The 72,089-nt window shown below is 40.5% G+C and overlaps 1 long non-coding RNA gene across 1 annotated transcript; it reads left to right on the forward strand.

Moving 5' to 3' along the window:
- The first annotated feature begins 27,715 nt into the window (after positions 1-27,715).
- Positions 27,716-35,322, forward strand: LOC112448562 (uncharacterized). Its single transcript, XR_009496220.1, has 4 exons — positions 27,716-28,179; positions 28,976-29,175; positions 29,804-29,901; positions 34,983-35,322. It is a non-coding gene; the product is annotated as an uncharacterized lncRNA (long non-coding RNA).
- The last annotated feature ends 36,767 nt before the right edge of the window (positions 35,323-72,089 follow it).

Consider the following 72,089-nt stretch of genomic DNA (forward strand, 5'->3'; position numbering starts at 1 on the left):
TCTCATTTAGTTCCTGTTTCTCACAAATCACTATCCTTCTCTGCCTGATTCCCAATGTTTTGAAACATATTTTTTCACGTACTGCGTCCAGCTTTTTGTTTTCGCAGGAGGGTATAGTTGATCCCTGTTATTACATCATGGCTACAAATGAATCTTCAACTCCATATTTCTAAATTAAAGCCTTTTGCTAATATTTCTTGAGTGTATGTGTGTGTATATATATATACACACACACACACATATATATATATTCTTGACTTGTATTATTAGTCAAGAAGCAACAGTTAGAACCCTGTATGGAACAACTGATTGGTTCAAGATTGAGAAAGGAGTATGACAGGGCTGACTGCTGTCACCTTGTTTATTTAATCTCTATGCTGTGCACATCATGAGAAATGCCAGGCTGGATGAGTTACAAGCTGGAATCAAGATAGGCAGGAGAAACGTCAACAACCTCAGATATGCAGATAACACTGGAGATCCAACCAGTCCATTCTAAAGGAGATCAGTCCTGGGTGTTCTTTGGAAGGAATGATGCTAAAACTGAAACTCCAGTATTTTGGCCACCTCATGCAAAGAGTTGACTCATTGGAAAAGACTCTGATGCTGGGAGAGATTGGGGGCAGAAGGAGAAGGGGATGACAGAGGATGAGACGGCTGGATGGCATCACCGACTCGATGGACGTGAGTTTGGGTGAACTCCAGGAGTTGGTGATGGACAGGGAGGCCTGGCGTGCTGCAATTCATGGGGTTGCAAAGAGTCGGACACGACTGAGCTACTGAAATGAACTGGACTGAACTGAATGGCAGAAAGTGAAGAAGAACTAAAGAGCCGCTTGAGTAGGGTGAAGGAGGAGAGTAAAAGAGCTGGCTTAAAACTAAGTATTAAAAAAACTAAGACCATGGCATCCAGCCCCATTACCTCATGGCAAATAGAAGGGGAAAGGTGGAAGTAGTGACAGATGGGCTCTTCTTGAGCTCGAAAATCACTGCAGATGGTGACTGAAGCCCTGAAATCAGAAGGTGATTGCTTCTTGGCAGGAAAAGCCATGACAAACCTAGACAGTATGTTGAAAAGCGGAGATGTTACTCTGCTGACAAAGGTCCATATAGTCAAGGTTATGGTCTTCCCAGTAGTCACGTATGGTTGTGAGAGCTGGACCATAAAGATGGCAGAGCACCAAAGAATTGATGCCTTCAAACTGTGATGCTAGAGAAGAATCCTGAGTCCCATGGACAGCACGGAGATCAAACCAGTCAATCTTAAGGGAGATCAACCCTGAATACTTGTTGGAAGGACTGCTGCTGAAGCTGAAGCTCCAGTATTTTGGTCATCTGATATGAACAGCCAACTCAATGGAAAACACCCAGATGCTGGGAAAGATTGAGGGCAGAAGGAGAGGAGGGCATCAGAGGATGAGATGGATGGATGGCATCGCCGATGCAATGGACATGAACTTGGGCAAACTTCAGGAGATGGTGAGGGACAGGAAGGCCTGGCATGCTACCGTCCATGGGGTCACAAAGAGTTGGACATGCCTGGGTGACTGAACAACAATATTTCTTGATTTATATATTTTAGGCATTACTGACTATTGTCTTAATTGATCATAAAGATCTTCCCTCCCAAGCCCAGACCTGACCTCATAGTCTTTCTTAAACAGCACTTTCCGACAGACAGTCCTGACCAACAGATTGGAGTTAACAAGTTGAAATGTTTGACATCCTAGGACTAGACGTTAGAGTGCCTTTCAATTCTAAAATTTTATTTGATTCTGGTTAGGTATTAGAAGATGAAGTGAAAACTTAGATCAGTTATTATAGCTAATTGGAAACAATTATAATAAAAGTTTGCTAAGTGTCAAAGTTATAAAGCTTTAGAAAAAAATCTGTTAACTCATTAACTTTTTTCAACTACTATTAAGAGAGTAAGAGTTGCACGAGGAGTTGAGAAGAGTTAGAGAGACATGTAGAAGGACATGTAGTTTACGGAGTTTCTCGCTTTCCACTCAACAATAGCACACAGGAAGAATTAAAAATGAGGACTCACTAGGGATTTTACTTCATCTACAGAAAATACACAGATCTTTCACCTGAGGGAGTGCCTGGGTTAGGGATTGACAGAACCCATAATAAAACCTACGGTGATTTCAAATCTAAGAGATTAAAAATGATTATATCCCTGGTTTTGCAAATTGTGTAAATGTTAAGATTCAATGTTCATTTAATTCTCTGGAAGAAAGCAAAATATCAACTATAACTGCTTAGAGCCAAGTGTCACTTTTCTAAAAGTTTTCATTCTATTTATAATAATAAAATACTTTGCCTAAATATGAAGAGAAAAACCCCAGAGAATGTAAATTTGATAGAAATTTTCTGCTTGGATAAAATTAGAAAAACTGAGTCTAACAAAAACAACAAGCACAATGGATCATATAGTAAATAAGAAAAGGACAGCTCTGGCACTATTTACTGAGAGAAGAATGCTGGATCCACACACTCCATTCTTCTCTGGCCCAGCCTCCTCAAGGAAGGATCTGTTAGCCTCATGGGTACTATGGCATCTCAGTCTGAGGGCAGACAAGGTAACAGATAATCACTCTCCCCACTAATTGCTCCCTCCACAGATGGGTCTGACACAACTGGAAGGTGCTGGTGGTGCTGGAAGGGAAGAACTCTGGAGAAGAGACTCCTGAACACCCTTGTTATTCTCGCTCCCTTTGGAAGAAAGAGGTTAAAGTGTCTTCTACTTGTAGCTGTTTTTTGGGTTTTTTTGGTAGGGAGTTTCTTTGGTTTGGAGGGTTTTGGGTTTTTTCTGTCTTTGTAAAACCAAATGGGATCAGGAATCTAGTAGTCACTTCTTTGATGCTGCTGCTGCTGCTAAGTCGATTCATTCATGTCCGAATCTGTGCGACCTCATAGATGGTAGCCCACCGGGCTCCCCCGTCCCTGGGATTCTCCAGGCAAGAACACTGGAGTGGGTTGCCATTTCCTTCTCCAATGCATTAAAGTGAAAAGTGAAAGTGAAATCGATCAGTCATGTCCGACTCTTAGTGACCCCATCGACTACAGCCCACCAGGTTCCTCCATCATGGGATTTTCCAGGCAAGAGTACTGGAGTGGGGTGCCATTGCCTTTTCCATCTTTAAGGCTAACTCACATCAAAGATTTTAAAAGAAAGAGCTGCAAGACTCTGAGCTATGTTTCCCAGCTAAGATCTCAGGGGATTCACATGTGCCAGGAGTTGGGACAGAAGCCCTCTCCTGGAAAAGGAGTGTACGTTTGGCCAGAATATCCCTAAAGCTGAACCCTCACCTCTGCAGCAGGTAGCTCTATCAAAAGAAAACTGCCCCTCTGCCAACACCCTACAGCTAAAACTGAGGAGGAGAAAGGAGAAAGAAAAACTCCTTGTATGCTTTTCATGAGTTCTCAATTCATTTGTATGCCTTGTTAAGGATTAAGATGATTGCTGCTCATGCTTGCTGACGTACATCCAAGATTATCCTACTAAATCTCCAGAAACGCCAACTGGGAAATAAATAACGATTGTTCTCTTAAAAGATCTTTGTTTGCCTGTGGGACTATAATGGCCTGTAGGGCTCCTTCATGTGCCAGCCTGAAGACAATCATACAAACAGGAAGAAAGCAAATCTTTGTAAAGCAGTAGACCAGGGCCACTGCAAATCCAGCTCCACATATCTGGTGGCTAGCCTTTTAGCTAAGTGCTGAAGCAGAATGCCAGAACCAAAGGCAGGATAGATAGGCACCCGAAGGCAGAGCCAGAATAGCATGCAGCCTCAGCACACAACCAGTTGTGCCTAGAGCTGGATTTGGGGCTGCTGAGGAAATCAGAATTCTTGGCAGGCACCAGAGGCCTGGAGGCAGCACTGCCAGGTCTTAAAGAAGACCTGTAGTGTGTGTGCACACAGCCAGCACAGCATAAGGCCAAGGTCTGGCTGTCTAGCAACAACTGGCCATCTAAGCTCCCTCTTACATCCGTTCATCCTTTCTCTTTCAAGGCTATCCTCAGAGTTTACTTCATCCTATTTCCCCTGAGTAAAATTTCTTAAGACTTCCTGGAGAGATGAGAAGAAGGATAAAAGAAGATTGACCACAACTTCCCCACTGTCCAGCACCTCACCCCTACTTGGCTCCCACCCTAGGCATGGTCCCTCCTCAGCTCTGGAGGGGTGCCTGGACTCCCCTTCTGAGCAGCCACGTGAGATCCAATCTTCCCTCCCAGCAACGTCCACCATTTATAAGCAGACATACCATATGAGGGAAGCTTAGAGATTCACCCTTGCTTTTTTCCCATCTCTCATTGCCTTCATCAATGCAGGAGGCACTAGTCTCATGGCCAGCACTCTCCCAGGAACCAGGAAGAGCATCTTCAATTTGAAGAAACTCTTACAAGCCTATCCATTTGCCTTTCTAATGTAAAGGCTCAGCCATTAAAGAACAAAGTAAAGCATGTATTCAAAGAAATGCTGTATTTTCAGACATTTAGGCTCTCAACTTTTGTTCTATCTTCTTTTTTAACCTTCTGATTTTATAATGGCATAGCTAAGATCACAAGGCAAGAGGAAAATATACTCTTTAACTACTGTATTTTGACTAATCTTTATCTTAACTACCATTAAATCTGCTAAAAAGCATTTGTTTTCATTATTGTGCAAAGCTGATTGACAGGAATGTGAAGTTGGGAGCAAGAGCCAAAAGAAGCTTAAGGATTTATTTTAAACATATAGCCTTTCTCTCACACCAGGCCCAAAGATCTGGAGAGGGACAATTGCGACAGGTCCATGCAGTCCTAGGGTGGCATAGAGAAAAGGCCTTGAGATAGCAATCCTGCTGCTGCTGCTAAGTCACTTCAGTCCTGTCTGATTCTGTGCGACCCCATAGATGGCAGCCCACCAGGCTCCTGTGTCCCTGGGATTCTCCAGGCAAGAATACTGGAGTGCGTTGCCATTTCCTTCTCCAATGCATGCATGTATGCTAAGTTGCTTCAGTCGTGTCCGACTCTGTGTGATCCCATGGACAGCAGCCCACAAAGGCTCCTCTGTCCATTGGATTCTTTTAGGCAAGAATACTAGAGTGGGTTGCCATTTCCTTCTCCCCTGAGATAGCAACAGAGTCGGAGAAAGTATTTTTAATTCATCTTCCTAGAGAACCAGGATTTAAAGGAACTTCTTTTCTGAAGGCCCTCAAGGATCCAGCTAGCATTAACTTAACAAAGTTCAGCAACAAGGACCAGTATTGCTGATGAAGGCCAGAAGAGGAATACGGAGGGTCAGCCTCCAGAGTCAGGCTGCTGACTTCAACTCCCTTCAGCTATAGACTTCAGGGAAGTTACTTAATCCCTCTAAGCTTCCATTTCCCTGTGCATAACTGGAGATAACAACTTACCATTTACTGAGCATATACTACAAGCCAGTCTCTGTTCTAACACTACCCAAATTATAACCCATTAATCTTTGTTAACAACTCTAAGGCTGTCACCCACATTAACCCATTTGATCCTTACAACAAACACAGGAAGCAGGTTCTGTGGTTATCCCCACTTTACAGATGGAGAAACTGAGACACAAAGAGGTTAAGAACCTCATTATAAAACTGCCTGGAATGTAGTTGGTACTCAATAAACATTAGCTATTGTTACCAGCATTAAGAAATTCCTAAAACCTTAAGCAGGCCCGGAGATGCTGAGTGGATAAAGCAAGATCATATGCTATTTTTTTTCCTTTGTTAGCTTAATTCCTTAGTTCCCAGTTCTCACATAAATTTGCTGTAAACCAGTCACCATCTTTATTCTCTCTCTTATTGTCAGGAACACACAAGCACATAAGACACACACAGTTTCTCACTCACATGCCCTTGAGGGCCTTCAGAAAACAAGTTCCTTCAAAACCTGGTCCTCTAACACCACATACCCCCAATATCCTGCTAAGCCACAAGAGACATCCTGGCAACTCTGATGTAGCTTGAGATTTAGGGATGCTTCAATTCACCAAAAACTTTAGGTGGTCAGTTTAGCTTGATTCTTTTGTGGTCCAGTTGGCCTCAATGAACAAATTCAACAACTACTTTGACTCTAGAGGTCCTAGAAATACTTTCTGGGATTTTTCTTAACTAGCTGATCTGCAGCAACATTAAGACTTACAACTACAAGAATCACCCAAGTGTTAGCACTCTGTTGCAGCAAATGGTAGTATTTCAGCCCCATGTGTAGCCCTGCCCATGATGCTCTTCATGGGACACTGAGAGGGTAGGCACTTGGGAAGACCACAGTGTTTTCAGACAAGGTAACTGAGACTGGTTCACAGCAGAACAGCACACACAGATGTGTTTTAATGAGAGCAGCAGGAGACCTTAGCAGATATCTGGCTAAGACACTTTTATAATCATAAAAGTGACACCTTTAGGCTCAGAGAGCTTGAAGGGACTTCCCAGAGGTGACGCAACCAAAAAGGGACTTAGAGCTGAGGTCTCCTTATCCACAGTTTGGCTTCCTTTTCACTATACCTCACACTGGCCTAACCTACATCATCTAGAAAACAAAAAATGTACCCTTCTCCCTTTGCCTACTTAGCATTTTCCCACATGGAACAGAGAAAACTGAGGATGTGAGGGGAAGGAAGAGGGATAGAAAACAGGCCTTGAGTACTGCTGAAAAATGCCTGACCATGGATCATAAGGAAAAGGCATTCTGATTTCCAAACTAAAAAGAAAAATGTCAAATCCCTGAAACCCTGTCAGACTCCCACAACTATCTTTAATGACAAAGTATAGAAATCACTCAGGTAGTGAATGAAATTTTTCCAGAACTTTCTTCATGAGCAAGCACAAAACTTCAATCTTTAAAAATTAGATCTCTATTCTGTGCCTGTGGCTCCTTTAACTGAACTCTTCACAGATGGACTGCAGAGCCATACATGCGTCTGTATCTTCAGGGATGGGGAGCAATGCTCTGCTTCCTGCACCATCTGGTTCACTGTTCCCAGCCCCAGCCTACACTCCCACTACAGCCAAGTAATCAGAAGAAATCAGAAGAACACCTCAGGGAAAAGAATCTAGGGCTCAGACTTAACTTCCTCTAAGGGGGATCAAAAACTGAAGACTGTTCCTTTTCAAGTTTTATTAATCCTGGTTCATAATTTCCACCACATCATTAGTCATTTCCTATTTCTGAAGGGCTGGCAGCACTCACCAAGGCATCAGGGAATAATGGCCAGATAACCATGCCACCTGTGTGCCGTATTGATAGTTACCCACAACCGCATCTGGGTGAGAGGCTAATGTGCTTTTTCTAAAAGGGAAGCCATTTAGAAGTGCAGCCCAGTTTTTGATCTCTTGCTAAATACTTTTATCCACATCATCTCCCCATCTGGGCCTGGAAGTCATCATGTGACCTGCGGTGCTTTGAAAAGAAAGCAGCAACGGCAACAACAGCAAATCTGCCTTAACCCTGGAGTTGGGTGAGCTCTTGAACCCCTCCCAAGAAAGGGAGGGAGTCCCTGTCTCTAGCTGGGAAAACTCTAGGAGCTGAAGTTTAAAGACAGAATGGAAAGTGACAAGAATGATGTCCAGCAAGAGCCCATTTTAAAAACAGACAGATGAAATACAACTTACAGAGAACCTGAGAACTGACTAGTAAGACTAACTCCATGGAGGTTATACCCAGTTCATAGCAGCATGTAAGTAGCCACACAGCCAAGGGTCTTCTCAAATTCCTAATTCCCTATAATCACAGGGTCTCCCCAGTACAAAAACTCTCAATAAACTTGGCATGAGACAAGAAGCTAGGGTTCTGGGGGAGCCCTAACTCCAACACAAACCTAGGAATACAGACGTCAGTTCTGGACACCACAGAGAGAGCTAACAATGAAAAAAGGTATATAGTGGCTTTTTTGGTCAACCCCTTGGCTGGAAGCTCTGCTACCCAACTGTCCAAGAAGCTATGGGGCATACCTAGAAACCTCTGGCCTATATTTTCATGACTAGCAATTCCTATATGAAAGACTGTAAGAGGAACACAACTAAAGCTCATTTGCAGATATTTTCCTTTTTAAAAGGCTAACTCCCCTGGGCTTCCCAGGTGGCTCAGTGGTAGAGAAAGTGCCTGTCAATCCAGGAGACACAGGAGACATGGGTTCAATCCCTGGGTCAAGAAGATCCCCTGGAAGAGGAAATGACAACTCACTCCAGTATTCTTGCCTGGGAAATCCCATGGACAGAAGAGCCTGGCGGGCAGCAGTCCATGGGGTTGCAAAGAATCGGACATGACTGAGCATACACACAATGCCCTGGTATAAATTGCATCAATAGTTGAAAAAAAAAAAAAGTGCCATCTCATTAAAAAAAAAAAAAAAAAAAAAAGCTAACCCCTCTAAAACCTGGCCCTTAAATAGCATTTCCATCTGGATAATCCTCAAGCACTTTGCCAAAAGTGAGATAATCACAAATCACATCCCTACTTATCGAAGACAGAAGTTCCCAAACTTAATTGCATCTCTCAAAAAGGACAGAAAACTGAAGATACCAAGTTAAGGGGGATGCACAGCTTTTCCCCACTACCATTCAAAACACAGTTTTCTCCTCTTGGAAAACTAACATCTTGAGTGTCATCCTGAGTAGTAAGGCTGAGCCAGAAAAAGTGTTCATATAGTCAAAATCCCCCTACTTTTCCACCTTGTCTACCAAGGATAGTACCAGGAGATCATAAAAATAGTTCCACAGGGTATAGTATCAGCAACCACAGGAATAGAAGTGGATTTGCTGGAGAAATTAAATGCCTTGTTCTTTTTTCTTAGACTGTACAAATATACTCTGTAAATATATGTGCTTCTACTTAAACTTTTTTCTTATACAAAATGAATCAAAATACCCATTCCATTCCATTTGAGGAGCCTGTTCTATACATCTGGATGCTTCTTGGAAATTACTAAATATTCAAACTGGAGTTTTTCTTCTTGACTGCACACACACATATATACATGCTTACATGTGTACATACAAACATTATCCCAGCCTTCGGACTTAATTTAAATCTTCAGATTTTACTCTGATTTTCCCCCTCTGAATTGTAGTCAACAATCCATCCATTAGCTACTTGCCAAAGCAGAAAGGAGTAACTACCATTTCTTACTTTTTGATTTTTACAATGTCCCTCAGCTTAAAAGTTTTATCTTCTAGTCTAGTCTTCCCACCAAAGGCTAATGAAAGATGAAAACAATACTTGTGATTACATAGCACCCCATGTGTCAGGAGTGTACCCTTGCTGCAACTTAATTTATTAAAATCTCATCAGTCATATAACTTCCATGTTAATAACCCATCCACCACATCAGGTATTGAGAGCTAACACTTCTGCTTGACTATTTAAAAGTAAATCTGCCTCATTAATACACCTTTCTGAGAAGTTTGGCATTTCAGCTCACTCGATGAATTTAATCTGAATCATGTTATTAATAGTACAATGAAAGGAACCATCTAACAGATCCTGATCTGCACAATGTTTGCTCCCGAGGCCTCTAAGTCACTCTTCCAGAATCACTAAGGCCTTCCTGCTCCCATTTCCAAACCTCCTAAGCTCCCCCAACCCTGTGGTAGCTGAAACCAGTGTTGATTTTTATCTGCATGGCAACCTCACGCTTCCACAGCTTCCAAACTGATCAAGTGGCCTTCAAAAATGCCTCCACTTTTTAAAAAGGCTGAGCCAAGCTCTGTACGATCGAGACAGAAAACAATCCCTTATCATGTCGGAAGTAATACTTGTGGTTATCTAAAGCAACGGTAATCATATCATACACTTTATCTGTGAGTGGCTTTTTCCTTCCAGGGGTAGGAATAGAAACTTCTTCTCCTTCATAATGAGCACTATTGAAACTCCAGCAGGCAGACTCTACTTTTGGCAACATGCCATTCCCTAACATAAGCATGTAATCATCTCAAAAAATGCAGCATGGCAGAGAACAGGTACAAGTATTTTCTGAAAATATGTTTGTAAAGGGACGTCTTTATAACAGGGATTGTTTGTGTTAGGGTATGTATGGTGAAAAAGAACTTGCAGTTCTGGTGCCAGGCTACTTAATCCCATAGGACCTTGTGCAGGGATTCAGGGGATAGGGCCCAGGAAACAATACAAGCTTTTTTTTGTATGTGCTGCTACGTCAACAGAGAAAAGCATTCTGCTATTTAGTCCATCAAAGTTCCTTCTGATAGATATGGTGGCTGTCAGCACACCACATCAAAACATATGCTCTATCAGGGTCTCAGCACTAGAGAAGCCTCTAAAATAAAATTATCAAATGGCATCATTTATGGTTGATGACAATCTAACCACAGTCACTTTGTGACTCATCACACACACAAACATCACAGTACTAGGTGTACACGTCAGCCATGGGCCCTGCAGGTTAAGCTCTCTGATGTCTATAAGACACATCTTCAGGAGAGAAGTACAATGAAGTTTCTTTTTGCAACAGAGAGGAACTTCCATCTTTGCTTGTCAGACTGGAAACCTGGAGCATACTGCCAGGTGCCCTGTGAGTTCAGAAATACTGACCCAGAACAATCAAGCACTATGGAGTCTGGTTCTCCTCCTTCTTGTTCTCTGGGAACGGTCCCACTGTCCCTTGCCCAGTCCCGCAGACTTGCCTCTCACTGCAATTTGTGTCCCTGATCCCAAACTGACTATGCAATACTTATACAGGCTCCAAGAGATAAAATGAGCCTTCTCTCATGTTACCTCTTGGAGTTAGATGAAGGTTCCATCTAACCTTCCAATGTATTTAAAAAATTTTGACAATCAGCCATTGTCAACCTCTTGTCAATAAATAAGAAGCAAAAAATTTAAAATACATTGGAAGGTTAGATGAAAGGAAGCATTCCTATCAATGCAGAATGGTAAATACTAAACTCTACAACAAATGTAAATATCTATTCCCAGGAAGTTCTAAGTTTGAGCTGTCTTGGATGGTTTAAAACTTCTGTCAGGGTCATAAGGAATGATTTTAGATGGCTTATTGCAGTCCCATCCAACAATACGGGTCTTCAATCAACACATACACCTGCAGATGGCTGGCTGTTAAGGAGTTCACAGTCAGAAGCTAACCCTGGATAATGGGCCTGATAGCTTCATTTCACATTCATAAACAAAACATGTGTACTTTTCTCTAAATGACAAGATGGCTTCAATAATCACTCTAAAAAGTGGTATAACAGATGGTTAGAAAAAAATTAATACTAATAATATTTATGATCTATAGAGGAAAAAGGCAAAAGGGCTCCTGAAAATAAAAGCTATTTATTCCTAAACCCTGTTTCTTTGCTTGGAGTTATTTCTTAAGAAAGAAGCTGCTTCCTTCCCTAACCATATAAAACGATCCCTGAAGTTATTTATAGTGTTCATGGCCCGGAGGCATCACTCGGTTCCCCCACCACAAGCCCAACCATGTGTTACTATATTAAAAAATGTGAAAAAGTAATTATGGGGTATGGGAGCCAGTGTCTGCAGACACAACCTGCCAAAGAGGAAGTGACAGGAAACTTATGCTCCTCATTGCCGCTCAAGCACTGCCCAGGCTCCAGGCTCAGAAGAGAGCAATCTGTTCCAAGAAATAAGAAAGAAGCTTGCCCTGGTGAATCAGAAATACCCCTGTTTCTGAATATACAGTAAACCGGTTTCCAGTCCCAGGTCCCCTCAATGGGTCAGACTTTCCAGTCACGTGGAAAGACCACTCACGACACCCTCCCTCAGCAACCAAGCCAGCTGCCTGCCTCAGCTCCTGCTGAACTGGGGAACCTGGGGAGACGGAAGATCCTGGACCTCTACAAGAGTTCAGAACCACCGAAACTGGCCCCTAAGAGCTGATCCTACCACTCTTGGATACTGATCTCTGCCACCCTGTCCTAAACCCAGCTTCACTGTTCCTCTTGCCACCTCCACCCCTGGTTCCTCGTCTTCACATAGGATGTGATGATCCACCCAACAGGGATTTCTGGACCAGCATCCACATATTCACAACCCCCTCCGTTTTCCCCTTAGCAGATGGGCTCTACCACCATTGGGATATCCATGCTTTCTGGCCCTGGGGTCAGAGAGAAAGAGTATTTCAAATATCTGTCCCAGAGAGCAGAAACTTATCAGGAGCGAAGTATACATTTCTGATAAAAAGGCTAGAGTTCCCAAGAGGCTTCAGCTTAGCAAATATTCATTGAGAGAAATTCCATTTCCTCCCAGGCCCTCCATTTGTCCCTGGTCTAAGCTACAAAAGGAGTTCCCTTTTGATTCAGGAAAAAAGAGACCAAGCACCTACCCTCACAAGAGAGCCCCAGAAGTACGGAGAATCCCTGCTATCTCAGGAAGGATTTATTTGGAAGTAAAGAATTGTTGCTATTTCTTTATTCAACTTCATCACCTAAACACAGCACTACATAAGCTTCTAAAGAAGCAAAAATTAACCCACATACAACAAAGTATCCTCTAAAAACTGATTTACAGAAGTCTTTTCCAAATTATCTTTTAAAGAAAAGTGAGTTACAGACAACTGAGAATACAGAGGTTGATGAAGGTCAGGAAAATGCCCTCCTCAGTCTCTTTAATATAACTAAATAAATCAAATTAACCTGTTTCCCTAGTGAATAATATTCTATGAACATGAAATATAGTTCTATATTATAAGCACACTAGGTTTGAGTTCCATTTTACACTCTGCAATCCTAGGATACGAGTAAATGCTGATTTCTAAAATTTCTGAAAAGTTTTCAGATTTGTTTTTGTTTTTCCAACTCTGGGCAATAACATATATGTGTGTATATATGTGTGCTGTGCTGTACTTAGTTGCTTCAATCATGTCCAACTCTTTGCAACGCTATGGACTGTAGCCCACCAGGCTCCTTTGTCCATGGGATTCTCCAGGCAAGAATTCTGGAGTGGGTTGCCATTTCCTCCTCCAGGGGATCTTCCCGACCCAGGGATCAAACCCACACCTCCTGCGTCTCCTGCATTGGCAGACAGATTCTTTACCACTGAGCCATCTGGGAATATTTCATGTACACAAACATATATGCTTGTATTTCATGTATACAAACACATATATTTCATGTATACAAACATATATGTAACTTAAACAGGTATCAATTGATAAAGTTGGAAAGAAGACTTCCAAAATGAGAGAAAATAATCTTATAAGGCTGATCCATGGCAACCTTCTTACATTTAGAAACCGGTTTGTAGCTTTCTGAGATGCCCTGTTAACCTCCCAAAGATCTGCAGACAAGCTTAAGTTATCTCATTATCCCAGTTTTCCCCCTTTCATCTTTGCCTCCTAAATCCTTTCTTGGCTACTGTAGTATCCACAGTGCCACCTGCTGGTTATGGAAGTATCTCCATGACTCCCAGCTCTTCTTTCTGGATTTACTTAATTAAAGTCGATCAAAGACTGCTAGAAAAGTCATAGGAACATACACTTAAGTAATAATAAAAGAATCAATGAGATGAGCAAGATACCTATTAATGGAGGGTTAATATGACCCAATACATTTGCCTGAGACAAAAGTATGGCTATTTAAAAGACAATTATTTTTAAAAGTTAAATGGAATATTTGCAATTTGCTTCATGCAGGCAAGGAAAGAGGGCTCTACGTGAGAATATGTTTTTAAAAAGGAAATAAGGAAGGGAGGAAGGAGAATGGAATGGAAAGTGAAAGGAAGAAAGAAAGAAGAAAAAATGATTAACAAGGCTAAATGATTAAACCTTTCCCCAAATTCTTTATTTTCTTTTACCCACCAATCCAGGATTTCTATTTTTTCCCTTCCTTAAACAAGTACCTTCTACTTTTAAAAGATATGAAATTTGCAATCGTAACTGGTTAAACAAGAATAAAACTTTAACTCAATCCCTTGACTTTGATTCCTAGCAGTTCCTTCTCCACCAGAGTTACAGCCCCGCCCACCTTAACCTGGAATCTGGGAGCCAGTACACAAATGACAGTCCCTAAAGCATCTACAGGCCTGTGTGAATGCAAGGCCCCTCCTCCCATACTCAGCCTTTCAGATGGTTCAACTATTTTCCACCTATCAACAAGATGCCATCTGCATCTCAGGCCTCAACCAGGCAAAAGATAAGAGAGGATAACCTTTACAACCCACAACTAATGAATATGAATGAAGTCATTCTTGCAAATTTTATTGTAGGACAAAGTAGCACACAGGAAAACATTTTTGCTTCAAGGCTCCTGACAAGCATTAGCTAATGAAGCTTCCTAACAAGCCCCTTGGAGTCTAGACTAGCAAAAGGTCACTATCCCTCTAGCTGGTAGGCAAACTAAGACACCTAGGTTACCACTTCAACATCAGTTCATGTGATTGATATTCTGAAGTGACACTGAATAAAAGATGCTTGCAAGAAGTTTCTCACTGACTATAAGTGCAAAACAGAAAATACACCAAAGTCAGGAGGCACTTGGACAAGTACTGAACCAACCATTATTTGACAATGATTTTTATCAGAGCATATCATTTTAGAAACACAGATTCTCTACTTAAATAAAAAAAAAAAAAACACTTGTAAGATTTAGATTGCAACTGAGCAATAATTTAAAAAAAAAGAAATATCTGCATTTATCAGTTTAGGACTTATTTGGGGAGTTGGTTAGGTTTCTTTCTTTTCCCCCACTCCTTCCCAATTAAAAGGCTACACATGGAAATTACAGAAAGGGTAACGATCACAATGTGATCTTCAGCCTTGAGCTCTAACTGGCATATCCTCCCATTTTAATTTTGTTTGTATTTGCTTTCCTCTTTCTAAAAGTATAAACTGATCCCTGAGATAGACAGATAGGTAGATATAGCCTTCTACCAAATTCAGGAACTGTCACATTTTATTTTTTCTCTTTTTAAGTCTATAAACTTCAAAATACTTACTGTTAAGTTGGCAAAGCTCCAATCAGCCCTTCACCACTGCAATTACAGTGATTTTTCCATCTGAATATAACTGACATGGAGAGGAATTACAAAAACTCTATATAAAGCTATTTTGATAGATTGGTTACTTCATTGAGAATATTTTTTAACTCATCACAAACATTTATACATCTTCATAATATTCAGATTACGCTAGGAATTGTGAGTCAAAATAAGAGTGGCTGTCACTATCTGAAGGGAAAGTGAACTTAAGATGTCCCTTTAAAATCAAGCAATAACCTAGAAAGCACAAAAGGAGGAACACCAGCAGGAGCAGCCGCTGCCACCATTTATTTCTCTTAATGTTGATACAACACAAAACAAGTTAAATCCACAGTAGAGCTAGACAAAGTCAAACAATATCTTCAACTTCGAGGAGATGCAACAGGGAATGCTGTGTTACAAAGCGTTATTCGTATGTCATCACTATTTCCAGAAAATGCTCAAAGCTCCAACATTTGTTCACTTAATACAGGATTCACTTCTCAGCCGAGGAGGACCTTGGGAACAGCACACTCAGCGCTCAGCAGTTATTTGACCTATTTTACTAATGTGTTTGGGAAGGAGGTTAATTAACAGTGGATGGCTATATCCTTAAGCTTAATTTTTCCAACAGCCCCGCTCATAAAAGGAAAAATTGAGTATGTATTGAAGGAAGCAAGCAATTAAGTTGCACAAATAGTGAGCTCATTGAACTGCAGCTGACTTCTATCATGTCAAAGAACAACTAAACACAGAAGCAATAAAAAGATTGCTGCCACGACCACCACTGAGAACCGACTGGCAATAAAGATGAATAACTTCCTACTTGAAGATTACTTGATTAAAGCTCTTTAGAAACCAAATGTTACACATAGGCATAAATGGAGCAAAATATTTTAATGTGTGTTTGGCAGGTTCAGAAACATTTTATAGTCGATTTTAAATGAAGGTTTATACAACAACAGTAAACTCCACTTAAAACAGCCTTTCCAATTGCTGTTCTTGCAAGCAAGCTGCAGTGTTCCTGGGGAAGGCTTGAATCATACTGAGGGATAAAAAGTCCCATGCCTAATAGAGTAAGGGGAGGGCCAACCAGGAGCAAAATTCCACAGGACCCGGTCCTCTGAAACCAAACCCAAGAGCAGAGCCCACTCAAATGGCTGTGACCCTTGAAGGCAAGTAAACAGACTCCCTGTAGCAATAACCGGGAAATCGCTCTTCCCTCAGCAACCCTCTGCTCCCCTGCCCACCTTCCAAAGCTACGAAAGGTCAAGTTTTAGCCCAAACTGCCCTTTAAGAAAGTTTGTTCACATCCAGGGGTTCAATACAGGCTAGCATCACAACTGGCTCCCAGGACTATCAGTATCAGTTAGGTGCGACAGGCATGATTTGACCAGGAAAATGTGTCTGACAGAGGATTCGGCTCTCAGCTTACTAGTGTCTATGGAAATGTCTGGAGAATATCAGCCTCTTAGAAAGCTGGACCCCAGCACTTACCTGCTCCCTGTAGAGGGGATACCATGGAGAGTTAAAAAGAAAAGAGGAGGGTTTTACTGTTAAAGTTGCTTATAAGCTAACATCAAAAAATAAAAAATAACATGCCACCCTTTGCATTGCTGCCCTCAAACTCACTACTGTAGAGAATCAAAGCCAGGCTACTGCAAATAAAACAGTCTGCCACCCCATTTCTATCCCTTCCCATCCCTGCTATCTCCATCTCTAAAATGGGAGGGTGGTTGACAATGTTCTTTTCTTCTGAGCTTTTCCCTTCTGCTTGGGCTTCAGGGGATTAAAGCCCAGCAAAGAGATTACGGTGAGTGGTTCTCGCTCTTCCAACTCCAGCCCTCTCCTCCCTCATTCAGAAATGGTTGCAGTAATCTCCTATAGGCCCTGTTTCTTCGTTTTGTCCCACAGAGCATCCATCAATGTACAAGGTGTACAGTAGTGTTAGTCACTCAGTCGTGTCGGACTCTTTGTGACCCCATGGATTGTACCCCACCAGACTCCTCTGTCTGTGGGATTCTCCAGACAAGAATACTGGAGTGGGTTGCCATTTCCTTCTCCAGGGGCTCTTCCTGACCCAGGGATTGAACCCAGGTCTCCCACATTGCAGGCACTGCAGGCAGAAGCCTTTTCAGCTACAATCACAGGAACAGATCATATTTATGTCCTTTTTGAAGAGTTATTTTATCTTATCCATTCTTTATGAAATAATCAAAGGGATCAAAACCTGGAGAAGCAATTTTGTGCCACAACTTGGGTGGGGGGGCGAAAATGGGACCCAAAATGCCCTGAGTAAATTGTTAATGCTTATATAAAGCACATGGTGCTTTAAGTTCACAATCTAGTTAGATCCACCCATTTTATACTGTCTTCCAGAGAATCAGAGCTGAATTTGCTGTCTGAGATTTTTAAATATTTGATTTGGGGGATTCCTCCTGCAAAACCTGTATGCAGGTCAAGAAGCAACAGTTAGAACAGGACATGGTACAACAGACTGGTTCAAAATTGGGAATGGGGTACGTCAAGGCTGTATATTGTCACCCTGCTTATTTAATTTATATGCAAAGTACATCATGCAAAATGCCAAGCTGGATGAAGCACAAGCTGGAATCAATATTGCCAGTAGAAATTATCAATAACCTCAGATATGCAGATGGCAGAAAGCACAGAAGAACTAAAGAGCCTCTTGATGAAGCTAAAAGAGGAGAGTGAAAAAACTGGCTTAAAACTTAACATTCAAAAAATGAAGATCATGGCATCGTGGCATCTATTCATGGCAAATAGGGAAACAGTGGAAACAGTGACAGGATTTACTTTCTTAGGCTCTAAAATCACCACGGATGGTGACTGAAGCCATGAAATTAAAAGATGCTTGCTCCTTGGAAGAACAGCTACGATAAACTTATAAAGTGCATTAAAAAGCAGAGATATTGCTTTGCCAATAAAGGTCCTTATAGTCAAAGCTATGGTTTTTCCAGTAGTCATGTACAGATGTGAGAGCTGGACAACAAAAAAGGCTTGAGTGTTGAAGAATTGATCCTTTTGAACTGCGGTGCTGGACAAGACTCTTGAGAGTCCCTCGAACAGCAAGGAGATCAAACCAGTCAATCATAAAGAAAATCAACCCTGAGTATTCATTGGAAGGACTGAGGCTGAAGCTCCAATACTTTGGCCACCTGATGGGAAGAACTGAGTCACTGGAAAAAGACCTTGATGCTGGGAAAGATTGAAGGCAGTAGGAGAAGGGGACAACAGAGGATGAGATGGTTGGAAGGTACCACCAACCCAATGAACAGGAGTTTGAGCAAACTCTGGGAAACAGTGAAGGACAGGGAAGCCTTGTGTGCTGCAGATCGGACAGGACTAAGGGACCAAACAACAACAAACTGCAAGCCACACTGAGAACTGCAGAACAGCTTTATCAGATGAAACATAAATATTTGGAATTTTGGTAACTCTTTTCACTACCTTTAAAGAGGACCAGTCATCACTGGGTATGTGGTATGAAAATATAATAAAGAAAAAAAATCAGGCAAGAGTTTGAGTATTTATATAAGTTACATTTCATTTGCAGGAAGAAAGCACAATGGTATAGTCTTTTCTTCCATTTCGATGTCTCTACCTTGTAGCCTTGCATTGTCTTTAAACTCCAGGCTCTCTGCTAAGACTTTCTAACACTGTGCACTAGAGTTCTGGAGATGGAATGCATTGTACAGCACAGGAAAGGGGGTGTAGAAAGAAAGTAACGACAGTTTGAAGATGGGAACCATCTGCTCTCTGGAAATCCCTTCAGCCTTAGGTTCTCTCTCCAACCTCTGAAGGCCAAGACTCCTCAGTTCCCCCATGTTAAAAGAACAATAAAAATGCCTAGAAAAGCCCACGGTTTCCTTCCTCCTTGAGGAGAGAAAACAGGAGAGGTGGTAGATGCCCATGTGTGGCCATCACTTCCTCGGTGGCTAGTGTCCATTTCCACCCACTGGATTGGAATCTGGCAGCTTCGTAACTAGCAGGAGATATGTGATCCAAGCATCCATTTTGGTTCCAATTTTAGCCTAATAAAGGTCAGTTCTGTCTAAACTGAGAATCCTGTAAGTATTAGTAAGGATTTCATATTGCCTCATCCTTAAGAGTATGGCCTGAAGAAAGGGATTTTAGGTCAAAGGGTTTATCTTGAGGAAGTCTCAAGATACTCTTCAGAAATACCTTGAGATTACAGTAAAACAGAAATGTGTTCAGAAGTGATAAAAAGAAAATATAGCTTTTCTTTCTCCTCCTCCTCTGAGGAGTTAGGAAGTGTCAAGATCCTAAATAAAAAGCAAAATAGGGTATAATTCTAATAACGGCATCTAGAACAAATAGCTGTTACAAACTTGTCTTCAAAAGAAGAAATGGTGTATATAATCAAAGTTCATTAAAAATGTCAATTGAAGCATTCATTGTTTTCTCCTTCAAACCTTCTCCTAAATTTCCTTATCTCAGCTCATGATTTCTCCATTGACCAATCATCTGAAGTAGAAACTTCAGTTATTTGTGTCTCCTACCACATGCAATCCTAGATTTAGAATGGCTCGACTACACTTTCAATTCTACTGCCACTGCCTAAGTCACGTCATCTACACTTGGCTTGTTATAATAGCCCCCAGTGAGTCTGCTGTCACCACTCGCTTTCTCTCTGCCTCAAGTCAGCTTTCACATCCTAACAGTTACCTTTCTGCAGTGTAGTTATAATCATGGCATATCCTGTCAGTCCAAAAGCTTTTACTAGCTTTCTGGGGTATTTCTGAAACAAAGGTCAAATTTCTTAGCATAGTATTCAAGGCCACTAATAAACTGAAACTGTCCCATACTTCAAAACTTATCTGCCATTTTCTATTCACACACAGCTAATGCTCTACCCAAAACAGACTCATCTCCTTTCCTGGATCATGTCATGGACTTTCACACTTCTAGAACTTTGCATTTTTCTTCTAGCTTCATCTATTCAAATCTGGCTTCTCTTCTAAAGACTAATTCAAATGTCCTATCTCTAGAAGGCCTCATCTGATTACAAGGAAAAATAAACTGCTTCCTCCTCAGAGCACATATAACACTGTATTTTTACCCTTTTGTTACAACTCAACTCTTTCTGAGATGAATCACATTAAGAAGTCTGACTTGCATTCACTAATTTTCCATCTCTTCCTAAAAGAGACAGTAGTTAATCCCTCTGAAGGTGGTCCTGAACGCCTAGCATGTTGCGTTAAATAAGACAAGCATTTTATAAGTGGCTCTTATACTAGAATTGACCAGTACAGAAATTATCAATTTTCACTAAAAGCTAAACCATGAATAAAAGACTAAGTTGAGAATCACAACCAATAAGGCTTAGCGGGAAGGAACCTCAGTCAACGTCACCCAAACTCAGGCCCACAAATACATCTTTCATAAAAGAAGAGAAATGACCTAATCCATTCTTCTCAACATTTCTATATTCACACATACTCGAGAAGGGTTTGACACTGATTGAGAACTCCCACCCTAACCAAATGGAGAGACCACCTCTTTTTCAACAGTACAGACTTAAGTGCTACATTTAAAAGGGTTCAATCAAGGCTCAGGGCTTCCCTCATAGCTCAGTTGGTAAAGAATCTGCCTGCAATGCAGAGACCCTGATTCTATTCCTGGGTCAGGAAGATCTGCTGGAGAAGGGATAGGCTACCCACTCCAGTATTCTTGGACTTCTGTTGTGGCTCAGCTGGTGAAGAATTCACCTGCAATGTAGGAGACGTGGGTTCGATCCCTGGGTTGGGAAGATCCCCTGGAGAAGGGAAAGGCTACTCACTCCAGTATTCTGGCCAGGAGAATTCCACAGACTGTATAGTCCATGGGGTCACAGAGTCAGAAACGACTGAGCAACTTTCACTTCACAATCAAGGTTCAACAGATAACCATCACAATAAAAAATGATCTATATATACATAATACAAATATAATAAATATACAAGTATAATATATGTTACATATATACACACACATCTGAGATAAGTTTCATTTAAACATCTCTACATAGAGATCTAACAATGTCTTAATAAAACAAATATTTAGTTCCCATTTTTGCCTTCATTCCAAAAAGGGAAAAAAGCCAAGAACTGAAACCATCTCCTTAGCCTTACTGGCATTAAGTAATCAAATTCCCTGCTACTAAGAAACCTGAGACAGACTAATTGCAGTTCTTAGTCTCACCTGGAATGAAAAAACAAACTAAAACTTCCAAAAGAAAATCATAATTTTCTAACATCTTTCTGCCTCTACTCTAAAACTTTTGAGTCAACTCTTCCTGAGATGAATCACGTTAAGAAATGAATCTCTTAATTGCACCATATAAGCTAAACAGTAAGCCATGACCTCATCACCCTGGATGTAATAAAAGGGCAGAGACACTCAGGCATTTCAACAACATCTTAATTCATGCACTGTTCTGGTTTATTATAAAGCAGGCCCGTATGCAGGAAGACATTTTTTTTAAATGCTTTTATCTTTGTTTTGCATGTTAGCAGATCTCAAGTTCTCATACCTCTGCAGATAGAGGCCTGGACAGTGATAAAGCTAAGCAGGCAGGCTGATAAATTTACCTGAGAAAGAAACTCTGTCTTGAAAATGACACAGGGACTCAAGATGAGACAGAAGTTGAAGGACCTCAAGCTACATAATTACTCCCCAAGCTCAAGCTAAAAGCATACAAACAAACAAAACCTGGGTCTGAACAAATACCTGAAAGCCACAGCCAGACCAGAGAAGAAGCAAAAGGAAGCTGGAATAGTTGAGCTTGAGAAAAGTGAAAGTCAAAGTCGCTCAGTCGTGTCCAACTCTTTGCAACCCTATGGACTGTATAATCCATGGAATTCTCTAGGCCAGAATACTAGAGTGGGTAGCCTTTCCCTTCTCCAGGGGATCTTCCCAACCCAGGGATTGAACCCAGGTCTCCTGCATTGTAAGTGGACTCTTTACCAGCTGAGCCACAAGGGAAGCCCTGAACTTGAGAAGATAGGCTAAAAATGCAATACTACATCCCTTAGGTGGCATATCAATTTTTGAGCCTTGATTTACCATGAGGTCTTCTGAGGATTATTAGTAGCTTTATTATTTTGCTAGAAGTAGCACTGGTATCCCATCTACACATGGAAACCTCTGCAGAGTGCATCCTATGTAAGCACAAATCTCTATCTACTCTGTACCTATGGCTCACAGGGTAAAGCATCTGCCTGCAATGTGGGAGACCTGGGTTCAATCCCCGGATTGGGAAGATGCCCTGGAGAAGGAAATGGCAACCCACTCCTGTATTCTTGCCCAGAAAATTCCACAGACAGAGGAGCCTGGTAGGCTACAGTCCATGGGATCGCAAAGAGTCACACACAACTGAGCAACTTCACTTCACTCTACCTCAGATCAGATTAGATCAGATCAGTCGCTCAGTCGTGTCCGACTCTTTGCGACGCCATGAATCACAGCATGCCAGGCCTCCCTGTCCATCACCAACTCCTGGAGGTACCAAGGAAAAAGTATTTCTAAAATGATGGTCTGATGAGACAATAAATTATTTGGATAACTTTTTAAGAAAGTTAAGCTTAGTGTATGGAAAAGACAGTATTTGTACAATTCCAAATACAGATATTTCAGTAACAGTTAACACTTTAGCCCGTGAAATCACAAAAATGCACTTGTTTAGGATGGAAATCACCCCAGCATATCAAGGTGGTACAGAAAGGTACAGCCACCATCAGAATCAATAGTATTCAATAATTCTATAGGCTCAAACACTGAGCTGGAGTGAACAGTCTTCTTTTGTATCATTTCCTAGCCACATTGCTCTACTGTTCCCGGCATTTTCAGATGGTGCTATTGATGGCAAATAGCCCTAAGCTTGCAGTTTTGCATTCCACTGCTTATCACTGTCAGAGCCTCTACCAATGGGCCTACTGTTCTGAGTGTCCCAGTTAGAACTGTGCCTCCATTTTCAAACTGGGCTCACAGGAGAAAAAAGCACAGCTGAAACATGTGAAAGCACATAACCCTGGGTTCCTGTCACTCACACTGTATCCCATAGAACAAGATGGTTCCAAGAACTGTAATTTCACCATTTGTTTAAAAAAAAAAAAAGTTAAAAAAGTGAAAGTGTTAGTCGCTCAGTCATGTCTAACTCATTGTGACCCCCATGGACTATAGCCCACCAGGCTCCTATGTCCATGGGATTATCCAGGCAAGAATACTGGAGTGGATAGCCTTTCTCTTCTCCAGGGGATCTTCCCTACCCAGGGATCAAACCCAGGTCTCCTGCATTGCAGGAAGATTCTTTACCATCTGAACCACCAGGGAAGCCCCATCTATAAAAAGGAAATAGCCATTTTCACTCGCATCCTGAGACTCAATAGCTATGAAGCAGTGATTTATAAGCAGTGATGCTTTGGTTAAAAAAAAAAAATTAGGCAATCATCTTATGAGAACTGTTAAGAAATAACCGAGCAGATTGTTAGCCACGACCAGGAAGATTCTGCCTCATAATCAAGACTAAATCCCTTTCTGTGACAACACTAAGTTACAACGTGTGTGATTGATGTGGCTTTTAAACTACTAAAATTAAGAAAGGTGCTTTGCTCTATTGGCTGTGGCATACATTATTTTCAACAATGGCATTTCTGTAACAAAGAAGAAACAAAGGGGTGGGAGTACAATTTGTAAAAATCTTTTGTCCAAGCACCTTGGAAGAGATCACTTCTGGCAACAGTCCAACACCTTTAGAAGATAACAGCGTTGTCCCAGTCAGTTACAAAGAAGTTAAGGAAAACAAAGTCCTAAATCCCATGGAGTTGGTGGAATTAGGATATATACCACTTAACAAAAGCATTGACGCAAGGGCAACATAAGCATATGAAACTTTCCTTTCCTCCTCCATTTGTTCAATGCTGAATGGCAGCAAAAGGAAAGGAAGGAGTTTCAACTTCCTGGGGTCATCCCCCTCCTGATAAGAAAGTCCTTCACAAAGTAGGAATGAAGAAAAGTACATGCATTTGTACAATTTCTAACATATTTCAGGATTCCCTACATAGAAGAGTATGTTCCGAATACTTAAAAACAAAACAGTGAGAAATAAAAGTTGAACTTAATTTAACTATGACATTGTCTGGTATTTCTAGAGGGACGGAGGGATGCTGAAATGAGAAAAAGAGATTAAATATTCAAGACCATGATAATAATCCATGAACTTACTTTACTGCTATTTCAGGACTTTTTCACCAAACTTTAAGTACATAAGAAAACTGTATGCATGAAGAAATCAGGGACTGAGATTTTCTTATTTCTCTTTCTGTTTACACTGTTTTACAAAGCAACCTTGAGCAGCCCTAGTTTATCTTTGCCACTGTGTCTGCTGCCTTGTCAGTGTTTAGATCAAGTTTTGAAACTTGTATCTTTAGCTGGCCATGAAAAGGCAGCTGGCCCAGAGAGGCCAGAATCAGGGAGAGAGAAGTTGCAAGGCTTATCAAGTTATCCGAGAGGCCCTGTTGTGCTCATCCTTTGTAAACAGTAAGACATGTCATGTCCCTGGTTGCTGTCATTGCTGACAGTTCTCTAAAGACCAGTAAGTGTTGAATTCTTTAAAGCTGGATTGCGCCCAGTGAGAGAAATGATAGTGCGAGATGAGGGGGCCTTCATGGATATCTGAGTACCATGGGAAAAGACAGGAATTAAGGCTTTTCACTCAGCAACCTCATGAAAACTAGACAAATAGTCTTGCATTTAATGTATAGTTTCCACCAATTCATGCTTCTTTTGTTAGGAACAATTCCAGCCTGTATAGGAAAAGAGGCAGTTAGATATAAAGAAATAATTTCTCATTGACAAGGAAGCTTCAGGTAAAGCAATGCTTATAAAAGGACAAGAGCCTGAGTTTATATTGATAAATTTCCATTACACAACCATTTCACAGCTTTAACTTCATAGACCTCAAAACTTTATGTCCCTGAACAAGTAATCAAATACAAAAGGACAGAACTAAATAATCATCCAAGGTGTCCAGGACTATATGCAAAACACAAAGAATAAAATACAAATCTTTAAGGAATATGAATGAGAAACTGTAGCAAAGAAGGAAGGGATTTGAAAATAAGTTACAAATACAGCACCTAGTGCTTAAAGAAGAACACACTTCACATCCTCTGCTGTAAAATCCATAAAGGTATCTTTTGAATAAAGATTTATCTGTATAATAAGTTAATCAAATCATTGAAAACCTCTGATTGACACCATTATTCACCATTTCTAACCTCAGGCTTTTAAAAGGTATAAAATGAAGATCAAATTATTTTCATGGAAACTGGTAACACGTTGAAGTAGAATCAACCCCACCTTAGATATCAAAATCTCATTATAATAGCAATTGGTAATAATGTTATATTCAAGACCACCTTTGCCATGATATTTAAGCTATAGATTTCAAGGTTAATCATGTTTCAGAGGAAAGGAAATTTCCAGTGTTCCTATTTTGTTCTTCCTAAGATGATTTCCTGAAAACATTTGCTCCACTAAATGATCTAAAATGTTTGAGAGGACAAAATGTCTTAGATCCACTTGTAAAATATTAGGTTCTAAAACTTTTAAGAAAGAATATCCTTTCCATATCAAATTCATCCCTGAAATAAGGATCATCTCTACAAACAAAGCCAGGACCTAACAGTACATTATTTAACTTGGATTTTTACTTATTTCTACATAAGAAACACTATTTGGTTGTATAGAATTATAGATTATTCTTCCCAAGTTTGTTCTTTTTATCTCTTCAGTTTCTTGATTCAAACATCCAGACCATATCTTATATAGCTAAAGTTCAAGCATTGAATCTGAGAGTCTGAACCATAGAATGCAGAGAGCAATTTAAGGGGAAGAAAATTTATATATATATATATATATTTCCATTAACTATATAAAGATCACCAATTTTCCTATAAGCAGAAAAGCTAAAGATCCATTGTCATGGCCTAAACAGTCACTGCTGAGCAGCTTTCCAAAGAGCAAACGGTAAAAATAAAATAAAATGAAAAAGATTTGCCTGTCATGGGAGTTGGTCAATAAAATGCAACAGTGTTTATTACAACATTTAAAGTCTGTGATTAAGAACACCAAAAGGCCTAAACTAGAAAGGTTTTCAGCCTGTAATTTCCCTGCAGTCCTGGCCTGTACTTCCTTATGAGTTAGCTCAGCAGGGCTTTTTTTCCATGTCCATCATCAGCTTGTAATTATTGCCATTCTCAAAGCTATGCCAGATGGGTCTTTAGAAGCAGGCATGCAGCTTGTTTATGAGAGAAAGAGCTGTAATATTACTCTACACAGAGACCTATCTGGTCCTACTCAAAAGAACCCTGCTCCTCCTTCCCCCGCTCCGCTACCCCCCGCCCCCAACTTCCCAGCTCACCCCCACCACTATTTTCTCTTCCTCCCCTAGACAACCCTTTCAGTTTTGGCTCTCTGTCCCAGCTGAATGACCTGCTGAAGGACTGGGATGATGGGAGCCAAGAGATATCTGCATCTTAAAGCATATGGTCTAATCGTCACCTTTCACCATTCACATATGGAGATGAGACCAACACCTACGGGAAAAACAAACTGGGCTCTTTCCCCAACATAATCTTGTGCAGAGGCTCTACTTAAAACATCAGAATTGCAAGTCTACTTTTCAGAATACAGATCTGCAGAGATACCACATCTTTGCCATCCACTTCTCTTTTCCCACAAGTCCTCATTGGCTAGAAGAGAGATTCCCTGCAAGATTCTCAAGGACAACCCTTTCCTTCCTTTGCCTGGTAGAAAGGATCTGTATGAAGGTTGAGGTCAAGGAGCTGTGCAAAGCAACACAGGGAAAGGCAAAAGCGGCTAACCAGGGTTCCTCTGGTGATAGGCCTGGGGTGTTAGGTATCCCAGAGGGCCAAGCAGAGCTTCAATCAGCAGTTAATGAGGCAAGACCTGCAACAGATAGCCACTTTTAACTCACAAAAGCTTTTAGATGTCTCTGTTTACTTTGATCCATTTCAGTTAATTTGAGCCTGGTTAGGTTGCATTTTCCTTTTTTTTTTTTTTGGTTAGATAAACCCTCTGCTCCCACTCCATCTCCACCCCCACCTCCCAAACAATAGGATCATTTACCAACTTTATACTTAAGTTTTGAGATCTTCTGTCAGGGTGGGCAACAGTTATACAAAATACAATGCAGGGAAGGCCAGTACCCGCATTATGCCTATAGAATGGAAATTTCAAAATCCCACGAAAAGGACGGGAGGGGAAAGGCTTCATTTTCCAGGGAGATTTAGTTATTTGTTTCTGATTAGGTGAAGTACGCGTTCTTTTATCCTTTGTTATTTTTACCCATGTGATGACCGGAGAGCTTTCTTTGTTACAATGCTTCAGAGCAAATACAACTAATTTACTAGAATATGAAATAAGCCAGAAAGGAACTGTACCTGATGGTCACAGACGTGGAGATCCCTTAACTGGCCAGAGCTTCCAGGTCCCGGGTCTGGGAAACAGAAAGAGCTCCTGCTCTGAAGGATTTGCGCGTGGGTCTGCCTGTTAATGGGGATGTGCTGGTGTAATGAGCTTTTAATTAGGTCAGCTCGATGCTTGACCACACAGAACTGTTGGGCCAGCGTCTGAGGAGCCTACTCACGGGTACGGGTAACAGTCCCGGAACCCTTCCCAGCATGCCTTGCACAGCCTCGCTATCCCAGCATGCCTTGCACAGCCTCGCTATCCCAGCATGCCTTGCACAGCCTCGCTATCCCAGCATGCCCTGGAGGGCCCCACTATCCCAGCAAGCCCTGGCGACCTCACCATCCCGGCATGCCCCGGGGCCCTTACTCAATTATTACTTCGTTTACGTCCTCTTACCTACAGTCTTCTCTTATTCTTTCTCTTTCTCTCCTGTACTACTTCCCAAAATACCGTGGTCAAAATGTTATATTTGAGGCAGATGTGCATTTAAAGAAAAAGAAACTTCTAGTCATCCAGCCAGTAAAATTAATTTAACAAACACACATGGGCAGGTTTGATTTGATATTGCTCAAAAATATTTTTTTTCTCAAGTGATCCATATTCCTATTCTTCACTCGCCACCCCTGTTCTGACTTCTACTTATCCGGGAAAGTATTATGAAGACATATAAGTTAATGGAAGGAAGAGGATGAAATCTTTCTGCCCTTTTGCCGGTAAATAAATTGGAACTGCTTTAAAGTGTTCTCTTTGAAATCCTGTCCACTGAAGACCCCGAGGAATCATCAGAAGTTAGGAACCCCAGTTTCTATTTTGAGTCCTTATTGAGAAAGGGAAGGGCTTAGTATCCAGCTTTGAGCTAATGTTACATGCCAGGAAGGGTCTTAGGCAGTGAAGGTGCTTTATCTGTTGCTCCCACATTAGGGCCTCAGCCATAACAGTCTTCATTTATTTTGCTCTTTACCAAGTCTTTAAAATGAAAGTAAGACTGATTTATCACTGAAGAACATTGAACTCTGGTTGAAAGGCATTAAGTTCAGAAAACACAAGTCCAGAGGTTTTAAACTATATTGATGGAGAACATAGTAACAGCTAATATTTACTTAGTGCTTATAAGAGACAACTGTGCTATATGCTTTAGGATTCTGTGTAATTTGTAGTATGTTTCACGTACAAGCTCACTAAATTCTTTCAGTTAATGACGGTGGCAGTTGCTAAGCTATAGGCCAACTTATTCCTTTCATTCACGGTCTAGGGAGAGATGACACGGGCATGTTGAGTCACTCAAAACAGGCTCAAACCACCCCAAGGAGTTTGCTTGATGAAAGGTTTTCCTTTCCTTCAAAGCCACTTCCTGTGTCACATGACCTGTATCACTCCAAAGATAATAACACTTCATGCTTCCAGAACACTTTTATCCAAAGATTTCAAAGCATTTTCAAATGTTAATTAAGCCTTCACCATTCTGGAAGATAGCAATGCCAATCTTGCTATTTAAATACTGTATTCCAGAACACAGGTTGTTCTAATCACTGAGAGGGAAATAGAGGCCTCTCTGAGCAAATCCAGTGGGTAAGCCACCACCCAAACACTGATGACACCCAGAATTGTCCTATGTCTCCTGGAAAACCACCACAGCATCTCTGTTCTGAATTGTCCACTGCTCCCACTGGTTGTTTACCTTGGAAGAACCACATCAAAGAAAAAAAGGGGTAAGCAGAAAGAAAAGACTTTCTAATAGTTCCATTTTGTCTAGGGGTAAAAATGTATTTTTTTATAAGCACTCTCAGCAAACAACTACGTGCCTTTGTTATATGCCTCTTCATTTATCACGATAACCAGAGAGGGGAAAATAATCAACTTTCCCAAGGCTTAGATGTGCCTATTGAGACTGCAGTTTACCTATCCTCCTGTTTTACAGACATCACGAACCATAATGATCCATCCAGGAACAAATTTCAGGCAGTTTGTGTATCCTATTTAGTCTGGATAAAAGAAGACCACATAGCAACCAAGACCCTTCTAGATTTGCTTTGCCTTTTTCCTGGCTTCATCTCCCTTCATTTTACCACACTGGCTTTCCTTCCATGCTTCCAGTAAGCCAAGCTTTTTTCTACCACGGGGTCTTTGCACAGGATTTTCCCGTTTTCTAGGGTGCTTTATTCCCTGTTCTTAATGAAACTCCTACTCTTAGTTCCCAGTTTAAAGGTTACGTCGTCTTCAGAGAAGATTTACCTTTCTATTACTAAATTAGCTTCTATTAATATTTTCTCTAGTGACAGATTGTTTTGGTAATAACTGATGAGATTTTCTTTGTTAAATGTTCTCCTAAATTATAAGCTCCACAAGAACAGGGACACGGTCTGTTCGGCTCACCACTGCATAACCCATGCCTGGCATTTTGGATGACCTCAGAAAAAGAGCTGTTGACTATATCAGTGAGTGACTAAATCTTTTAACTTCGTTTGCAAATCACATTTTTCTTTTGAAGTGATATCACTGGACAGAGAGAACGAGAGAAATAGATATTGGAAGTTTTGTTGTAATCATTTAAGGCCTTGATTTATTTCTATCAATACTGAGAATAGCAAACAGTATTTGAACTATTTGAGTAAATACGATTTTTACTATATTTTAAGCTTCGGGAGTAGGTATTTTACCTATCCATTCTCACAACAATGTTGGGAAGTGAGAAACTGTTATCTCCATTTTGTGCTCATGAGGACTAAGTAATTCTCCCATGTTTCTGAGGCTCCTCCTTCCATTTTTTGTTTGTTTGCTTGTTTATGGAGCACTTACTATTTGCAGGCACTTCAGTGGCAGAGTGATGAATGAGACAGCCATGGCCCTCTTCTTGAGAGCTTCTGTCTTTGATCCTCCACAGCAATAGCACAGTACATTCTGGCATGTCATTGGTGCTCAATAAATACTAAAACAGTATTAATCAGGTTAAAAAAAAACAACAAAGAGCTATAATTGAATCCCTTCAGAGGTTTAAAGGTCCCATAATACTGCTACAGTACTGGTGATCATTACATTATTCTGCGGGGGGACATATGGTTTACCATTCATTCTGTAAAGGTGTAGAGTGCACAGGGAGGTCACCAGTCACTCCAATTTTCTAATAAAAAATATGGTGATTGTCAGTAATGAGTTTTAATTAATGGTGCCATACAGTGGCCAAAATGATCTTTCTAAAACACAAATTAGAAAACCAGACCGTGCCTCACCCATGATTTATAACCTTCTAGGGCTTCCCATTGGCCTTGGGATAGAGTCCAGTCTCTCCATCTTCTTGACACAGATGACAAGAGCTTGACTCCCTCTTTGGAATTGTGTCTCTTCTACTGACTACACTCACTCCTTTGCAGACTTTGTAAAAAAAAACATTTAACTCCTCCAACACCTCTAGGCCTTAGATAGGATGTTCCATCTTTTAGTAACACTCTCTCTGCACTCTTTGTCTTCATTGAGGGGATGGTTTATTTGTGCAGAATTTTTACTGGGCAGTGCGCCTGGGACCAATACCTGTGAATAGGGAGGGAGGTGGGATTGGGCAGAAGGAAAAGCTTATCTCCAATGTAGGTGCAATTGAAGCCTCAGTTGATCTTCTGAGGGGCTCTGGAGCTGAGATGGCCCTTCAGAGATGTCTGAATGCAGGTAAAAAGGTAGTCCTTTTACCTCAGCTGCCCCCAGAGATTGAGATAACCTTGAGCAAGGTAGCTTCCTTCAGCAGAGAGCAATTCCTAGGGAAACACCTCAGCTGAGAATCATCAAAAAGGCAGCTCTACTGCCAGCAGGGGAAGGACTGTTTCCATCCTTAAGGAGGAGCTGGGTGACTCACCCCAACACCCATGACAGTCTGGTTAACTTTAGTCATTTTTCTGGCCTCAACCTAAATATCTCTTCCTCCAGGAAGCTCTCCTGATTACCTAAGCCTGCTGCAAAACACCTGTTGCTTCCCCATGGTGACGTGCTTCACATTATATTATAATTATCTGTTCTGTGTCTGTATTCCCCCAGGAAAACATAAACCACATGAAAAAGGACCTGGTGTCTAGCTTATTAACATTCTGTCTACCAATATTCAAATAATCATGAACAAATTAAAGAATGAAGGACAAATTAAAGACTCCATTTTGATTTTTTTAAAATTTTATACAAATGTCAAAAAGCCTGAAAGACTGTTTACTAAAACATTTGGTTATCTCTTGGTAGCAGAATTATGCGTGGGTTTTATTTCCTTTATTATACCTTTTCATATATCTAAGTTTTTATAAGCACACGTGAGTTTTTAAAAAAAAAATTTTTTTAAGTAATTATTGTTTTGAAGAAAAAAATAAACCTGACTCTTACTATAATATAGGGTTGGCCAAAAAGTTCATTCAGGTTTACATACCAGCACATGGAAAAACCTAAACGAAATTTTTGGCCAACCCAATAATGACTATCATCAACACACTCATCCCATGAAGTTCTTCGTTTTTCTTTTATTGGAATTTATAGTCCATAAAGCAGTTTTACATAAATGATTTTGTTTAATCTTGACAAAAAGTCAATAGGAGAAGAAAGGCAAGTATGATATTTTGATTCCTACTAAACTATAGAATAAAACCAACCCCTTCAATCAGGAATGAGTTAATGTACCCTCACAACCTTGGAGCCCAGCTGTCTTCTTTTTCTCCAGTAAGTCCATATTTGATGCAGTCTTGACAGGCCCCGGGAACAACAGTGATATAAAGAAACGAATGGAAGCCATCTCACCCTATTGTCTGTGGGTCTTGCTGGCTACAGTCCCTATCCTTACTTTTCTCTCTCTGTGCTCCTATACATAAAAGAGAGTACAATGTCTCTCCTGTGGCCTTATTTTCATCGTTTGTTTGCACAAGCCTAATCTGCAAGGCCAGCTAGAGTTGAAAGCCCTGTTTTCCCCTCACATCTCATGTCCCCCTTCTCTCCTAGGAATGATAACACTTCACATACGGATAGCACTTTCCAGAAGGCCTCCGCATACATCACCTCACTGGGTCCTCCTAATAAACCTTTGAGGTCTGCACATCAGATAGCATTACCCCGCATTAGAGATAAGGAAACCAAAACACAGGTTGCGTGACTTGCCAAAAATCACAGTTAGTTACTGATAAACAAAGAACTAGAATCTGGGGCCTTACAGGAAAAGCCCAGAACCCTCTGTGTTTTTGCTTTGATCTTGTAGTCTAGCATATGACCCACTGATAGGGCCCTGCAGAATCTAAAACTTGTTACAAACTAAACTGATGAAAGCAAGATTGTGGGTTCAGTTTCCAAGTGGCCAGTTGTGATCCTTGCACTGGAGTGTGCAAAGGCAAGCAACAGACCAGCAAGTAGGACCCAACTTACAAAAAGGACTTCAGAGTGTGTAGATGATTCAGTTCAATTCCACCACCAACATGAATTGAATACCTTAGTTACTTGTTCTTTTAAGCCTACAGAAATATATAATAACCTTCCTTAGAAAGAGACTATACAAATCTATGTTTCTATAATTGACATTCTGTCATCATCGTTTTCTTGGGATAGTCTCAACTTATACTAATTGTCCTGGTGCAATTAATGGCTCTCCCTTTCACTCAGAAAAAAAAGTCCCAGTGTGGAGGATAATTTATATGGTCATCCTATATACATCTCACAGAGAACAAATGTGCGATTTCAATAGACACTGAACATATTGATTTTCAATAGGGCAAGTCCCAAATGTTGTAAGAAGGACTGCTGTTATTGAACTACACTGCTGGAAAAATTCCCAGTGTTAAATGGCCTTCAGTAAAGACACAGTAAGACACACATCCCTTTGTGTTCTGTGGGGCTCAAGTTTTAAAACAGTGAAATTCTGGCTAGCTGCAATCCCTTTGCTAAATGATTTTGGTTTTTCTCCACCTTATTCTCTCACCTGATATTGTATCTTTTCTCATTGCTTATCATAAGTGTTCCCTTCCACATTCATTTTTAAAAATGAGAAGAAACAAATTAGAATTCATGTTTTTTGGCTTAAAATTATAATGCGTCTTACATTTCCCAAAGGAATCCTGCCAAAGCAATGGCCTAGAACAATAGCAATTTGCCAAAAGGTAAGAGATAAGATCTTTATGGCAATTCCAACTCAAGACTTTGAGCTTATGAAAATCGTTTTCTGTAATATGGAGAGAATACCTACTCTGGAGTTGCTGAAAAACATAAGTTGTTGTGACTCATGCAATTGGTAAACGATTTATTTTGATCTCCTTAGAAGTTCCAATACTGCCTCAACAAAAGACTTGGTCCTCATTCTCAGGAAACAAAATCTTATTCCAAAGGACAGACTCAAGATAGTATATAATTAAACACCAAGAGTATACTTCAGAAAGCAATATGGGTTAGCCTTAGGAGAAAGTGGTATGGGTTGGAGTAGCAAGCAAGCAAGCCAGTGGTAATACTTTTTTGCAAAAGCACTGCAAAGTACTCAAGAAGATTATCTGAAGGGTGTGTGGGTGCATGCTCAGTTGCTTCAATTGTGGCCAACTCTTTGTGACCCTGTGGTTGTAGCCCACCAGGATCCTCTGTCCATAGGATTCTCTAAGCAAGAATACTGGAATAGATTGCCATGCCCTCCTCGAGGGGATCTTCCCCACCCAAGGATCAAACCTGAGTCTCCTGCATTGGAGGCAGATTCTTAACAGTTGAGGCAATGGGAAAGCCCATCTGAAGGGTATACAGCCACTTTTCCAAAGTCCCCATGGATTCAACGAAACTTTTTCACTTTTTCAATAAAGGACTTAAGTGATTCAGACACTTCATGAAATAAATTAATATATATATTTGAGTAACCCAGTTCAATCATCTGAGCAAGCAAAGATGGCGAAATCTACATTCTGTTGAGATTTTTGTATCCTTTTTTTTAATTTTTTCACACAGCTCTGTCTTCCACTATCATTGTAACAAGCCTAACCAGACTGCAGTTCTTTCTGAGGCATACACATGTAAAGATAGTGTCTAAAAGACATGAGTAAACACATCCGGCCGTATCCCCATAGAAAACAGACAGGAAGAGACAGTAACCTCAGGTTCTTTGAAGCAAGAATTTAGCTATTCTGTGATAATACACCTCTCTTACAATCATGAATCTTTCTGTATTACTGAGCACCTACAGGTTGTCTGACCAGGCCCTGTGGTGAAGATCTTTGTCCTGCAGGAATGCCTGAATTGGGAGAGTGACTGCAATAGAGCCCTTAGCCAGATAGTAGATTAGACTCTTTATACAAACTCAGCCTTAAATTAACTTTCCAGTTAGCCCCATTTTACAGATGAGGAAACAAATGCTCAGAGAAAATATTATGCCCAAGGTTACAAGGTGGTAAACTAGAATTAAATCAGGGTTTTCATGGTTTCAAAGCCTCTGCTCTTTTTACCATCTAGGCTTGCTTTGTTCTCATTTTCATTGCAAGCCCTGTTATTTGGCACTGCTGAAGAGAAGGATTTGATATCTGGATGTTTTTCCCACCAGGATCCTCCCAGAAGAAGATGTCCTAACTTCAGTGCAACAAAAACCTGAGGGATAACATCAGATTTTGCCAGAATGGAGTTACATCCTGGCTGTCATACAGAAACCCAGGCCTCCGACAGTGAGCACACTATTATGCCACATTCTTTCAACAACTCCAGAATGGAGGAAAACAATGACATGGGTAATTTAAAATAATAGAGGATTTTAAAAAAAATGCTTTGTGTCTGAAGCTTTGAATTAATTATATGATTACTATTTTGTTTACTTGAGTTCCTAACCACATTTTTCAAATGTTAAATTACAATTGTTCCACAATTTCTGAAACAAAGTTAGCTAAGAACTAGAGCAAGTCAGCCAAGAAAATACCAGAGAGCAGAGAAACTAAATTCAAGGTCCAGCTTCTATGAGGCCAAAATGCTGGTGGCATCAGACATGTTACTAACTTATCTGGCCCTCAGTTTCCTCAAGCAAAAAATAAAGGGGACTAACCCAGTGACCCAGTGGCTAAGACACAGAACTCCCAATACAGAGAGCTGAGGTTCAATCTCTGATCAGAGAGCTAGAGTCCACATGCTGAATAAGGGTTACCATGCCACAAGTAAGACCCAGGACAGCCAAATCAACTTTTTTAAAAGAGAATAAGAAAATGAAAGGATTGATCTAGAATATTTATCTGTCTATTCAATAAATACTTATTATTAGTTATTAATATAAGTCTTAGCCCTCGTGATGTTTACAGTCTAGTGAGCTTCCCTGATGGCTCAGTGGTTAAAGAATCTGCCTGCAATGTAGACAGGAGACACTGGTTCTATCCCTGGGTTGGGAAGATGCCCTGGAGGAGAAAATGGCAACCCATTACAGTATTCTTGTCCGGAGAATTCCATGGACAGAGGAGGCTGGAGGGCTACAGTCAAAGGTTCACAAAGAGTCAGACACAACTGAGCGTGCACGCACAGACAAAAGAATAAGATGACAATTTCAATAGTGTGATACTTGCTATAAAAAGATAAACAGAGGATGCCATGGGAGTGCACGGAGGAGCTTCCAATTCATTCTAGGGGTACTGAAGGGGTGCACAGTTGTGGGAGTGACATCTAAAGCAGAGGCATAAAAGATCAATAGGAGTTAGCAAGCAAAGCAGGCACACACAGAGGGTGGAGCCGCATCCCAGGCAGATAGGACTGCCAGGGGAAAACCTGAGGGGCCCTTCCCTGGCCCCTTGTGAAACTGGCTTAGTCTGGCTAGTTTGTGAAAACGCATTTGGAGAGTAGGCAGAGGGGAGATAGAAAGGTAGGAAGCAGCTAGACCCATCATTAGGGGCTTTGCCTATCATCAAAAGGAGTTTGGACTTGATTCTTTCCTTTAGAAACTGTTACTGGATCTTACTAAGGACCACACATCCTTCTAGGTTTTGGGGTTACCAGAAGAGCAAACCAGAGATAGGTTCCTGTTTCTACAGAGTGACATAAGAATCCATTCAAAGGTTAAAGCAGGGAAATGACATGATCAGAGTTTTAGAAAGACCACATTGACTATAGGGTAGGCACCCGGCTTGGACAAGGATAACACTCTTTCAGCTAAAAAATTATAACTCCATGATCTAAAACTTAAGATATAATAAGTTATAAAAATCTTATGTTAACATTTATATTATATATGAATATATAATTGTATCTCTTTTCATATGTATGGTATCTTTGATTTATAGATTCTTTTGCAAGTGTTCAGTAAATCGAGTGGGTTCTTTCCCTTGTTGTATGTTCAGACACAGAAACATTTGGTGGGGAAAGAAGGAGAGCCAACACATATTGAGAATACTGAATGGATCCAGATTAATAATGTTCACTTTACAGATGATGAATCCTGAACCCCAAACTCAGTTAATTCTAAATGTCACTCAGTGAGAATAAAGCCAAGATCCACAACTCATTTTCTGATTTGTCTGCTGTACATCAAAACCCATAGTTTTGTGTGTCTCAAGGAATATCTGTAATACGGTTACCACTGACCTTGAGCTCTCAGAAGACTGATAAAGAACTGACTCATGGGTATCAGCTCGTTGACTCAGTATTGATTGTGTAAGCATGTCCTGAAAGTGAAAGGTGCTCAGTCGTGTCCGACTCTTTGCCACCCTATGGACTGTACAGTCCATGGAATTCTCCAGGTCAGAATACTGGAGTGGGTAGCCTTTGCCTTCTCCAGGGGAATCTTCCCAATCCAGGAATCGAACCAGAGTTTCCTGCATAGCAGGCAGATTCTTTACCAACTGAGCTATCGTCCTATTTTCGATAAATTGCAAATTCCTGGTGTTCAAAAACCATCTCTATCTCAAAATTCTGCTGTGAGTTTCTAGAAAAGAGAACTCAAGTCCAGTCAAATATTGAAAGTGAGAGTTTTGGGTAGGGAGAAGGTAGTCATTTTCTTGGAGTAGAATGCACAGACAGCGAAAAGAGAGTTAAAACTTGAAAAACATTTAGTGCTTCCTAGAAAGTTGTTTTCCAATACAAGAAATACTGCTTTAAAGTACAAGAATTCCCTGAACTTCCCGAAAATAAACGAAAATTAAATAATAAAAACCACTTCAGGCTTCAGAGCCCATTCCTGCTCTGTTCACTTAGCACTTTCTTTCCTCTTGGCATATTGGCCTCTGTCCCCTCCCCAGGAATCCCAGCCCTCACCCAGCAGGGGTTTACAAGGCCTCTGGGAGCTTGGTGGCCTCCCCACACTTCCTGGTCCCCATCCACCACCCCCAGATCTTCCAGAGTTCCCTGCTTCCTGTCTTGGAGCTAAGCCCCTTACAGGACTCACAGAAGGTGAGACACTTTCTTTTGAAGCCCCTGAAAATCTGTTTCTTCTAAAATAAGGCACCTAACAACCACTGAGTGAGGGAAAGACTGAGTGTCTTTCTTCTTCGTTTTATTTGCTTTTGTTTGAAGCATCGTATTCAGTCACATCTGCTCACACCCAAGTTTAGCAGACTGTTGGCTACTTAGAATTCCTAACGTCAGATTTTCTTTGGGCCCACATACTACACACAGGCTTCCCAAGTGGTGCTGGAGGTAAAGAATCTCCCTGCCAATGCAAGAAACACAAGAGACATGGTTTTGATCCCTAGGTCAGGAAGATCCACAGGAGTAGTAAATGGCACTCCATTCCAGTATTCTTGCATGAAAAACTCCATGGGCAGAGGAGCCTGGCAGGCTACAGTCTGTGGGGCTGCAAAGAGTCAGACATGACTGAGCAACTGAGCACACACATATACACAGACAGTCTTGTGCTTTATTAAAACTAGTCATGCTATTTTCATTCCCATTGCTAGAAACTGATCTTTTCAGTGAGCATTTGCTGCAATTCTGGCTAATGAGATGAGAGATGTCTGCTGGTGGGGAAGTCTGAGAAAGTTTTCTTTGCTTTAAAAAAAGAAAAGAGGCACCTCACCTAGGAGGAAGCAGCTCCCTCTCCTTCTAGGTTTGGTAACTAAAAGCATCTTCACGATCCTGCAGTGATGAAGAGAATCCTGAGATTCTGAGAACAGAATCTGACCTACTCAAGGTGGTGGAGCAAGAAGACAGAAAGAACCTGGGTCTTCTTTTTACTAACCCTGGAGATGCCTGACTATGGGGCTCCTTCTTAGGAAAGTAAGAAGTTTTCCTTGTTGTTTAAGTCATTCTGAATCAGGCTTTCCACATACTTGAAAATGGCATGGCCCACTCTGGAACTGATGAATGAGACAATAAACTTAGTAGTGTGTGATAACAAAAAGCCAGGCATGGAAAGACATAAGAAGAAAGAAAGCATTCTTTGTCAAGGAAGGAGCAATGCAATGTCTGGATGCAATATAATGTATGCCATTTGACTTTGTCTTTTGGCCCAGCCACCCACCAGATTTGGAGATCGTGAGTGAATATTGAAAGAAGTATTTGTTTTAAAATTCCATAAGCAGCATCCTCCCTCCACCCTGGGGCCCAGAGGAGGATGTTTCTCTCGTTTCAAACTAAAACCCCTACAGCTTGGAAGCTCTTGAGCTTCACTTCCTCACTGCAGTGAGAGAAATAGGTGCTCAGCAAATGTCCACCAGAAACAGGAATCAGCACAAAAAGTGGTGTCCATGGAGCCCCCAGGGCCTGGGGAAGCGGTAGAAGGCCCCCACCCCACCCCATGCCAGATGCAGTGTCCCTAAGCACAAGACTGGAACCTGGGAGGAGACTGTGAAGCCCAGTGGCTCCCAGCACTGGCCAGATGGATGGGAACTGGTTGTGAGCACATGTCAGACTGTCTCTGGAGACGGCCAGAGATATTTAGGAGAACATTGCTGGAAGCTGGTAATGAAGGACCCTGCACCAACAGGTGGGAGCAAAGGTAGGAGAACTCTGAATGACTGCTGTTCCTGTCACTTCATCCATACCCACAGGTAGCTAAAAAGATGAAAGCAACTGAGAAGAAAAGGAAGCCTTCGTGCCCCATTAGGAAGGGAGCTAGCATAATATTTTGATGGAACTTCCAGCAAAGCAATAGATTAGAAGTTTAAATAGATTATGGCACTGACCGTATTGAGTCATTTTTCTTTATACCTATCCAAGCAAAATTGTAACCAAGGAGAGAAATGTGGGTCCCATAGTGAGAAGACAAGAGTCCACTAACCAGATCAGCCTTCAGATAATTCTGGTAACAGGAATCACTACTTGAAACTTTTACATGTTTAATCATATAATATTAAAAGGGAAGCATTACTCACCTAGAGCCAGACATCCTGGAATGCGAAGTCAAGTGGGCCTTAGGAAGCATCACTATGAACAAAGCTAGTGGAGGTGATGGAATTCCAGTTGAGCTATTTCAAATCCTGAAAGATGATACTGTGAAAGTGCTGCACTCAATATGCCAGCAAATTTGGAAACCTCAGCAGTGGCCACAGGACTGGAAAAGGTCAGTTTTCATTCCAATCCCTAAGAAAGGCAATGCCAAAGAATGCTCAAACTACCGCACAATTGCACTCATCTCACATGCTAGTAAAGTAATGCTCAAAATTCTCCAAGCCAGGCTTCAACAATACGTGAACCGTGAACTTCCAGATATTCAAGCTGGTTTTAGAAAAGGCAGAGGAACCAGAGATCAAATGGATGAACCACTGGATCATAGAAAAAGCAAGGGAGTTCCAGAAAAACATCTATTTCTGCTTTATTGACTATGCCAAAGCCTTTGACTGTGTGGATCACAATAAACTGTGGAAAATTCTGAAAGAGATGGGAATACCAGATCACCTGACCTGCCTCTTGCAAAATCTATATGCAGATCAGGAAGCAACAGTTAGAATTGGACATGGAACAACAGACTGGTTCCAAATAGGCAAAGGAGTACATCAAGCCTGTATATTGTCACCCTGCTTATTTAACTTATATGCAGAGTACATCATGAGAAATGCTGGGCTGGATGAAGCAGAAGCTGGAATCAAGATTGCCAGGAGAAATATCAACAACCTCAGATATGCAGATGACACCACCCTTATGGCAGAAAGCGAAGGAGAACTAAAGAGCCTCTTGATGAAAGTGAAAGAGGAGAGTGAAAAAGTTGGCTTAAAGCTCAACATTCAGAAAACGAAGATCATGGCATCTGGTCCCATCACTTCATGGCAAATAGATGGAAAAACAATGGAAACAGTGTCAGACTTTATTTTGGGGGGCTCCAAAATCACTGCAGATGGTGACTGCAACCATGAAATTAAAAGACACTTACTCCTTGGAAGAAAAGTTATGACCAACCTAGATGGCATATCAAAAAGCAGAGACATTACTTTGCTAACAAAGGTCTGTCTAGTCAAAGCTATGGTTTTTCCAGGGGTCATGTAAGGATGTGAGAGTTGGACTATAAAGAAAGCTGAGTGCTGAAAGATTGATGCTTTTGAACTGTGGTGTTGGAGAAGACTCTTGAGAGTCCCTTGGACTGCAAGGAGATCCAACCAGTCCATCCTAAAGGAGATCAGTCCTGGGTGTTCATTGGAAGGACTGATGTTGAAGCTGAAACTCCAATATTTTGGCCACCTGATGCGAAGAGCTGACTCATTTGAAAAGACCCTGATGCTGGGAAAGATTGAAGGTGGGAAGGGAAGGGGACGACAGAGGATGAGAGGGTTTGGCATCACTAACTCAATGGACATGAGTTTGAGTAAACTCTAGGAGTTGGCCATGGACAGGGCGGCCTGGCATGCTGCAGTCCATGGGGTCGCAGAGTTGGACACAACTGAGCAACTGAACTGAACTGAACTGAAATTCAATCACAGAGGATTTTACACTGTAGAACTTTGGGACAATTGAGCAGTGACTATAAAACTAGAAGAATCAGCCCTCCCAATATTCACTTAGAATCTGTGCTGAAACTGTAGTTTTGTTCCCATATCTGCTTTCATTGTTGATTCTAACCCCAGCGCATGGGGTGTGTGGGTGGGTGTGTGGGTGGGTGGATATGAGTATATGTGGTGTTGTCAGAGACCCAAGTTTGTGAGAAGTAGCATACCATCTCTCCTACTTGGCCTTGATGGACCTTACCAAAGAAAATCTTGGAGGTGAAAACTCGTATTTGCCTAAACCTGGAACAGAATTCAGTGGATTCTTGTTTCCAACAATGAAGAATCCACTGAGTAGAGCAAGGAGGAAGCAACATAAAGCCCCCAAGATGAAATTTCAAAACACTCCGAGATGACAAAAAATCAGTGACAAAATTAGCAAAGCCCCCTAACTTAATCTTTTCACTTTCCTAATTCACATAAAATAAAATCCCATTTCAGCAACACCCAGTGAAAGATTGAGGGAAATGGGGAACGGTTACTATTGGCATTTCGAAACTGTTCAGTCTGAAAAATGGAGCAGGGAGGCACTAACTATGGCATGGTCTAGAGCATGGTTCTGTGATATTTGTAAATTAGCTTTAAATAATTGTAGGTACTTTAAAGGGGGAAATCCCTTAAGTACCTAAAATTATCACCAAAGGAATGTTCTAGACCCTGGGATTCCCTTGGGAGTGAGGCTTACAGCACAGTTAGGTTCCAGAGTCTTAACTAGGATCAGGCAGGAACATCAGAGTCCAGGGGAGTAGGAGGCAGAGTAAGTGAAAACACAAAATCATGTTCAAGAGATCATAGGGAGATCAAACCAGAAAAGCTGAGTACAACATAAGATCAAGGGGCTGGCTTCAGGCCAGGAACAGGAAAAGAAGCCAGAAGAATGAAGGAAGAAAAATGGAGAAGGTAGGATTCAAGGGAGTAGAGTTCAGAAAATTTATTGTATGCAAGATCAGGTGTCCAAAACATTCTCCTATTGGGTCTGGCATAGTTCTAACAGGAATGGTCACCCTGGCTTAAAGGAACAGATAAGAGTAAAACAGAATAACTCAAGGGGAAAAACATGCCAGGAAAATTTTATTCTTTCTATCTCCACCCTCAACTATCTCAACTATTGATCTCACTTCTCATCCACAAAATATACAGGGGGCAAATGATTGCCAAATGTAGACAGGCATCTTCTTTCTACACAAATAACTTTAAAAATGTAATTTCAAACAGTTTCAAATAAGTTTCAAGGGACATTCCAAAGAAGAAAAATCACTTTTCAGTTAGGAAGAGAAAATAAGAAAATATACTATTTTAGAGCACCTGGTAAGTGCCAGGCATGGCTTCTCACCACAATCCTGAAATATTATTAGCCCCAATATTTATATGAGGAAATAAAGACTCAAGAGTTTCATCCCCATATAATCCAGGAGAGACAGATGCAAGGCCAGATATGACTCCAAAGATTTCTCTTGAGAGAACCAGGGAAGGTTCATGTCAGGGAAATGGCCTGCCATCTGAAGCTTGCAAGATGGCTAAGAGAAGCTAAAAGGGATTTGCCTGAAGTGAGCATTCTAGGAGAAGAAACAAAGTGAGCAAATGCAGAAAGATAGGAAATCCAGATACTGTCCGAAAAATGCAGATGACTGAGTTAGTTGGAAACGGATGGAGCAACAAAGAGAGCCACACAAAAAGAGGAAGTGTAAGAAGTCATGATCAGAGCCTGAAAATGCTTCCCCACAAATCCATGTGTCATCCTTGTGGTACCTGCGTGTTCTACAGCCACTCTAAAGAGTCCCATCAAGTAAATCATTGCAGGACAAATTAAAGCTCATGCCTAATTTTCAGGACAGGAATCAAGGCTCCTTAACTTGCCCTAAATTATACACAGGGACTCTCTTGGAGTCACTGGAAACAAAGGCTCAACCTGGCAAACATCCAAGGGAGACCTCATTCTTGGGCTTTTATAGCATGTTTTGTTTTCAAAGAATATTTCAGCTTCTGGAATATCACACTTATTCAAAATTCTATGATCTATAGTGATGAAACCCCTCAGTTCACCCCTGGGGCTCCCAGGCTGTCACATAAACTAGTGTTTTACTTCTAGCTTATACCTTAGAGAGTCTGGAGACTACTGGAGCTTTTACATGTGTCCCTGAGAGGGTCACAGTGTTGCAGTCCCTCTGCAGGCTTCCTCTGCAGTCTGCGCCTCTGACCTCTGTGCTCATCTGTTTCCCATGATTCCTACTGGGCCCCAGGGCGGAGCAGTATAACACAGTACAGCATAATTCACTTTTATAGAGCATCCTTCATGCAAGCTATCACAGGGAGCTAATCAAACGCTGAGGAGAAAGGGTCTGCTGCAGGATAAGATTTAAAGGGAGGAACTGATTTAGTGGCTCGGGGGGAAGAAAAGAAATTTCAGATAGATAGGTTGGGAGAAGTGAAAGAACAACCCCCGCTGTGGTAAACCATGGGTGGAAAGACGTGGCTAAGTCTGGGGGTAAGAGCAAGTAAGGGTAGAAAAGCAGCTGATATTCTGAGAAACTACGGATCCTTTCACAGCCAAAGGTGACTGGGATTTCATTCAGGAAAGTAAGTGAATTGTTGGAAAGCCTTTGGGACCAACGAACAGAAAACACAACCCCAGATTATTTGAACAAGAAGGAAATGTTACTATCTCTCATCACAAGATGTCCTAAGAGTGGCCTGGTTAATTCAGTGGCCCAACAATGTCATCAGAGTCCCAGACGCTCACCCTCTTTCTACTCTGAATTCCTCCATGTGTCAGATTTGTCCCCAGAACTGCAATATCCCAAGTCGCAGGATGGCTAATGCAGTTCTAAACATCACACCTAGATACAGCAATATCTAAACACAACAATATAGGAAGCAACCGAAGAAACAGAGGCCGTTTGCCCAGCAGGTCCTCTTTGTAGAGTGAGGAAGTCCTTCCCAGAGCGCCTCCACCAGACTTAACCCCAGCCTTGGAGTCTAGTCCCTTTCTAAACCAAAGATGGATTAATATAATTGGTTCAGACCAATCAAGATTCACTTTTAAGTCACATAAGAGAAAGGTGGGCCCCTAAATTCAAAGCTTTGCCCACAAAGAAAAGGAAACAATGGTGACTGATCTCCAGTCACGTCTCATAAAACGGGCTTTGTATCTGTTGTCGCCTGGAGGAACAGATTACATCCAAACACATATTTACCTGTACAATTTAGCTTACTTGTTTAGAATTTAGGCAGACCATACTGGGGAAAAAATCTCCTATACTGAGAAAGAAAATAAGAATTTCTAAGTATAAGGTCATGTTTGGAAGAAGTGGCGCGGGGAGTTGAATTTAGGCCTCATTTTAGAGTGAAATTAAACATATTTACAAATAAAAGGAAAGCAAGTTTTGAATCAAGGACTTCTGCTCTTGGCAGATGAAGTCTGGAAAGGGAAAATTTTAATTGTGAATTAAAAATGTAATGGTAGAGTCAGAACCTTTTGAGAGCAAGAATCTCCTGTTTCTGGAGGGGGTAGAATAGCTGTGAAAGGGAAATATGCAAGAATGCATAGCCAAATATCAATCCAGGGACTTGTACATGAGAACTTCTACAAAGTCCAAAGCAAAGAGTATGAAACCCACAGGAATAGGAGGAAGACACATTTTCGGTAAGTGTGGAACCAATATGAACTTTACAGATTCTGAGCTTGCCGATCTTGAACCTTTTGGGGTTTGAGTTCATTTAGTTTGGGCAAAATTCATTTCCAAATACCAAGGAAAAGAATCGGCCCCAAAGATTACTGAACATCAACTAGCTCTTAAGAAACCACACAGGGATGAGTTAAGTGTAAATGAATCACAAACACACAGATTAAATTTCTTCTAAACTACACCAGTTTAAAGGCCAAGGGGAAAAGCACTTGAGGCAAAAGACATTTTGACTTTGCAGAACCTAAAACATTTTTAATGAGTTTGAATTCATTCAGTTAAGATTCAGCTGAGTTCTTCCTTCCAAACCCAATGTTCCACCTAGTGATGTTTTTACAGCTGCCAGTATAGATCTGCTTCACCTAAGGAAATTGCTTTGGTTTTTTGGTTTTTTTTTTAACGTTAAATTCTTGATCCAGTGTGATCTAAAATAGCTGAGAACATTATCACGACAATGACAAAATTATTATACTAATGGCCCCTATTATAAATGGTAGAAAGTTCTCCACTCAATACTAGGGACAAGATTCAGTTCGGTTCAGTTGCTCAGTCGTGTCCGACTCTTTGCGACCCCATGAATTGCAGCACTCCAGGCCTCCCTGTCCATCACAAACTCCTGGAGTTTACCCAAACATGTCCATCGAGTCGGTGATGCCATCCAACCATCTCATCCTCTGTCATCCCCTTCTCCTGCCCCTAATCCCTCCCAGCATCAGGGTCTTTTCCAATGAGTCACCTCTTTGCATGAGGTGGACAAAGTATTGGAGTTTCAGCTTTAGCATCAGTCCTTCCAGTGAATACCCAGGACTGATCTCCTTTAGGATGGACTGGTTGGATCTCCTTGCAGTCCAAGGGATTCTCAAGGGTCTTCTCCAACACCACAGTTCAAAAGCATCAATTCTTTGGCGCTCAGCTTTCTTCACAGTCCAACTCTCACATCCATACATGACCACTGGAAAAACCATAGCCTTGACTAGATGGACCTTTGTTAGCAAAGTAATGTCTCTGCTTTTTAATATGCTATCTAGGTTGGTCATAACTTTCTTCCAAGGAGTAAGCATCTTTTAATTTCATGGCTGCAGTCACCATCTGCAGTGATTTTGGAGCCCAAAAACATAAAGTCTGACACTGTTTCCACTGTTTCCCCATCTATTTCCCATGAAGTGATGGGACCAGATCTTAGTTTTCTGAATGTTGAGCTTTAAGCCAACTTTTTCACTCTCCCCTTTCACTTTCATCAAGAGGCTTTTTAGTTCCTCTTCACTTTCTGCCATAAGGGTGGTGTCATCTGCATATCTGAGGTTATTGATATTTCTCCTTGCAATCTTGATTCCAGCTTGTGCTTCTTCCAGCCCAGCATTTCTCATGATGTACTCCTTATTGCCAAATTCAGACTTAAATTGACGAAAGTAGGGAAAACCACTAGACCATTCAGGTATGACCTAAATCAAATCCCTTATGATTATACAGTGAAAGTGAGAAATAGATTTAAGGGCCTAGATCTGATAGAGTGCCTGATGAACTATGGACAGAGGTTCATGACATTGTACAGGAGACAGGGATCAAGACCATCCCCATGGAAAAGAAATGCAAAAAAGCAAAATGGCTGTCTGAGGAGGCCTTACAAATAGCTGTGAAAAGAAGAGAAGTGAAAAGCAAAGGAGAAAAGGAAAGATACGAACATCTGAATGCAGAGTTCCAAAGAATAGCAAGGAGAGATGAGAAAGCCTTCCTCAGCGAACAATGCAAAGAAATACAGGAACACAACAGAATGGGAAAGACTAGAGATCTCTTCAAGAAAATTAGAGATACCAAGGGAACACTTCATGCAAAGATGGGCTCAATAAAGGACAGAAATGATATGGACCTAACAAAAGCAGAAGATATTAAGAAGAGGTGGCAAGAATACACAGAAGAACTGTATAAAAAAGATCTTCACAATCCAGATAATCACGATAGTGTGATCACTGACCTAGAGCCAGACATCCTGGAATGTGAAGTCAAGTGGGCCTTAGAAAGCATCACTATGAACAAAGCTAGTGGAAGTGATGGAATTCCAGTTGAGCTCTTTCAAATCCTGAAAGATGATGCTGTGAAAGTGCTGCACTCAATATGCCAGCAAATTTGGAAAACTCAGCAGTGGCCACAGGACTGGAAAAGGTCAGTTTTCATTCCAATCCCTAAGAAAGGCAATGCCAAAGAATGCTCCAACTACTGCACAATTGCACTCATCTCACACGCTAGTAAAGTAATGCTCAAAATTCTCCAAGCCAGGCTTCAACAATACGTGAACCATGAACTTCCTGATGTTCAAGCTGGTTTTAAAAAAGGCAGAGGAACCAGAGATCAAATTGCCAAAGCAAGGGAGTTCCAGAAAAACATCTATTTCTGCTTTATTGACTATGCCAAAGCCTTTGACTGTGTGGGTCACAATAAACTGTGGAAGATTCTGAAAGAGATGGGAATACCAGACCACCCGACCTTCCTCTTGAGAAACCTATATGCAGGTCAGGAAGCAACAGTTAGAACTGGACATGGAACAACAGACTGGTTCCAAATAGGAAAAGGAATACATCAAGGGACAAGATTAACAAATCTCAAAGATAAGACATGAAGCACTCTTCTCAAAACTGTACATTTAAATGCTAGTGATCCTATAACAGGAATTATTGTGTCTTACAACCACTTGTGAAAAGTTATTATTGAGTATATACTAGGTATCAGCTAACATTGGAGATAAATGGTAAAGATGTAAAATTATTTGTCAGTTTACTCCTTGTTCTGGATGAACACCACTTAATAATTGGCTCAAAGTATTATACCATGAATGTCTCTTTCATACCCTCTCTTTCTTCCTTTTTGGAGTAGGTGACTGTCCCCTATAAGTCTGTTTTCTATTATCTTCTACCTCTTACCTCTCAGTAACTCCCATATCAGACTGTTTCAGATAAATACCTCTTCCTTATAACAGATGCTCAAACACTGAGAAATTGAAATATCATTAATTCCCTTATTTCTCCACTAGACTCCTTTACCTTTTGCCTGCCTACCTCAGACAAAGCTCCTTCTACTCTCTTTTCCATCTGCTCAAAATAGAATATAATTATTAATACCTCAATGTTCATATCAGCATTATTCACAATAGCCAAGAAATGGAAGTAACATAAGTGTCCATCAACAGATAAACGAATAAAGAAAATGTAATATACATATATATGGGCTTCCCAGGTGGCACTAGTGATAAAGACCCCACCTGCCAATGCAGGAAACATAAGAGATGTGGGTTTGATCCCTGAGTTGGAAGATCCCCTGGAGGAGGGCACGGCAACCCACTCCAGTATTCTTGCTTGGAGAACCTCATAAACAGAGGAGTCTGACAGGCTATAGTCTATAGGGTCGCAAAGAGTCAGACATAACTGAAGCAACTTAGAACACACGCATACATACGTACATGTACACACACATACACAAATGGAGTATTATTCAGCCATAAAAAGAATGAAATGCTGCCAATTGTGACAACTGGATGGCCCTAAACAGTGAAATAAGTCAGACAGAGAAAGACATATAGTGTATGTTTTCACTTTTATGTGTAATCTACAAAATAAAACAAATGAACAAATGAAACAAAAAGAAATAGACTCACAGATACAGAAAACAAACTAGTGGTTACCAGAGAGATAAAATAGGTGAAAAAGATGAAGAGGTATAAACGATTAGGTATAAAATAAATAGGTTACAAGGCTGTAATGTACACCATGAGGAATATAGTCAATATTTTACAATAATTTTGTATGGAATATAATCTATAAAAATATCAAATTATTATGCTGTATACCTAAAATTAATACAATGTTTTAAGTGAATTATATTTCAATTAAAAATAAAATAGTACATAACTAACTTTGGTTACCTACTCCTCAATGGTCTGGCTTGAGCTATGTGTAGAATTTAGAATATTTGAATGAAAGTAGAGATTCCACATCTTTTAGAGAACAGACCTTGAATATGATTTCTTGAAACTGAAATTGAACTAACTTTTGTATTTAAAGTTCTACTCCCTTGAGACATCCAATCTGTGTCAAAATATAGTTTTGTGGCAACCCTCCCAAGGAAATCCAAACAACAGTTAGAGCATAGAGGTATCTTTCTTCCGTGGAACACGTTTTATACCATAAACATTATATGCTTGCATCTCAGAAGGACCTGGTGAAATGAATGAGTACTACCTCCATTTTACAAATTAGGAACCTGAATTCCAGAGAACTTACACTTCTAGGAAGTGGCAAAGGCAAAATTTAAAGAAGTCCACAGGAACTCATGCACGCATGCTAAGTCACTTCAGTCGTACCCAACTCTTCGTGAGCTTATGGACGGTGGCCTGCTAGGCTCCTCTGTCTATGGGATTTTCCAGGCAAGAACATTGGAGTGGGTTGCCATGCCCTCCTCCAGGGAATTGAACCTGGGTCTCTTACATCTCCTGCAATGGAAAGCAGGTTCTTTACCGTTAGCACCGCCTAGGAAGCCCAGGCCTCATCTGTTAACTTACTTCTCACTGCAGTGGTCCAATAAAGCGGAGAGGGAGTGTTGGAGTTCTTTGGCTGGGTCACACTGCAAAAGCTAGAATTTTGTTTTGTTAGCCTTAATTCAGTTAAGGGGGAGGAATGACACTTCAGGGGAAAGAACCCAAGTTGTTTTTTTCTTTTTCTCAATTAAATTACATTTTACAAGAATCCCTGATGAAACCAGAGGGAAACAAATCTTGCTTCTCCACTCTCCTTCAAACAAGTACCTAAAATATCCCTCCTAATTCCTGACTTGGGGAGATGGCTTATGTAATTATTATTACAGCAGCCTCTCCTGTTAAAGAAAAACCCAATAACAAGCGCATTGGGCTCTCCCTGCCTTGGAACAGAAGACTTCCCTACAGCAGGAGAGACTCACCACATCCAGTGAAAAAAAGATCACAGATCTTGGATTTTCATTTGGACATGTGTTTGGAGAAAGAAACAGGAAAAGCGTGTATGACCAACAAAGGAGACACAACTGGTGAACCTATTTTCATTGCACAAATCCTGGGAAATTTTCTCCGGGAGCCAAAATAAAGCATTCATCTCCTCCATTCCTTTTGTAGAAGACTCAAAATAGTCAATGGATTTCCACTCCTTTTCTTAAGGCCGTTTCCTTTCCCCTCCCTCTACCCACCTCTCACCCCAAAATAAAACTTTTTTCTCCCAGCCAACATGTTTTCTGGTCACCACAACAACAAGCGGATTCACAAAGCAAATGAGTAATTTGGAATGTGACAAGTCTTTCTTCTGACTCACAGAAAGAAAAAAGTAAAGGTGGCTACTGCCAAAATGGAAATGCTTTCTGGAAAATTCTTGAAAATATTCCTAAAATCTCAAATCAGGCAAGTAAATATACCCTGAGGAAAAACATGGAATTTCTCAAAATATAAATAAGGTAAACTTTTTAGTGTTAAAACGATGGAAATGAATCTGCTGATGCATCTGTATAAATGAACCTCTTTTTCCTTTTTTTAATGTCATTTTTTTTTTTTAACACTTGAGCTACTGCTTAAGAAGTCCCCTGCCAGGCAGGTGGTGCTGATGGTCACAGAATTTCTATATAGAAAGGGCTTATAGGAGACTATCTGGATAAAGAGGTTGCTGGGAACTTGACAACAATCTAGCACCTACTGGATTTTACTTAAACACTACAATTATTGGCGGGGGCTCTGTGGTAAAGAATCTGCCTGCCAATGCAGAAGATATAGATTTGATCCCTGGATCAAGAAGATCCCCTGGAGAAGGAAATGGCAACCCACTGCAGTATTCTTGCCTGGGAAAATCCATGAACAGAGGAGTCTGGTGGGCTACAGTCCATGGGGTCTCAAAGGTCGGACACAACTGAGCGACTGAACACACACACACATGCAGTTATTGGCAGCAGTACTCGGAGAGGGAGCTAATGAAGATTACGATGAAACTAATAACCACTCCAGGCCACAGTAGTAAACACTGCTCTTGTCTATCCAACAACTATTCCACCTTTCTTCCTCCCAGACAGAACCCTGATTTTGACCAGTCAGCCACTAATGCTCTAAACAGCTATGTTCCTTAGGGGAACTTGGTCCAGGACCAAAGCCAACTGGCCTAAGATAACCCCAAGGGTCTTTTCAGGAATGTTTTAGGAATAAGCATACAGCCTAACTCTGATCAATTAGAGGTGAGGAAAAGTCTGCTAGAGGAGCCTGGCAATGATTTCCTCACTCCTAAGTAAGACAATCTCCTCTACCACAAACACCGACCCACATGGATGTGACTCCTGGCACGTCACAGTCATCCTGCTACGAGCCTGAAGATGCAGTCAAACCAGGGCTGACTGAGGATGGAGACAAAATGAATCTGGGTTATTGACAATATCACTGAGCCTCTGAAGCAACACATCTGAGAGACAGCCCTATCTCTGGACTTCTTGAAGTGTGAAGCAATAAACCTCCATATTGTTTAAACCAGTTGACTTGCGGTTTTCTGGTGCTTGTGGGCAAAAGCAACCCTAGACATATATGGCCACTCTTAGTCTGCCGTGCCCCACCACCATCCCATGACACAGACACTGGCTTCGAGGCTGCAGGGGCTTCAAGATGCTGACCCAGAATTCAAACACTGGAGCCATAGCCTCCTATCTTATGTAAGACCCAAGACCTTATGTAAAACCCAACAGTTTCTGAGCAAATAAAAAAGATGATATAAAATTTTTAAAAACTCAAGATCTGCTTATTCAGAAGAGGTTCCACTGGTTGCAGAATGTTACACTGTATTTACAAGGGGCACTTATTTTGGTTTAATTTATCAGAGTTACTCTCCTGCTAATACTGTGCTAAAACTTAAAGAATAAAGAATGCAGTCTTATTGTCACAGAAATGGTGACTTAGTCTCTCCATCAATTTCAAGCTGAAATGTTTATCTTTTTTTTTTTGATATATTTTTTTATTTTTTGCATAGTGTACAATGTTTTGCATTTATTTTATTTTTTTAAATTTTATTTTATTTTTAAACTTTACATAATTGTATTAGTTTTGCCAAATATCAAAATGAATCCGCCACAGGTATGCATGAGCTCCCCATCCTGAACCCTCCTCCCTCCCCCCTCCCCACACCATCCCTCTGGGTCGTCCCTGCATCGAACCTGCACTGGCATCTCATTTCATACATGATATTTTACATGTTTCAATGCCATTCTCCCAAATCTTCCCACCCTCTCCCTCTCCCACAGAGTCCATAAGACTGTTCTATACATCAGTGTCTCTTTTGCTGTCTTGTACACAGGGTTATTGTTACCATCTTTCTAAATTCCATATATATGCGTTATTATACTGTATTGGTGTTTTTCCTTCTGGCTTACTTCACTCTGTATAATAGGCTCCAGTTTCATCCACCTCATTAGAAATGTTTATCTTTTTGAGATTTTGCATTCACATGTTTGCTTACAGCAAGAAAAGTACAAAAGGCAGCAGAAAGACTTGAAGTCAGAATCAGTGAGAGCAGCTGGCTCCTGCATTAAAAGAAAACTGATGTAATAGTGTAACACCTATTATACTTCCCAAGTGTTGTTAGAGATAAAGAACCACTGGCCAGTGCAAGAGTTGAAAGAGATGCAGGTTTGATCCCTGGGTTGGGAAGATCCCCTGGAGGAGAGCATGGCAACCCACACCAGTATTCTTGCCTGGAGAATCCCACTGGCAGAGGAGCCTGGCAAGCTACAGTCCATAGGGGTCGCCAAGAGTCAGAGATGACTGAAGCGACTTAGCGTGCATGCACAATGTAACAAGAGTAACTGGAATAATATTTTGAAAAATACCAAGTGTTTATTTTATTTTGTATTTCTATGTATTTAACTTCTCCTTAGTAAACCCAAAACATCCACCTGCTCCTGTGGTGAAATAGGACTGTTCTGGAAGGAAAATAAAGGGAAATAAAGAGCTAATCTTCAACTGTTAATTTCAGAATAGGACAAAATAAAGCAATAGGTTCATAAGTCAGGTTTCATTAAGAGGGGATTTGTTTAATGAATGTTTTATTGTGAAATAATTTAAGCATACTGACAAGATAATGACATTATAAACAACTTTTAAAAAAAAATTTAATTGGAGGCTAATTACTTTACAATATTGTATTGGTTTTGCCATACATTGACATGAATCCACCACGGGTGTACATGTGTTCCCCATCCTGAACCCCCCTCCCATCTCCCTCCCCATCCCATCCTTCTGGGTCATCCCACTATGCCAGCCCCGAGCATCCTGTATCATGCATTGAACCTGGACTGGCGATTCGTTTCACATATGATAATATACATGTTTCGGTGCCATTCTCCCAAACCATCCCGCCCTCACCCTCTCCCACAGAGTCCAAAAGACTGTTCTATACATGTGTCCCTTTTGCTGTCTCGCATACAGGGTTATTGTTACCATCTTTCTAAATTCCATATATATGCATTAGTATACTGTATTGGTGTTTTTCTTTCTGGCTTACTTCACTCTGTATAATAAGCTCCAGTTTCATCCACCTCATTAGAACTGATTCAGATGTATTCTTTTTAATGGCTGAGTAATACTCCATTGTGTATATGTACCACAGCTTTCTTATCCATTCATCTGCCGATGGACATCTAGGTTGCTTCCATGTCCTGGCTATTATAAACAGTGCTGCGATGAACATTGGGATATATGTGTCTCTTTCAATTCTGGTATAAACACCTTTTTAATCTATATCCAAAATTTAAAAAGTCTTAACCTTTTCCCTCATTTGCTTTGGATCTTTTTTAACAAAGCATAATTGATACCTCCAAGCCCATTTCTCTCTGCTCTGGTCAGTGGATCATTCCCCTGAATGTTTGTCCACTATTACCATATTTGTCTGCTCCCACACCAATATATGTTATTACTTTGTGTGCCTTTAAACATAAAAATTATAACACCATGTACAATTTCAACTGAAATCTTCAAGTTTTCTTTCATGCACTAATCATTATCCTTGTGCAATTAATGATAGACTGATAGATATAGCTATTTTCATTCAATTTTTTGGCTTTATAACATATCCTAATTTACTCATTCCCCTACTGATGGACAGATTGTTTTCAGTTTCTCAGTATCCAAAAAATGCTCCAATAAACACTTTTGCCTCCTTTAAAAGTGTGAAAATTTCCCTTCAAATGTTTAGACTGAATCATATAAAACTGTCAATATTCAACCATTTTGACCTATGAGTTGACAAACTTATATGGCCTACCTTATTATATATCTTGAGATTAAAATGCCAGTTGATAGGGTATAAACGTCTTCAATTCGACCTGCTATAGCCAAATTTTGAGAAATATTTTTCTAAAATCCTTTTGTAACCAGTGCCAAAGTCTTGAATACTCAGGTCAAAGAGTTTATTCCATAGAAAAAAAAAATAGGTCTTCTACCTATAAGAGGGAAGGGTTGGACAAAGAGGAAGGACCTGGAAATTTCCATGTAGTTCTGTCATATACCAAACCTCGGAGATAATACTGTGCTTCATTTCAAACTCCCAATTTTCACTATGCCCCAAGGCTAAAACATCATGGATGACTGAAAAAACTTGGTACACTATTCTAGGAGTTCGGGTCAATGAAGTTTGAGCTTGTCTTTAAGAAGCAGCCCAAGGGGATATTTGGAACCACAAATTATCTACAGTTAAAATAGCAATAACTTCCCATGTAACCCTCTTTCCTTAACTAGAACCAGAAAAGATAGGCAGGGGTTGGAGAGAAGGAAAGGCATATGCAGCAATTCTTGTTATCATTTCAATTTCTGAACCCAAGGAATAAAAGTTTTTTTCTTAACACAAGATCAGATGGGTTGATGTTTGCTTGCTCAAGTGTACATGTTATTCCTATAGGTGATTTGATAATTACACTCTGGAAAGCTGCATTAGAAATTACTATGTAACTTGTACTCCTATAATAAGTACACACCACCTGCTTTGTAGGGCTTCCTTGGTGGCTCAGAGGGTAAAGAATCTGCCTGCAGGGCAGGAGACCTGGGTTCAATCACTGGGTCAGGAAGATACCCTGGAGAAGGGAATGGCAACCCACTCCAGTCAGTATTCTTGCCTGCAGAATTCCATGGACAGAGGAGCCTGGTGGGCCATAGTCTATGGGGTTGCAGAGTTGGACACAACTGAGCAACTGATCCTTTCACTACTTTTCACTTTCACCTGCCTTGTAAACACTATTGACAGTGTTTGCAACTTACCATATCATTAAAATGGCAAAAATCCAGTTATCCGTTATAGTATCTGGATGCTTGTAGTACACTTTTAATGATTGGAAATGCCCTGACCACCCTCCACCAGCCAATATTACCCAAAAAAACACAATGTACAAACCTGGATCCTGTAAAATTCTTTAAACATTTTATTGTTCTGGAGTCCTTAGATATTTCTTTTCCTATATGACTGATATTTGGGGATTTTCTTTACGAGTTCATGAACTTAAGTTTTATCTGCCTTATATAGATAAATTATGATATTATAGCTAATATATCTATATTTTGTTACTGTAACAAACAACCTTAATGCCTGATGGCTTACAATGAATTTATCTATTTTGTTCACATTTCATGAGATTGGCTCCAGATCTTCTGATCTCTGCTCAGCTCCACACACACTCCATTAGCCAGAGCATGTCACACAGGCAAGCTGAAAGTCAGGAATCAGGCCAGTATACTGTGTGATTTACGTAGGACATGAAGAGGAATACAGAACCCTATTACAGGGAGGGAGTGAAGCATGGTAATCAATAATCCAATATATCACAAATGGCAAACCACTTAGTATTCTTGCCTTGAGAACCCCATGAACCGTATGAAAAGGCAAAAAGATATGACACTGAAAGATGAACTCCCCAGGTTGGTAGGTGCCCAATATGCTACTGAAGAAGAATGGAGAAATAACTCCAGAAAGAAAAAAGAGATGGAGCCAAAGCGAAAACAACACCCTGTTATGGATATGACTGGTAATGGAAGTAAAGTCTGATTCTGTAAAGAACAATATTGCATAGGAACCTGAAATGTTAGGGCCATGAATCAAGGTAAATTGGAAGTGATCAAACAGGAGATGGCAAGAGTGAACATCAACATTTTAGCAATCAGTGAACTAAAATGGACTGGAATGCCCAAATTTAATTCAGGTGACCAATATATCTACTACTGTGGGCAAGAATCCCTTAGAAGAAATGGAGTAGCCCTCATAGTCAACAAAAGATTCTGAAATGTAGTACTTGGGTGCAATCTCAAAAATGACAGAATGATCTCTGTTCATTTCCAAGGCAAACCATTCAATATCACAGTAATCCAAGTCTATGCCCCAACCACTAATGCCAAAGAAGCTGAAGTTGAATGGTTCTATGATGACCTATAAGACCTAGGAATAACACCAAAAAAAGATGTCCTTTTCATCGTAGGGGACTGGAATGCAAAAGTAGGAAGTAAAGAGATACCTGGAGTAACAGGCAAGTTTGGCCTTGGAGTACAAAATGAAGCAGGTCAAAGGCTAACAGAGTCTTGCCAAGAGAACACACTGGTCATAGCAAACACCCTCTTCCAACAACACAAGAAACGACTCTACACGTGGACATCACCAGATGGTCAATACCAAAATCAGATTGATTATATTCTTTGCAGCCAAAAATGGAGAAGCTCTATACAGTCAGCAAAAACAAGACCAGAAGCTGACTGTGGCTCAGATCATGAACTCCATATTGCCAAATTCAGACTTAAATTGAAGAAAGTAGGGAAAATCACTAGGCCATTCAGGTATGACCTAAGTCAAATCCTTTACAATTATATAGAGGAAGTGACAAATTGATTCAAGGGATTAGATCTGATAGACAGAGTGCCTGAAGAACTATGGACGGAGGTTTGTGACATTGCACAGGAGGTGGTGATCAAGACCCATCCCCGAGAAAAAGAAATGTAATAAGGCAAAATGGTTGTCTGAGGAGCCCTTACAAATGACTGAGAAAAGAAGAGAAGCTAAAGGCAAAGGAGAAAAGGAAAGACATACCCATCTGAATGCAGAGTCCCAGAGAACAGCAAGGAGAGATAAGAAAGCCTTCCTAAGTGATTGATGCAAAGAAATAGAGGAAAGCAATAGAATAGAAAAGACTAGAGATCTCTTCAAGAAAATTAGAGATACCAAGGGAAGGTTTCATGCAAAGATGGGCAAAATAAAGGACAGAAACAGTATGGCCCTAACAGAAGCAGAAGGTATTAAGAAGAGGTGGCAACAATATACAGAAGAACTATACAAAAAAGATCCTCATGACCCATGATGGTGCAATCACTCATCTAGAGCCAGACATCCTGGAATGAGAAGTCAAGTGGGCTTTAGGAAGCATAAATACAAAGCTAGTGGAGGTGATGGAATTCCAGCTGAACTATTTCAAATTCTAAAAGATGATGCTGTTAAAGTGCTGTACTCATTATGCCAGCAAATCTGGAAAACTCAGCAGTGGCCACAGGACTGGAAAAAAGGTCAGCTTTCATTCCAGTCTCAAAGAAAGGCAGTGCCAAAGAATGCTCAAACTACCACACAACTGTACTCATCTCACACGCTAGCAAAATTCTCTATTCAAAATTCACACACTATGCTCAAAATTCTCCAAGCTAGGCTGAAACAGTATGTGAACCAAGCACTTCCAGATGTTCAACCTGGATTTAGAAAATGCAGAGGAACCAGAGATCAAATTGCCCACATCCATTGGATCGTAGAAAAAACAAGAGAGTTCCACAAAAACATCTACTTCTGCCTCATTGACTACATTAAAGCCTTTGACTGTGTGGATCACAATAAACTGTGGAAAATTCTTAAAAATTCTTAAAGAGACCACATAACCTGCCCCCTGAGAAACCTGTATGCAGGTCAAGAAGCAACAGTTAGAACTGGACATGGAACAACGGACTGGTTCCAAATTGGGAAAGGAGCATGTCAAGGCTGTATATTGTCACCTTGTTTATTTAACTTATATGCAGAGTACACTGTGAGAAATGCTGGGCTGGATGAAGCACAAGATGGAATCAAGATTGCCGGGAGAAATATCAATAACCTCAGATATGCAGATGACACCACCCTTATGGCAGAAATCAAAGAGGAACTAAAGAGCCTCTTGATGAAAGAGAAAGAGGAGAGTGGAAAAGCTGGCTTACAACTCAACATTCAAAAAACTAAGATCATGGCATCTGGTCCCATTACTTCATGGCAAATAGTAAGAAAACAGTGGAAACAGTGACAGACTTAATTTTGGGGGGCTCCAAAATCACTGCAGATGGTGACTGCAGCCATGAAATTAAAAGATGCTTGCTCCTTGGAAGAAAAGCTATGACCAACCTAGACAACATGTTAAAAAGCAGAGACATTACTTTGCCAACAAAGGTCCGTCTAGTCAAAACTATAGTTTTTCCAGTAGTCGTGTATGGATGTGAGAGTTGGACCGTAATGAAGGTTGAGTGCTGAACAATTGATGCTTTTGAACTGTGGTGTGGAGAAAACTCTTGACAGTTCCTTGGACTGCAAAGAGATCAAATCAGTGAATCCTAAAGGAAATCAACCCTGAATACTCATTGGTAGGGCTGATGCTGAAGCTGAAGCTCCAATACTTTGTCCACATGATGCAAAGAACTGAATCATTGGAAAAGACCCTGATGCTAGCAAAGATTGAGGGCATGAGGTAAAGGGGATGACACAGGATGAGATGGTTGGATGGCATCACACCCTTGATAAACACAGGCTTGAGCAAGCTTTGGAAGTTGGTGCTGGACAGGGAAGCCTGGTGTGCTACAGTCCATGGGGTCGCAAAGAGACAGACACGAATGAGCGACTTAACTGAAATGAAAAGCTAAGCACTAGCATAAAGAAATTAACAGATTTCTTTAATAGCTTGCATACAGGTTCTGAAGATAATTTCAAATGAACATTTTCAAGAATGTTTGCAGCAACGATAGCATCATCAATATAAATGCATAATCTCTTAAGGTGATACTTCAAAAAGTAAAACTCATTGGATAATTCAAGATTTGATTTTTGTTATCTTATTTTGTCTTTTACAAATTCTCTTTTTCTAGTCTTCCCTGCATGTATTTCATAGTGATGCTTTACAGTAAATATATTTAGTGTTTGTTTCTGTCTTCCACAGCAGGCCAACATGTATTATTCAAACTTCCAACAAGGATTCTGAGAGCCTGCGATAATTGCTGCATTATGCTTGTTTCTCTGGGGCTACAAAGTCAGTTCTAATCTTTAACCAATATTCAAAAATGTGCATGTTAGATATCCAAGATAACAACAAAAGTTAGATCTTGAATCATCCAATAAATTTTACTTTTTAAAGTATCACCTTAAGAAATTATGCATTTATACTGATTATGCTACCATTGCTACAAACACGCTTGAAAATGCTAGAACTCCACCCTGGTACTTGAAGCTGATAGCCTCTTTAAAAATAAGTAAAGAGAAACTGATTATTTCCATGGATGTTCCAGTGGAAATTCCAAATAAAATTAAGAGATGGCAAATGAAGCCTTCCCTAATGATAACAGATCCAAGGTACATGATACAGTGTGGGCCTCTGACAAAAATACTGCTCAATTACAGCTTATATGACTATGTCTTTCTCTCCAAAGTCATATCCAAGTCTTGGAAATGTCATACAGGAAAAAAACTTTAGAGAGGGAATACCTAAAGTACATAGCAGTGCATTGCAACCCATTGATTTCCAGTCGGAAAACCCACTCTCCTTCTGAAATTCAGGGAGAGATTTTCAAGCTCTCACTGTGTGAAAGGATGTTCAGGAACCTGATGAGGACAACAGTGGGAGCCCCTGGATTACGGTGCTGGGGACTTAATAGGATGGACCATTGTGAAATCTCAGTCCAACTGGGGCACAGCTGGAACTAACCTCCTCCCTGCCCAGCCTGAACTTCACGTCTGCCAGCTTATCGCCCTGCAGCTTTATTTCCCTTTTCTTCCTCTCTGCCTCTCACCCTTAGGCTGGGAGTAGGCGGTGGGGGTGATAAGAACGGGAGAGAGGGGAGCTCACGATGGGGTAAGATTATTAACACCGGTGTAAACTTCAAGCCAATCTGGACAAGAGAATTACTTCAAAGTCCCTCTTTGTAAATTTGCATTCTTCCTATACAGTCTTTAAAAGTAGTATCTCTCGCCCCATCTAGCCCCTCTTAGGCAGCTCTGCTGGTGAAATTTATGAACTGTAGGAATGTTATCCATTTCAGTATGTTCACATGAAAATAAGTGCAGAAAGGAAAAATCTTCACCGGCTGCTTTGACGGAACTCAGAAATCAACTGCACCGCAGAGTTCCTTTCTCCTGAGCGTTGAAATGCGTGGTAAAGGCCCCGCCCGCACGTTCCCAAAGAGATTCGCTTACAAAGATCGGTATGGGGAGGCTGATTGGGTCTCCTGAGATAGATCTCATCCTCTGACAATTCACCGAGACCCTGCTGAACCTCGCGCGTCTAATTACCTGCGTGATACCTGAGCCTTTCTCCATGCGCCCAAGTCCAGCGCGCAAACTCGCCCCGAGGCGCGGCAGACACACAGCTGGGGGGCCGGCCTGGGCGGAGAGAGCCCCCCAGCTGCCTCTGGAAATCCACATTTTAGGGCCTTGTAGTCATTTCCTTGCTTGTGAGAGGAAAGATTTTGTACATTTTTATAAAAGGAGGCCCGAAGAGAACACCCTCCTCTTACTTCCTAATATATTATGTCCTCCCCTGCCGAGTCCGGGGACTTAGTCTGGATTTGGTAACTGAAGTAATATAAATGTTAGCTAAGAAGCATTCCCGCAATATGGTTCCAATTTAGGCCTGTTTTGAAGTCGAAAGGCCCAATATGTCTCGTAGATTCTTCGCTGGACATTAGCGCTAATGTAATTTGCGAAGGAGCGCGGGCCGCGATGGAGAAGGCGGCCGGGCCTCAGCCGATCAGGACGCTTTCCCAGTGCCAGGGGGACCCGTCCGCCCGCCCACCCCACGCCCACCGCTTTTGATGTCGGGGGCTTTGCTCAGGAAATTGCCTTATACTTGCCAGAGTTTGCAGATAAATGGAGCAAGGTAAGTGCTGTACCCTGTCACCACCCTCTCTCCCCTCCAGGCTCTGGAAGGAGGCAGCCCCGGCTGAATGCAGCCTTTCTCTGCAAGCTGTTTGCACTTTACTTCAATCACGTATCTCTCCGAACACCGGCTTGATTTGCGAAGACACGAGTGCATTTTCGGAGTTGGGCTGACGCGCCCCCTCCCCGAACCGTCCCCCTACCCGCAGCCCAGCACTGCGCTCACACCCCTCCCCAACTCCACCGCTGCATCGCGGTAATGAGCATATCCCCCTGGAACTGTCTGCCCTTTATCTTGCTGGGGGGACCCGCACCTTTTGAACTGCCATCTGTAGATTGTGTTGGTGCACTGACTTGTTAACTGTGCCATGCTGTGAAGGAAATGGCATGATTTAGATCAAGTGCTCAAGACGGCTGTTCATAAGAAACACTTGAGCCAAGCTGTTGCTGCTCAGAAAGTGCCCTGGGGAGAGGGGTTCCGTTTCGGGTCACGGTCCTGCCTTGTATGGGGGCAGGCGCAAAGCGCTGCAATCCCCCGGCTTCGCGAGGCTGGAGGGAGGGGGTGGGGAGAAACATTATGAAACCATAGAAGCGAGGCTGCCAAATTAACTTCTCACCCTTTCAATCACACTCCAGAGGATAAAAGCCTAACATTTCTGCCTCAGAAACAGGCTCGGTTTACACCAAACAAGTTATTTCTCTAATTTATCAGCTTGGCCAGCTATCCTTCTAATTACTGAAAACGTGTGCTCTTTTTGAAGCCACTTTTGTAGGTGTACAATGAACAGCCAGCTAGGAAATGAGTTTTGGAAAATGTTTGTGGACAGGACTTCCCCAAGACTGCTTATCAAAATAACTGAAAAACAGAAAGTTTCTGGTTTCAGTTGTTTTGTTTCCATGAAGATGGTTTTGCTTATTCCAAGGGGCCAAAACAAAATTGAGGAACCGCAAGTTCAGGTAAGCTGGAAAATGGTTCAATCTTCACTTCTAAATTGCAGATTTCTCTAAGTAAAGTTTAATTAGGAAAAGGAAAACTGAGAAAGGGTCAGGGAACAGGGGATCCCTTCAGCTTACTTCATCAACTCCGAGGCTAATACCAAGGGCACTGATTTGTCCATTATATGGAAATAGATGATTAGGGTCATTCTCTAAGACAAATTTACTTTTCTGCACACTCTAAATCTGTTTAGTCACTTTAAAGGTGTCAATTATTGGAACAGGCTAAGACTATGAATTTCTTAGTAATAGCTTTAATAACATTTTGAAATGAAAAGCAGATACCTTGAAGTCAGCCTGCTTTGAAAAGACATATGAGCAGCTCTGGTTTTAATTTGGGCAGCATTCTACATCTGGAATCCCTTATAATTAAAACTAAAAACTGAACTACTACTTCCACCTGTCAAATGATGAAAAGATGAATGCACTAATAAGTTACTAAATAGCCCAACATGATAGAGTTTACATTCTCATTCTATACAGTAAAACAGAATTTTGGACAGGAGGCTAAAGGTCTTTGGTCATTACTAATAACACGCTTTCAGTATTAACCTGTATGTCCTGCTGCAACTTCTGACGGGGTCTTTTTTACATTAAGAGCTCATTTTTGTTAAGTCTTTGTTTTAAAAGTAAATATAGATTTCAGAAAGAATTCTCAAAACACATAAATTAAGATGTACTTTTCATCTCACATTTTATGGTTTTCATCATTCTTGAAATCCTTCTAATAGCTTTCTCTACTAATTGCACACAGTTGTCGAAAAGTTCAGTATTTACAAATATTTATCGAGTACCCACAGTATGCATGGCTCTGTGCTCCATGCTGGCAATGCAGTGCTGAGCAAGATATATCTATGTAGGTAACAGAGTTAGGAATACTTGAAGTAATTTCTTCAGAATGACAAAAAACCACATTTTTGCCTAGATTCTGATAAGAAGAAGTCATTTTCTAAAGCTTTTGCTGTCACTCCAATTAAAACAACAATGGTCATCAAAATGGCCTTAGACTGTCACCGGTGATCAGAAGGTTAATTATTTAAAAATGTAAATCCTGAGTTGTAACCCCTACTGAAGCTGTTTGGAACAACTCCCCCGGCAGAGGTCGAGCTGTGTGGGCGGCCCCTAAAGGCTCATTTTTCTTATTACACAGTCTTTGCTTTTCTGTCACGAAATAAAAATGGAAATATCACATTTTGAAAAGGGCAAGGATCCTCTGAGAAAAAAAAAAAGTGAAGAGTTTTGCCAGCCGTCGAAGGGGTCCTCCATAGGGTACACACTGCTTTCCCGCAGGATGTCCTGATCGTTCTGTTTAGCACAGTAACTAAACTACCACTGGCACCGGACAAGAGAGGAGAAGGCAAGGCCTGGAGGCAGCAGTAATCACAATACACCGAGTTCTCTGTCTCTGGGAAAGTATGCCCAGCAAGAGAATTCCAGCCTTTTTTGAACTCTTTTGGCCTCTTTGCATGTGTGCTCAGTCTCCAAGCCATGTCCGACTCTTTGCGACCCTGTGGACTGTAGCCCGCCAGGCTCCTCTGTCCATGGGATCTCCCAGGCAAGAATACTGGAGTGGGTTGCCATTTCCTTCTTCAGGGGATCTTCCCGACCCAGGGATCAAATTCATGTCTCAAGTCTCCTGCATTGGCAGGTGGGTTCTTTACCACTAGCACCACCTGGAAAGCCCCATTGTATACACACAATGGCATATTATTCAGCCTTAAAAAGAAAGCACAATCTGACATGCTATGACATGGATGATCCTTGAAGACATTATTAGGGAAATAAACCAGTCACAAAAGAACAATGTTGTGTGGTTCCTCTTACATGAAGTACCTAGAGTATTCAAAATCATAAAGGCAGAAAGTAGAATGGAGATTACCAAAGACTACTAGGGAGAGGGTGCAATGGGAGTTACTGTGTAATAGGTGCAGAGTTTCAATTTGGGAAGATGAAAAAAGGTCTGCAGATGGTTTCAGAACAATGTGGATGTACCTAATGCCACTGAACTGTATACTTCAAAATAGTTGAAATCATAAATTTTATGTAATGTATATTTTGCCATGATAAAAATCAAGCTTTTTACATTAAAATAGAGATTTCCAATTTATCTAGAAACAAAGAAATGTAAGTAATGATTAACATTAGCCAGCATACCTGAATGATACCTAAGATTAAAGTTGAGTAGCTTGTACTCTTAATGGACCCGTCAGATCGCCACAGCCCACCTTCTCCTTCTGGTCTTCCGCCCACTCCATATCACCCACATAGGCTTCCTGCCAGGCCCCCGCAGCCTTCTGCTCTAAAGGGCTCTGTGAATAACTCTCACATGTACATACAACTTTCCAAGATTTGCCTAGAATGGGATTTTTTACCGATAACACTACAATTAACTCAGTCTATCCCAGGCCCAGAGGAGCTGAGACAGGACAGGACACATGAGCCAGCATCCATGATAGAAATGTGACTAAGAAGCCCTCTTTCTGCAAAATGAACCCTCGGCACCCTCCTCTACCTACCCACCTGTGGGAAAGAACAGTGGATGTCACGCCCTAGAGACCTACTGAGCCGTGCTTCTTACTCAACAGTTACAAACAGGGCCACAGGTAGATGCTTACAAAAGAACTTGAGGTACTTTTCAGGATCAGAAGAAGTTGCCTATTACCCATTTTTCTGATATTGACTTTTATGTAAATATATTACAGGTTTTGTAGCTCAGAGTCAAGGAGCAATGAATTTAAGAATCTCTATTAAAGTCTGGATTATCCCCAACTGTGAACTTTCCTTCTAAGCCATTGACTGTCTAAGGATTTCTTCCTCTTAAATGCTGCTGTCAAACGAGCATTTTAAAGCATTTATCAAAACCAAAGGCTGCAAACTTCAATCTGTACATTCCATACAAAGCAAACCCCAGTCTAGTGCTGATGCATAAATGATGTGTTGGTTTAATCTATTTTTCACAGGGGGTGTCTGAGAACAGGAAAATTAAAAACAGGTAGAATGGACTATTATTACTGTCCCATAGTGTGCTTTTTTACATGAGGTCTGGATTAAGATAACATCTGGTCTATATTTCTTGAACTATTTCCCTTTTATCACAAGAAAAATCGGCAACCCATCTCACAACTGCTCTTAATTTAGATCTAAATATCACTGATGAAACATTGTACAACATGCTGTTATCTATTAAAATGATTTCCCTGAAGGAACAGTTGATACTTTTATATATTCCAGCAAAGCTAATCATGCCAGGCCCCCTTAGTAGGGCTTACCTTATAATCATATGTTCAAATGTTCCACCTAAATCACTGCTTTGGTACCAAATGAGTCTTATTCTGAGATTGATTTCCCTGCGTTGGCAAATATGGTCCCCAGGTCTGAGAGCCACAGAACAACCAAGAATCTTTTAGGAATACAAAATTTTACTCTGGAGCAAAGGAGCCATTGTTCCCCCTCCCAGGCTGCGCTATGGGCTTTCCAGAATCCCATGCAAGGGGAAGGCAGTAAGCTGTTTTCAGCACTTTTCAGAGTTCAAGTCCTATACAATATAGTATATTGATTCCACAGAATAAAAGCTTCTGGGTTTTTTTTTTTCAGAGTTGTATAACTTATTTCCACAGATAATAAATCAGGAAAGTATTTTCTCTAAAATTATTTTGCATACCTATGGTGCACACTCGTTTTGTTCATTGTAAACTACATCAAGGCTCAGAATCACAGACGGTAAGTCTATGTATTAACCAGTTACATGAGAAATTACTTTCTACAACCCCCACCTTTAATTTGGCAGTATCATGTGTTCCTGACTTTTTTTCCTTAAAATACAGAAACCAGCACACACAAAAATTATAGGGGTTAAAAAACTCAAGTAGAAGTGATTCTTAGATAACTGAAAGTACAAGGGTGTTCGATATAGTAGAAAAAGAAATCAGGAATATATTACACATAAAATATAGAAAAATTAGAAAAAAATACTTATAAAGAGGGGATTGATGAAATGAATTATGTTATATACATACCATGGAATATCTTACAGCCAGTAAATAAGGATAAAGGATATGTGTATGCATGAAGGAATGATCTTCATGATGTATTGGGAGCAACACAACACGAATAGTTTGGTACCATTTTTTGTTGTCATTAATGAGAAAAAATATAAAGAAACAAGTATGTTGATGTGTTTGTAGAAGAGCTCTGGAAGAATTTATATCAGACTGTTTTCAGTGACTAACTGTTCAGAATAAGAAAGGAAGAGAACATTTCTATAAACTACTGAGGGTTTTCTAGCTTTTCTGAACATACATATGTCACTTTCTAAATTTAAAAAAGAAAAGTAAAAATGCAAATAGAACAGAGATCAATTAGCCATTTCCTTACCAGAATAAATCAGAAGGGAAGTGGCTGGTGGGGGAGGGTGGGTGCCTGCAGAACAGAGCAAGAGGAATGCGATTGACAGGCATCCTGTCATCTTGTATTTTTTGGAGGGAATTCTGAAAATAAAAAGCCTTTGGAAGTTATCAGCGGTCAGGCTGGAGCCATTCATTTTTCACCTGCCTGTGTTTGTTGTCTGGCAGCCAGTCAAGGGTGCTATTAGCAGAATTAAGATCCAGAAGAAAAGATTATCCCATAGAAGGCAAGATAAGGGGCTGGAAAGTGTGGCTGGTTATCAATATCACAATACCAAACAGGTCAGAAAGGATTCCATATAGGTTTCACTTGAAGCAGGTAATCTCTGCAAAAAGAATGGAGTGACTGTTCCTCCGAAACACTTCAGTCCTGCAACATACTGCAGTTCATTTAAGATAAAGCGGCAGTTTTACCAAAGAGTCCCACAACTGCTTTAGGCTGGGGAGTGGAAAATAAAATACTGCACCAACATTCTTTTATTCCCCCTTATTCAGTAACCCTCAGTAATGAAACAACCTTCCATCTCTCTCTCAGATCATTTTTAATATTTTGAATGGTACACTTTCATTTGCTTTTCTTTCCTTCTCAATGAGGAAAGATCTAAATGGAATTCCATGGTACAATTTGATATAAGAAACAGGAGGAGTGATCGTAACATTAAGTATTTAATTGTTGGCAGATTTTTTTAAATCACCAGTGGTAGTGAGGATACAGAGCAGCAACTCTTGTCTAGGGAGCTTATGCCACTCCGGTTCTGAAACATGTGTTTTCAAACAACGAATTGGAATGGTGAAAGTTTTGAGTTCATGTCAGCACAGCAATTTACAAGAGTTCACGTACAGCATGAACTTACATAGCATTTCACCATGTTGTCTATGAATCATTCAATTTTAAGCTCTGCAGCATATGGACAATTGCAAAATGCAGAGGTAAGAAAACACATTTGGTATTTCCATTTTATACACTTCATATTGGAAATAAATGGCTTTGTTTTCCCAACTGTTTTTCGTCTGAATGATAAGGGCTCTTTCATTTTCCTTTTCTCCTTTTCTTTTTTTGGCAGTTTCAAGTAAGTAGTTATTAACTTGTTCAGCTAAATAATTTTTCAGTGTACGAAAGACCTTTGTATTATTTGTACACATATGGAGTGATCAACAACTAGCAGGGCATTGATTTTTTGTCATCATTCCAGTAAAAGTGATGAATTGACAATAGTTCATCCAGATAATACTTGATCAATAAAACACATTCCCAAGAGAGTTGCAGTTTAGGGAAGTGTCTAACCATCGACAAAATTACAAAAATAAAGATTGTGGCACTATATCACCAATTAAGGTAGCCAAACTTGCGTACACTCAGTGACCCAGGAGTTGTCAATTTTTCAATGAAAAGATAAAACCAACATATATTTACAACAAAAATGGGCTTTGATATTTTTTATAGTCTTCCATGCTGGGAGATATATCAACCAACTCACCTATGCAGATAATACCACTTTAATGGCAGAAAGTGAAGAGGAACTAAAGAGCCTCTTAATGAGGGTGAAAGAGGAAGTGAAAAAGCTGGCTTGAAACTCAACATTTAGAAAACTAAGATCATGGCATCCAGTCCCATCACTTCATGGCAAATAGAAGGGGGAAAAGTGGAAAAAGTAACAGATTTTATCTCTTTGGGCTCCAAAATCACTGCAGAAAGCCAGTGACTGCAGCCATGAAATTAAAAGATGCTTGCTCTTTGGAAGGAAAGCTGTGACAAACCTGGAGAGCATTTTAAAAGGCAGAGACATCACTTTGTGAACAAAGATCCATAGAGTCAAAGCTATGGTTTTTCCAGTAGTCATTTATGGATGTGAGAGTTGGACTATAAAGATGACTTGAGTGCCAAAGAATTGACTTTAAATTGTGGTGCCGGAGAAGACTCTTGAGAGTCCCTTGGACTACAAGGAAATCAAACCAGTCAATCCTAAAGGAAATCAATCCTGAATATTCATTGGAAAGACTGGTGGTGAAGCTGAAGCTCCACTACTTTGGCCACCTGATGTGAAGAGTCAGCTCATTGGAAAAGACCCTGATGCTGGGAAAGATTGAGGACAAGAGGAGAAGGGGGTGGCAGAGCATGAAATGGTCAGACAGCATCACTGATTCAATGGACATGAATTTGAGCAAACTCCAGGAGATAGTGGAGGACAGAAGAGCCTGGCATGTTGCAGTTCATGGGGCCGCAGAGTCAGACACGACTTAGCAACTGAACAACAAGAGTCAAAAAATTGAATCTGCTACAGCAGACATGAAAATACTTTCATTTCCGTAACAACTTTCAACAGCCTGTCAGTGTTGTGCTGTTAGCGTGAATGAGACTATACTCTGTCTATGTGAGATAAATACCTTCCAAAATATTCTTATTTTTCATCTCCATTCTAAAAAAAGGACATTACAGGAAAAGTAGAAAACTTTGGTAATTGAACATTAAGATCTAGTTTTAATGAGTTTTTAATTACAAAAGCAATACATAAAAACATTTTATTTTTTAAATGCCAACAAATACAACATGTGTACAGTATGATAAAAAAAGCTTCCCTCAAATATCCCAATCCCTTCCCCAAATACACACACCATGCCTCCCTCCTCACTGATAACAGCAATTAGCAAATGTGGAGAGTATTTTACAGACTTTTATCTGTGCATCTACAAACATACATACACATACGCAACTGTAATAGAGGAGAGTGTTTTTTAAATAAGATTATACTATATGTATTATTCTGTGGGTGATTTTTCTTCCTTTAACAGTTTGTCTCAGACATCATTCCAGGTCATTATGTAGAGACTAGAAGTTGCAATCTAGAGCCCACAGTTCACAAATCTTTTTTTTTTTTTTTTTAATTAATTTGTTTCATAAAAAAAGTCAGTATTTTCTTTTCTTTTAATGAAAATATCCAGCAACATTGTGCCCATTTCTCACCAGGAACTGATCAGAAGCAGGAGTCCCTCTGATGGGATCTACACTCACAGTACACCCCTAACTCCTTCCTACAACCCCAACTCCATGTCCAACCTGGCCCTTTAAATCTCCAAGTTTGCTACCCCTGCTTAGATATATCTATATTACTCTTTCAAAAGGCTGCATTATATACAAGGATGTATTGTACAATACAGAGAATATATCCAGTATTTTACAGTAACTGGAACATTACCATAAATGGAATATTACCTTTAAAAACTTTGAATCACTGTGTCATACACCTGTAACTTACAAAAACTATACTTTTTTAAATATCAAAAAAAAAAATAAAAGTCTGCATTATATTCCATAAGACAGATGCATCATAATTTATTTAGCTATTTCCCCATTTATATAACACTTTGAATGTTTGAGTTTCATGGTATAGAGTAGAACTAAATCCCATAGTCAGAATTGAACTCCCCCTTTTTGTTTTCATTTTTTCCTAGAGTTTATAAAGATCCTGAATCCATAACTGATAATGCCTTATAAAACTTCACAAAAATACAAAAGGCCGTTGTAAAAAGCCTGAATCTGTAACAGATAATGCTTTATAAAACACAAAGGATTGTTCAATATTTTTCCCTTTGAAAAATGATATTGTAACTGAGAGACCAGAGATCCGGGGATGGAGAGAGAACGAGGACATTCTGAAAGATAAAGAAAACTCAAGCAGAAGCTCATTGGGATGGATTCTATGTGCTATTAGTTAAATCAGAATTCTTCTCTTCTTAAAAAAAAAAAAAAAAACATGTCTCTGGCTTAAAAGTGACAAAGATCTGCTGAATAATTAAGTCTTCTTTGGTCTCTTTCAGCAGCTGTCTCTGTTCTCATTCTCCTTTTCCTTTTGTTTTATATCCCTGGTTCAAAAAAGTCTCTAGGAGCATATAAAGTTCCCATCACAGGGGTTTGCAACTGTGAAAATGGGACAGAAATCCTAAAAGTTCAAAACTTCTTCCTCCAAAGTGATGCTGTTCATGTGGATAAAGTTGACAGACTTCTAATAAGAGGCCAAGTCACAGTAACAATTTAGTAACTATAGTGTACACTTGAGCCAAAAATCAAAGCACATGCGAGAGTGGAAAGGAACTAGGGTTTTTTCTGTAATCGTCTCTCATCCAAAACAAGAAACACACACGGACAATAACAATTGCTATTCTCAGAGAAATAGAACTTTTGCCTATGTAAGTTGAGGTGAGGCAAGAATTCTGCTCAAATGAAAAATAGACACTGAGATAAAATTTGCCTACTTCTCATGGTTTTTTCCTTCCAATCAAATTATTTAAAAATCCCTAAACTTTCAATTTTTTCTACTGGGCTACAGTAAATTTGTCTACAAAAGTAGGGAAATGTTTGCATATAATTTTCAAGAGGATCATATTTATCTGGTACATATACAATACTCAGAAATAAGCCAAAGCCTAATAATAGCCTATTGTTTTATCTGTCTTTCTAACCAAAATTAAACTTTAATGTTTCTTTACCTGTAGGTTTGAAACTTTGAAATCAATATATGTATCTACTAAATGTCTTCTATGTGTGCATGTATTAATAGTCATCTTTGTTTATTTTCAATAGAAAATTTTCAGCAGAGAATAATCAGCATCTAAAAGCCTTCATAGACTGTAACAAATAAAGTATTGTTGAAACAAACTATTTTAAACTAAAACTGAATGTTTTGAAATAACAAATCCGTGCTTTTTTTAATCCCTTTGCTACTGATGTGAGCTATTCATGGTATGTTCCAGGTAAGCTAAAGTCAAAAATTTAAGCTTTACAAAAGGCATCTTGCGCTCCTTACAGGAACTGAGAACACCACACTGATTAGATCACCCGGCTTCCACAGTTGATTTAGAACACAGCAGACTCCTTGAAAGAATCACAGAAAGGCTCACAATTCCTTGCAATAGTCCCTTCCCCATCCTTTGAAGTTACAGATAACCTAAAAGTCATCATGTCATGCTAGATTTAAAGAAATCCTCAAAATATCTGCTCCTTTCCTATGGTTAATATCAAGCAGGTATCAGTAAGGCTTGTTTTAAGACAACAGCCTCTATGATTTCAATAGCAGCAGAGAAAATTGGCTGCAAAAAAATCAGAGTCTCAGAGGATGATGCCGGGCCAGAGTCTAAGGCAAAATACAGCAGATTCCCAGAGCTACTCAGGCCTTGCAGAGCCTGCATCTCCTTGGTGCTCTACACCACCCTTCTGATCCATGTGCAGAGGAGCTCAAGACTGATAACCTTATCACTGAAAGATCATGCAAACACTGGTGCCTATATGCACCAATTACTGTGCTAGGAGCTTAAGGTAGAAAACTGGGTAAGATGTATATATGGTTTGGGGGCAGACCGATGAAAATAGAATTCCACAGTGTACCTTGTAGCCAGTGCCAAAGTAAAGCAGTGTACAAGAGAGCACAGAGAAGAGACCAGCTCTGCTTTTGACTGAGAAGTAGGGGCTGGTCAAGGAAAGTAGTCAGAGGTGGTATGTTATGATAAGGACAAGAACTGCTCCCCTGTTACCCAAC

The sequence above is a fragment of the Bos taurus genome, chromosome 10 (genome assembly GCF_002263795.3).
Source record: "Bos taurus isolate L1 Dominette 01449 registration number 42190680 breed Hereford chromosome 10, ARS-UCD2.0, whole genome shotgun sequence".
Lineage (NCBI taxonomy): Eukaryota > Metazoa > Chordata > Mammalia > Artiodactyla > Bovidae > Bos > Bos taurus.